General features: G+C 37.6%; 1 non-coding gene and 2 pseudogenes across 1 annotated transcript; 1 reads left to right on the forward strand and 2 right to left on the reverse strand.

Moving 5' to 3' along the window:
- Positions 1–4,907: 4,907 nt before the first annotated feature.
- On the reverse strand, positions 4,908–5,014 carry LOC114403980. The gene has a single exon (XR_003664746.1). It is a non-coding gene; the product is annotated as a small nucleolar RNA R71 (small nucleolar RNA).
- Positions 5,015–37,128: 32,114 nt separating this feature from the next.
- Positions 37,129–38,402, reverse strand: LOC114401930 (annotated as a pseudogene).
- A 1,154-nt stretch (positions 38,403–39,556) lies between these two features.
- On the forward strand, positions 39,557–50,916 carry LOC114401931 (annotated as a pseudogene).
- Positions 50,917–72,089: the final 21,173 nt, after the last annotated feature.

The raw sequence follows: 72,089 nt of genomic DNA on the forward strand, positions 1-72,089 counted from the left end.
AGAGAGAAAAAGGGATTTGAGCCTCAATTTTAGCATCTCCATGCGAGGGGCATTTTTTTCTCTATAGACATTGTTTCACAAATCCCAACAGTGCGAATGTGCCTAAATAAGTTTAGAAGGTGGTTTTTGAATTTCAGGATGGTCCAACGGTTAATGAGTTTGAGATCATAGTTTTACTAGGATTGGTTTGGGTGTATGCGGGAAAAATAAATAGTTTTGGGAGAGTAAGAAGGGAGAACGAATTTGAGAGGAAGAAAGAGTGTAGAGACGTATCGTAAATATAAAAAATAACCTAATATGACTCTTTATAGCTAGCAAACTCCAAGCCTATTATTTACTCTATTTTTTATTTTATAAAAAAGGAACTCTATTTTACTCTTTCATTAAAGAAATTACCAATTAAACACATCCATTTATTTTCTAAAAAAATATTTTACTCTATTTATTTTCTAATACTATAAAACCCTTATTTTAATTAACAAAAATACTTTTATCTCATTTATTTAATTTCTATAAACTCTATTAATTTTTAAATAAAACTCTTTTTATTTATTTTATAAAAAAACGGGGTGTTACAGCAATTACAGATGGTAGGGATCTGTTAAAAAATGGTAGAAAAATGTTACAAAGTTTAAACATATTGCTATTGCAGCAAACCTTCGGTACGATATGGCTACTTGACTTTGTCGTGCATGAACTTCTTGGATCAGTTACTTGTGCTGACATGGTTGCTTTATGTGATGATACATGTATAGTTGTATATGTTAAGTTACTTGCAACATGGTGATTCAACACATTTCCTTTTGTTTTCAGTTTCTTTAGTGCCCTTTGTTGTGTTGGCCTCAAGAAATCCATCCTATGTGTTAGATTTTGAGTATAGGCCATCGATGATGACTTCTACGATGGTAACAAGGATGGCTTAGACATCTGAAACACTTAACTTAAACAAGCATACAATATAATGTAACAAGTTGGAAAATAATCTTCTCATTTCAAACTTACCCCAATACTTGAGTGGCTCCCTCTCCTCGTGTTATTGACAAAAGTTCTACTTTAACCTTTATTTTCAGAGTTGTGTTCTGAATTTCCTATGTGTTCTACAGATTTAATTGTGTCCTTTATAGTGGGATATTCCTTGCTTAAAAAGTAGCTCTTGTTGGTGGAAGCCGTTGCAAACTTGTTAACAAATATCATTTCAAAATCGACAAGATGTTTGTCTGTCTTCCCATATAAAGACAAGTCTCAGATGCTACTTTACATGAGTCGGTGGTGTCTTTGTTTAGAGTCTTTGTGATTGTGGTTAGTATGTTAAAGGATTTTTTCTATTAACTTGAACCTCATTTCAGATGACTGCAATAAATGAGGAAAAAATCATATAACCTAAATTTTGATTGTTATTTTCGTGAAATGTTCTTAAGTCTTTCTAATGCCTACCTCCATTACCTTTAAAGTCTTCTGGACGTCAAGTAAAGCAGATGCAATGCATTCTTACATGGTTGTATTGTTGTTTCTGACTTCATTGGCGCCTATAGGTTTTTGATCTTTTAACTCCATTTCTGGTCCTAAATTTGTGGTAATAGCTATTCTATCAACACTCACTTGAGCAGGTAAATAACCTTCCATAGTGCGCTCTTCGCCAATATCACTACACTCGTAAGATAAGAAAAAATGTTGTTAAACTTAATTTTATGGCCTTAATCTTTAAAGTGCTACAGTAGTGTTCAAGTTCATTTGCATACCAAATATGAAAGCCATGTCGACTTAAATTTGACTTAGATTGTACCTGACTTGCTCTTGTGATTGAGATGCATGCAGGTTCTCCATTTTTACTGGTCTTTGTGCCTTTGAAGGTTAAGTGAAATGTCTTCAACCTTAAGATAGTATCTCCTAGTCAGGCAGTTGTTCTCCACCAAAGATTTGCACATGCATGGATGCCTTTTACATTTAATGTGGTGCAATAAAAACATGTCATGCTTTATCTTGCCTATGCACATGTTACGGCTTAGGGCTGGAAAGCATCACAATTATTGATGTAAATGCGTGACAAGGGTAATATTTTAGTTATTTTTGGATTAGAATGTTAACCCTTATCTTTTGATTTTGATAGTTTTTTTAGAAACTTCCCTTAATTCTAGTTGTTTTAAATATTGTGTATTTCTAAGTGTTTTTGTTTATAATATAGAAGATTCATCCATTTCTCTCTTATGTTTTGTAGGTCATTTGTTGGAGAAGAATTAGAGCTAAGTTGAAGGGTTTTGAAGGCCATTTCAAAGGGAGATGAAGTTGCTTGGGGTTGGGTGAGTGACATTCCTTCATCTTTTCAAGGTTTGGCACACCAAGGTTACTAAAAAGTGATTAAGGATCTCATTTTTGTAATGTCTGATGTGTCATCATTTTCTCCTATTTCTTAACCCTTTTTGTCACCATTTTAATTACTGATTAGCCTTAATTGTCAAATTAATTATGCAGTTTTATCATTTGGGCCTATTGGACTAATTTTGTGTTTTTAATTTAATTTCAGGAGAATTATAAGCAATTGGGCTTGAATCCAGAATTGGGCTTGGATTTTATCTTATCATATCTAGATTTTATCTCATCTAGATATTATTTCATCTAGATTTTATCTTATCTTATCTAGATTTTATCTCATCTAGATATTATTTCATCTAGATTGTCTTATCTTATCTTATCTAGATTTTATTTTATTTATGGGCTTGGACTTAAAACAGATTTGTAAGCTTTGGGGTTGAGAACTATATAACAGCACCAAGGTTCTAGTTTCAGGCTCTCTCTCTCCTTTTTTGTTTTTAGTTTTAGGCTTCTCTTCTTTTAGAAATTTTTTCATTTTGGAGAGAAAGAATAAATTTAAGTTTTGCGATTCCAGTTTTTACTATTCACGTAGCAATAAAATTTCGTTTGCTGCTTCAATATGCAATTTTGTTCTCTACTGATTAATGGAAGGCTGAGTCTCTAGCGTTGTTTTCTCTTGAGGATCAAGCACAACTCTCTTTGAGGTTCTATTATTACTATTAAATTTTGATCAGTTTCTCCTCTTCACCAATTATTCTGTATTTGTTGCTATTGATCCATGCATGCTTAGTGCTTGATTAATTGTCTCTGCACTTAATTTACGTTCATGCTTAATGATCGTTCATGATTAATTGGTGTATGTGTTGCTTAATCACATAATAAATGCCTTATGTTAAATTTCTCTTAGTAATTTAATTTAGGGTTGGATTAAGTGGTTGAACTGATAAAGGATAATTTCTCGTAACCTAGGATAAGAGACTTGCTTGTGAATCAAGGGGAAACAACGTGTTTTAATTCTGATATTTTTTTTTGCTCGCTGTTTAATTTACAAAGACAAACAACCCCCCCCAATTCGTTACTATTTTATTACTATATGTTATGGACGTTTAGTTGACCATTGCTCGTTGGGAGACGACCTAGGATCACTTCCTAGATACTGTATTTTTAATGTTTATTTGATTCAGGTATGACCTCGATCAAATTTGGCTCCGTTGCTGGGGAGCAGTGGTCCAAAGGTTCATAATAGCCAGTGATTCGTGTTTTATGTGTAGTTGTTTTACGTTTACTTCTTTTGTTTAGTGTGTTTGTGTCGTGTTAGTGTGGTATTAGTATGTTGTGTTAGTGCGTTGTTCTGTTTTATTTGATGTCCTGTTTTGCAATTTAGTAGTACCCCTTGTTCAGCGTTTCCCCTGTTTTAGTTTTATGTTTTGCTGTGAATAGTGCTTATCGACGAAATTAGAAACTGATTCTGTGTTATTGTTCACACAACATTACATTAGCGACAACTATTTACAATTTAATTGGTGATTTTTGTTTTGATGGTTAGGGTTGTTATTTTTGGCTGAATTTTTGTGTGGTAGGTTCTTTTGATTCATATTTTGTGTGAAAAATACCAGGAACACTTGGTGTGGCTAGATTTGAGAGATTCAAAAAAATTTGAGAACTTGTATTTAGCAAAACTTCAAACGGCCATAACTTTTGCTCCGGATATCAGAATAACTATTATTATATATGCATTTGGGGTAGTAAAAAATTTCCCATACTGTGGCAAATGCCGGTTGGGGACTCCCAAACTCCAAAAATCAGCCTTTTACTAAGTTTTTTTTTCAAGTATTATTGTCCTATTTTTCTAAACTTTTCTTAGGTAGTTTTCATAGTTAGACTTTGAATTTTTTGCTTGAAAATTTTTGTGCTATCTTTTCATGATTTTAGGGTGTTCCTTACAAAATTTCAGCTCATTTTGATATCGTTTGAGTATAGCTGTAGTTTTACCCCCTTGTTAGGTGCTTGTTGAGAAACACATTATTTGCATATAGTGCATGACTAGGGGCAATCTAGGTGATTTACAACCCTTTGATCCTGAAATAGATAGAACCTTTCATAGATTAGTTAGGCATAGTGTGGATCCTGGTCATTCTGTGCATTTTGAGCATTCTGTTGAGGGTGATTCTGAATATTCTGATTTTGAGCATTCCTCTACTAATTTTTATACTGAGAACATGGCTCAACCTCCACCTCGTGAGAGGACTCTTAGGGAGATGGCTGCATCTAATTTCACTTATGAAAGCTTGTGCACTCAATATCCTGATGAGGGTGTTCCATATGTTCTCAAGACTGGACTAATACATTTGCTGCCCAAGTGTCATGGTCTTTCAGGTGAAGATCCTTATAAGCATCTTAAGGAGTTCCATATTGTTTGTTCCACCATGAAGTCCCCTGATGTCCAAGAAGATCATATCTTTCTAAAGGCTTTTCCTCATTCTCTGGAGGGAGTGGCAAAAGATTGGCTATACTACCTTGCTCCCAGGTCTATTTTCAGCTGGGATGACGTTAAGAGGGTGTTCTTGGAGAAATTCTTCCTTGCATCTAGGACCACTGCCATCAGAAAAGACATTTCAGGCATCAGGCAACTTAGTTGAGAAAGCTTGTATGAATATTGGGAAAGATTCAAGAAATTGTGTACAAGCTGCCCTCATCATCAGATTTCTGAGCAACTCCTTCTTTAGTATTTCTATGAGGGACTTAGCAACATGGAAAGGAGTATGATTGATGTTGCTAGTGGTGGAGCTCTTGCTGATATGACCCCTGTTGAGGCTAGGAATTTGATTGAGAAGATGACTTCCAACTCCCAACAATTCAGTGCAAGAAATGATGCTATTGTTCTTAGAGGAGTCCATTAGGTGGCCACAGATTCATCTTCATCTACTGAAAATAAAAAGCTTGAAGGAAAACTTGATGCCTTGGTCAACCTGGTAACTCAGCTTGCCATGAATCAGAAATCTACACCTGTTGCAAGAGTCTGTGGTCTATGCTCTTCTGTAGATCACCATTCAGATCTTTGTCCTTCTTTGCTGCAATCTGGAGTCAATGAGCAACCTGAAGCTTATGCTGCAAACATTTATAATAGACCTCCACAGCAGCAAAACCAACAACAGCAAAATAATTATGACCTTTCAAGCAACAGATACAATCCAGGTTGGAGGAATCATCCAAATCTGAGATGGACAAGCCTTCCACAACAACAACAGTCTATCCCTCCTTTTCAGAATGCCGCTGGTCCAAGCAAGCCATATGTTCCTCCTCCAATGCAACAACAACAATAGCAGTAGCAACAACAAAGACAACTAGCAACTGAGGCCCCTCCTCAACCTTCCTTAGAAGAGTTAGTGAGGCAAATGACCATCCAGAATATGCAATTTCAGCAAGAGACAAGAGCCTCCATTCAGAGTCTGAAAAATCAGATGGGGCAGATGGCTACTTAGATGAATCTAGCTCAGTCCCAAAATTCTGACATATTGCCTTCACAAACTGTGCATAATCCAAAAAATGTGAGTGCCATCACCTTGAGGTCTGGCAACCAAATTCAAGTGCCTCCACAAGTAGCAGCACCTGCACCTGAACCTGCCAAGCTTCATTCTACACCTAAAAAAGAGGATGAGATAGTTGCACAAAAGAGAAAGCTTCTTAACAAAAATTTTCATGCAGGTGGACCTTCTTCTAGTAATTCCGACTTACAGCAGCCTCGTATCCCTCTTCCATTCCCACCTAGAGCGATTCCAAACAAAAAAAATGGAAGAAGTGGAAAAGGAGATCTTGGAGACCTTCAGAAAAGTAGAGGTGAACATACCTCTGCTAGATGCCATCAAGCAGATTCCAAGATATGCCAAGTTTCTAAAGGAGTTATGCACCCACAAAAGGAAGCTCAAGGGCAATGAAAGGATTAGCATGGGTAGAAATGTGTCAGCATTGATAGGTAAATCTGTTCCTCACATTCCTGAGAAATATAAGGACCTAGGTACTTTCTGTATACCTTGCATCATTGGGAACATTAAATTTGAGAATGCCATGCTAGATCTAGGAGCATCAATTAGTGTCATGCCTCTGTCCATTTTCAATTCTTTATCTCTTGGATCCTTGCAATCTACAGATGTGGTGATTCATTTGGCAAATAGAAGTGTTGCATACCCCACAGGTTTCATAGAGGATGTGCTGGTTTGGGTTGGTGAACTTATTTTTCCTGTTGATTTTTATGTTCTTAATATGGAAGAGGGATTTTCCCATGGTTCAGTTCCAATTATTTTAGGCAGGCCATTTATGAAAACAGCCCGAACCAAGATAGATGTTTATGCTGGCACATTGTCTATGGAATTTGGTGATATTGTTGTTCATTTTAACATTCTTGATGCCATGAAACATCCATCTGAGGATCATTCTGTTTTTCGTGCTGAGATAATTGATCAGATTGTTGATGATTATATGTTTGATTTTGATTCTGTTCTTCATGGTAGGAAACATCCATTTTTATTTGATCTGCATACTTGTCATTCCTTATGCATTGAATCTGAATCTGAGTTTGAATTTGATCATGTATTTAATTTTTATGCTGAGAGTGAATTTGAATTAAAGTCTGGTGTTGTATCTCTTGATGTTGATTTTTTAGAGTCAGAATGCACTAACCATGTTGCAGGAAGTACATATACTTCTGACTTGCTTTATGAGGTACAGGCTGAGGAACCTTCATCTTCTCCTACCCTGGTTCCTCTCACTGTTCAGCCACCACCCACACCAGAGTTGAAGCCCTTACCAATAACCCTCAAATATGCTTACTTGGAGGACAAGGAAAAATTTCCAGTGATCATCTCTGCCTCCCTTGATGCTAAGCAAGAGGAGAAGTTGTTGCTAGTTCTCAAGAAGCACAAGAAATCCATTGGATGGACTTTAGCTGACATTCCTAGTATTTTCCCATCTACATGCATGCATAGGATACTTTTAGAGGATGAAGCTAAGCCAGTGAGGCAGCCACAACAGCGACTCAACCCTGTCATTCCAGGTGTGGTGAAAAAGGAAGTGACCAAGCTCTTGCAAGCTGGAATCATCTACCCCATTTCTGACAGCCAGTGGGTGAATCCAATCCAAGTGATTCCTAAGAAGACAAGCCTCACAGTGGTCAAGAATGAAAAGGATGAGCTTATCCCCACAAGAGTGCAGAACAGCTGGCGAGCTTGCATTGATTATAGGAGGCTGAACCAAGTAACCAGAAAAGATCATTTTCCCTTGCATTTCATTGATCAAATGCTTGAGCACTTGGCAGGTAAGTCCCATTACTGTTTTCTTGATGGTTTTTCTGGTTATCTACAAATTCATATTGCTCCTGAGGATCAAGAAAAGACCACATTCATTTGTCCCTTTGGCACTTTTGCCTATAGGAGGATGCCCTTTGGCCTATGCAATGCCCCTGGTACCTTCCAGCGGTGTATGCTTAACATTTTCAGTGATTTTTTAGAGAGTTGCATAAAGGTGTTTATGGATCCTTTTTTGATACATGTTTGGATAGTCTGGATAGAGTTCTTAGTAGATGCATTGAAACTAACCTTGTGCTGAATTTTGAAAAATGTCACTTCATGATAGAACAAGGTATAGTTTTAGGGCATATAATTTCCAATAAGGGCGTAGAGGTAGACCCTACAAAAATAAATGTTATTTCACAATTTCCTTACCCCTCTTGCGTGCAAGAGGTTCATTCTTTTCTTGGTCATGCAGGGTTTTGTAGGCGCTTTATCAAGGATTTTAGCAAGGTGGCCCTTCCACTATCCAATCTGCTGCAAAAGGAGATGGAGTTTGATTTTGATGACCGGTGCAAAGAGGCCTTTGATTTCCTCAAGTGTGCGGTGACTACCACCCCTATCATTCAGGCACCTGATTGGACAGTCCCATTTGAGCTAATCTGCGATGCATCTAATTACGCATTGGGGGCTGTCCTTGCTCAAAAGATTAATAAGCTGCCGTGAGTGATCTACTACGCCTCCAGAACTTTGGATGCTGCTCAAGCAAATTACACTACCACAGAGAAGGAGCTATTAGCGATAGTTTTTGCTCTTGAGAAATTTCGTTCATATTTGCTTGGTACTCATGTTATCGTTTATACTGACCATGCAGCTCTGAAGTACCTATTGAAGAAGGCTGAATCAAAGCCTAGATTGATCAGGTGGATGCTTTGGCTCCAAGAGTTTGATTTGGAGATCCGTGATCGGAGTGGTGCACAGAACCTCATGGCTGACCATCTGAGTAGGATTGAGCATGCGTCTAAGGACTCACCCATTCGAGATGATTTTTCGGATGACCATTTGTACATTCTGTATAGTATTTCTGATTCCTTCCCCACTCCCTGGTTTGATAATATTGTGAATTTTTTGGTTGCTTTTGTTTTTCCTCCCTTAGCATCTAAAGCTCAAAATGATAAAATTAAGGGTGATGCTAAGCATTATATTTGGGATGACCCCTATTTGTGGAAGTTGTGCAGTGACCAGGCTATTAGGAGATGCATTCCAGACCATGAGATTGACTCAGTCCTGCAATTCTGTCATTCTTCCGCACTAGGTGGCCATCTTGGCATACAGAGGATAGCTCGCAAGGTGCTTGACTGCGGTTTCTATTGGCCCACCATCTTCAAGGATGCATGGAGAATTTGTAGCACTTGTGAGCCTTGTTAGAGAGCAGGCGGCTCACCTTCATGGAGACAACAAATGCCTCAACAACCCATGTTATTCTGTGAGGTGTTTGATGTCTGGGGTATAGATTTTATGGGGCCTTTCCCTGTCTCTTTTGGTTTTGTTTATATTCTCCTTGTTGTTGATTATGTTTCAAAATGGGTGGAAGCCAAACCCACCAGAACTAACGATGCTAAGGTTGTTGTGGATTTTGTTAGATCTAATCTGTTTTGTAGGTTTGGAGTCCCTAGAGCCATCGTTAGTGATCAAGGCACCCATTTTTGTAACAGATCCATGTATGCCTTTCTTAAAAAGTATGGGGTCGTGCACAAAATTTCCACACCATACCATCCCCAAACTAACGGGCAGGTTGAGATTTCAAACAGGGAGATAAAAAGGATCTTGGAGAAGATTGTGCAGCCGAACAGAAAGGATTGGAGCACCAGGCTAGATGATGCTTTTTGGGCGCATAGGACTGCCTACAAAGCACCCATAGGAATGTCTCCTTATCGGGTTATCTTTGGCAAGGCATGCCATCTTCCTATAGAGATAGAGCATAAAGACTACTGGGCTGTAAAGACTTGCAACTTCTCTATGGACCAGGTTGGAGAGGAAATGAAGTTGCAACTAAGTGAACTAGATGAGATCCGTTTAGAAGCCTATGAGAATTCCAAATTCTACAAGGAGAAGACCAAGAAGTTCCATGACAGCTTGATAGCTAAGAAGGACTTTGTGGTTGGACAAAAAGTTTTATTGTATAACTCTAGGCTCGGACTCATGAGTGCTAAGTTGAGGTCAAAGTGGATTGGTCCTTTTGTGGTGACTAATGTTTTTCCTTATGGTACAATTGAGATCAAAAGTGAATCCACAGATACAAGCTTCAAGGTCAATGGACACCAGCTGAAACCATTCCTCACAAATCCCTCCTTAGTGGATGTAGTGGTGGAGGAGACCTCCTTAATTCACCCTACGTCTCTTCCGCCATGACTTAGGGAGTTTTCTTTCTTCTCTCTCCTTCTTTACTTTTATTGATCTTATGATTGTGCTACATTGAGGACAATGTGTTGTTTAAGTGTGAGGGAGGGGGGGGGGGGGAGATTGTTCTTTAATTTTGTTGGGTATTCTAGTTTAATTTTATTAGGTTTTCTAGTTTAAGTTTGTTAGGTTCTAGGTTAATTTTTTTATTTTGGTTTTATGTTTGTGTACAACATTGCATGTTCCTCTTTGAATTTTGGGTTATGTACAGGTAATGGGTAATTGTTTTTGAAATAGGAGTTTCTTGGCATTTTGTGAATTGAAACCCTTGTTTTTCTCTACATGTCAAGTAAGTTTTGAAGGTTCGAATTGAAAGTGATAGATTTACCCTTGGTGAGAATTTGAGCCATCATCATCTATTTTATTCGGTGTGTTTTGCCCCATTGATTGCTTGCACAATAGCCTTGGCTTGACTCTTGTTGATACTTCTTGCTTCACATGCATGTTGGGAGATGATTTAGGCATTTTATTCTTATAAGCCTCTAGCCAAATGAGCCTACCTTGAATTAATTCCTTTGATAGCCCCTTTGAGCCTATGTTCCCCTTTCTTTGTTTTGAGCTCATTACAAGCCTTAAGTGAAAAACCATGATTTCACCCTACCCTTAAGGAATTTTGGAGCTTTGGAATTGTTTTGGGAATAAGTGTGAGAGGGGGGGGGGTATGTTTCATTGGATGATATGTTTTTGTTGGCCATGCTTGATGATGTATTTTGGCCATGCTTGATGTATATACATATATTGCCTAATCGTTGCTTTATTTTTCAAATGCTTTCAATTGCTACTGTTCACGTTAAAAAAAAAATCAAAAAAAAAAAGAAAAAGAATGAAGTTGAATAAATGAGGTCTTGGTTTGAAGACTTGGATTGGTTTAAGGACTTGGTTGATTTTGTTTTGGGGTTTACTACTTTTTCTTACTTCCCACTTATTCCCCATTGCTCCTCTATTCCTTTGGGTTTTAGCTACTATCCCATACTTTCATCTACCTTGTCCTTGGCCCCATTACAACCTTAAAAGACCTTTTGATCCTCATGTGCATGTGTTTGTGATGTGGTTGTCAATTTTAGAGTCTTGCCAAGTCTATGTGGTGTTTGTTTTCATGGGTGCTTTGAGATTAAATAGTAGTCTAGACACTTGAGAGATAAAGTGCATATCTTGTGAGGCTTTATCACTTTTCATTCTTGAGTTGATTGACTATCTGTCATGCTTGAGATACTTGGATGATTTTCATGACGGCCTTGATTCTTTAACTCTTTACGTGTTGGATGTTACCCATTCTTTTCATTCCTTGAGATTCATTGAGAAATATGTAATTGTTGTTGTGTCTGTTTCTCTTTAATGTCTTTGGATTTGTCCCTTGCTTTGTTTTTTTTTTTATTTTGCCCAGGAGTGCAAAAAGCTAAGTGTGAGGGGATTTGATGTGTCATCATTTTCTCTTATTTCTTAACCCTTTTTGTCACCATTTTAATTACTGATTAGCCTTAATTGTCAAATTAATTATGTAGTTTTATCATTTGGGCCTATTGGACTAATTTTGTATTTTTAATTTAATTTCAGGAGAATTATAAGCAATTGGGATTGAATCCAGGATTGGGCTTGGACTTGAAGAGAGCAGACTATTTTATTCTACCAAATCTTATCTTATCTAGATTTTATCTCATCTAGATATTATTTCATCTAGATTTTATCTTATCATATCTAGATTTTATCTCATCTAGATATTATTTCATCTAGATCTTATCTTATCTAGACTTTATTTCATCTAGATATTATTTCATCTAGATTTTGTCTTATCTAGATTTTATTTTATTTATGGGCTTGGACTTAAAACAAATTTGTAAGCTTTGGGGTTGAGAACTATATAACAGCACCAAGGTTCTAGTTTCAGGCTCTCTCTCTCCTTTTTTGTTTTTAGTTTTAGGCTTCTCTTCTTTTATACACTTTTTCATTTTAGAGAGAAAGAATAAATTTAAGTTTTGCGATTCCAGTTTTTACTATTCATGTAGCAATAAAATTTCGTTTGCTGCTTCAATATGCAATTTTGTTCTCTACTGATTAATGGAAGACTAAGTCTCCAGCGTTGTTTTCTCTTGAGGATCAAACACAACTGTCTTTGAGGTTCTATTATTACTATTAAATTCTGATCAATTTCTCTTCTTCACCAATTATTCTGTATTTGTTGCTATTGATCCATGCATGCTTAGTGCTTGATTAATTGTCTCTGTGCTTAATTTACGTTCATGCTTAATGATCGTTCATGATTAATTGGTGTATGTGTTGCTTAATCACATAATGAATGCCTTATGTTAAATTTCGCTTAGTAATTTAATTTAGGGTTAGATTAAGTGGTTGAACTGATAAAGGATAATTTCTTGTGACCTAGGATAAGAGACTTGCTTGTGAATCAAGGGGAAACAACGTGTTTTAATTCTGATATTTTTTTTTGCTCGTTGTTTAATTTACAAAGACAAACAACCCCCCCCCCCCCAATTCATTACTATTTTATTACTATCTGTTATGGACGTTTGGTTGACCATTGTTTATTGGGAGACGACCTAGGATCACTTCCTAGATACTGCATTTTTAATGTTTATTTGATTCGGGTACGATCTCGATCAATGTCAAACTTAAGAAAGTTTTCCAACACTTTAGTGTCAAACACAAAGTAGCTTCACCTTGCCATCCCTAGATGATGTGATCCTTACTAGAAGCGGATCGCTTGATACAGGTTACAGAATTTTGGATGATGCCACTTCCAGTGAAGGAAGATAAGTCAGGGTAGACACCATAAGGATTACCTTGATAGGTCTGAGATTGGTTCAACAAGGAATCCAGAGAGAAGCTTTCACAAAATTTTATCAAATACCAAAAGTTTCTTCTATTGAAAACGAAATCAATACATATAGTGTATCTGGACAAAAAAATAGTAATAGACATGAGCCTTCAAAATAGTTTGGGCCAAAATTACAACGAGAAAAATTATAAATAAAAAAAGAACATATTTGGCATGGGCCTTCAAATTAGTATGGGCCTTCAGCAACAATTGATATTCTTGGTAGTACCTCTGCCTATGGGCCTTCATCCTTCTCCACTTGGGCCTTGTTAAGTGTGCCTACTACCATTTGTTGGATGGTATCCACTGACTGTTGGGTCCTACTCCTAGTCATAGATCCTAGTATTTGGGCAGTTTTTGGATTCTCATCACTAGACCAACGAGCAAGCTGAAGTTTCTAACAAGAAAATCAAGAAGATCCTGGAGAAAATTGTTGCCCAATCAAGGAAGGATTGGTCTTAAAAACTAGATGAAGCTCTATGGGCATATAGAACAACATACAAACCTCCTACAGGACTTACTTACTTCCAATTGGTCTCAGCAAATCTTTGTACTTACCTATTGAGTTGGAGCGCAAAGCCTATTGGGCATTGAGGTTTCTGAATTTTGATATAAATGCAATTGATGAACATACGAAGCTCCAACTTCATGAATTGGAGGAATTGAGTTTTCAAACTTGTGAAAATTCCAAGCTTTACGAGTTTTCAAACTTATAAAAAGCTTTTGAAAAGGAATTTTAGCTTGGACAACAGGTTTTATTATTTAATTCTAGATTGAGATTGTTTCTAGGTAAGCCGGAATCTATGTGGTATGGAACACTCATCATCAATTTCGTCAAGCCACATGGAGCTATGGTATTGGATGATCTAGCCACAAAGATGACATGGATTGTGAATGGCAGCAGGATCAAACACTACTTGGGTGGTGATGTTGAGAGCCTTACCACTATTGTCCAATTGAAGGAGTCTAAACCATGACAAGAACGTCCAGCTAATAAGATGTTAAAGAAGAGCTACTAGGAGGCAACCTAATGTTTCTAAACTTTGTCTCAATTTGTGTTACCTGAATTTTATGTCTTGTGTTTTTGAATTATGTTTATGAATTTTACTTTTGAGTTTTTATTGTAGAATTATGCTTTTAAATGTGTATGTTTTGGTTTTTATGTTGAGTTATAGTTTTAAATATGCCTATGTTTAGTGTGTAACTGTGTTTTAATGTTTTGTGTGAATGGTGTATTCTAGTGTTTGTGTAATGTTTTTGTGCATGTTATCTATCTTTGAATGTGTTTGTGAATTTTGTGTGTTTCATATGTATAGTTTGGTTTTTGTGGAATTTAAGTGTTTTTATAAGAGGTTGTGGATGTGTAGTCTTGAGTTTTGAGTTGTGTGTTTTTGAAGGATTGAGTAATTGAGTTTTGATATGAATGGAAGCATTAAGGGTGAGATTTTGAAGGAATTGGTCAAGTTCAGTTTGAAATGTATAGTGTAGTTGAAATTAATCTTTAGCAAATTGGACAATGAACAAAAAGCCTTTTCCTTGCATTGAAATGAAATTGAACAGTTTGTTTTCAAATTGATTTAAAGAAAGAGTAAGTGACAAATTGATAGATGAAATTTGAATTGATATGATTTTGCATGACTTGAGTATTTGAATATATCTCCAATTTTCATCAATCATGGTTTAACTTGATGAATTTTGCAAAATTGGCTTCCAGCAGAAACAAGGAGTTTTCGTCCCAGGAGACTCGCCTGGGCGAATATATCAGGTAAAAATAACCTGCGAAATTCACCCAACCTCGCTAAGGACTGGCCCTGGCCAATCAATGAAATTTACTTAAACTCACTTGGGCTAGTGAAGAGTTGCTTGGGTGAGTGGTCTGCAGTAATGAAAAATAAAACAAAGGAGTGAAATATGATTTCACAACATTTTCAATCCCAATCCCCAAATTCACGAACCCTAAGCCCTTTTCTCCTAGATTCACACAAAACACGCACTCATTCTCACTTAATCACTCAATTCACCTCATCTCACACACCACTCGGTTTCATTTAGGTAACTTGCACATCTACATTGTCATTTTTGTACTATTTTTTTCGGTTTTAGTCTTTTCATATAACTGCACGTTATGTTTTGCTTAATCATGAATTGAATACTACTCAAAATTGTTGTTGTTCTGTGTGGTTTATATTCATTATGCTTGCTCTATACATACTTCCACATTTGCACACCAAGTGTTTGATAAAATGCAGCATTGGGCTAGTTCATTTTATGTTTCAAATTATGAACAAATGTAGTTTCTTTAAGCTTGTTCTAGGTGTAAGGCCAACTTGAGTTGTTAAATTGAATACTAGGAGTGTTGAGCTAACCATGAAATGTTCATATTTCCTAGAATGTACCTACAATGCTTGTTGACTGTTTTGTTTTGGAAGTTAAAAATTTTTTCAATCTACTTGTGAAACTGAACTGCATTTGTCAAATCCTAAAATTCTTCAATGTTCATATTTTTTTATGCAAGCATTAATTCATTTTTAAGCTAACTTGCTTGGACTGAATTATAGTACTATAGTGGTTACATTGCACATAAACTGTTCTTTAAATGCTGAATTTGTTTTTATCTGAATGATGTAAACTAACTTTTTGGTTTGATGTGTTGTTCTATCTAAATGATGTGTTGTTTTGAGCTGAAAAATTGATGAAAGACACAAAATTGATTTTTTGGTTGCTATGATTGAGAAAATTGAAAGTGAAATGAATTTTGTGTTTAACTAAAAATGATTTTGATGCTAATTTCAGTTTGGATGTGAGTCTTTTGCAGATGGCTCCAAAGAAGCTTACAGCTAAGAGGGCCCAAAAAACCACTACAGGGGAAGGATCTAGCACATCTCCTCCACTTGAATATTTTGTTTTTGATGGATAAAAGTTCCGAAGTGAGGAGCACCAACGACGTTATCAGCTGATCAAAGATTGGTCCTTCCTCAAGGAGTGGAGAGTCCAACTTGCAGAAGAAGACTTCCTTGAGTTCACTGAGGAAATAACTAGGAGGAATTAGAGACAACTAGCTGAACAATTGCCTAAAAATGACCATAAAGTTATTTTGGAATTTTACGTGAATGCTTGGCCTACTAAGGAGGGAGTTCTTGACCAGCATTCTAAAGTGTGGGGCCAATGGATCCCCTATCCAATGATGTTGGAGGAAGGACAACAATGCAAATATACTTCAAGGAGAGAAAGGGCTATAGGTTTTGATCAAGAAGCTATAGGCCATCTGCTTTGCTTCCGAGGTTGTGACTTTGTTCGTAGAATGATGCAAAAACGGTTGTGGATCATGAGAACACATATGACCATAATCACTCAAATCTAGATGACCTTTCTCCTAAGTAACATTCTTCCCCGTGATCACAACTCAGATTTGACTTTTCCTAAATGCCAACTGGTTTATAGTCTCATGGAGCATATCAGTATTAATGTAACCTAACTGATTTTTGATGCCCTCCACCAATTTGTCATAGCAGAGCCTCCTAGGCACCTAGTGAACCCAAAAAAAAAATCCAAAAGTAGTAAATAAGGCAATAAAGTGTTGAAATTTAAACTACAAAGCAATAAAGAAAATGAAAAATTTCATGAATTTTTGAAGATCATGGTTGTGGAGCTTTGTTTCCTCAAATGTAATCATCAACAGGGTCTGTCTTGTCTTCATCATTATTTGCTCTGCCTCTTCCTTGGTCATCTGCAGGACTCACCTCCTCCTAAAAAATAGGCCTATCCCCAGGCCATGCAATAGTAGCTCTAAATTACTCTAGGTTGGGCCAAGGATAAGGATTAGGATCCTGACTATGTTGGTCTAGTGTATAATAATAGAATCTATCATTCAATTGCATTTTCCATCTGTGGTTGGCCGCCTGTTGATCAGCCAAGTGATGCATGTACATTTGCATTTGGAGTTCCATCCTCTGTAGGTGTGTTGAGATGGAATCCAAGGATGACTATTGTTGTGGTGGTGTTGGAGCATCTGCTACTGGTTGAGGCCGTTGAAGCTGTTGTGGTTGCTGCAATTGCCTTGGCAGGAAATTCTTGTCAATGAATGATCGGTTGAACGAGGTTGGTTATTGTGACCTGCACTCCATAGAAATTACAGAGGCCTATTATTAAAGTTGCAAAGCCCAATGCTTTGTTTGATTTTTTTTTTTGCTTCACTGGATGCCTAGGAGGTTCTGCTATGAAAAATTAATGGAGGGCATTAGAAATCAGTTGGGCTACATTAATACTTATCTGCTCCATGAAACTGTAAACCAGTTGGCATTTAGGCAAAGTCAAATTAGAGTTGTTATCACTTGGAAGAATGTTACTCAGGAGAAAGGTCATCCAAATTTTAGTGATTGTGGTCATATGTGTTCTCATGGTCCACAATTGCTTTCCCATCATGCTACGAATGAAGTCAGAGCCTTAAAAGCAAAGTAGATGACCTATAACTTCTTCATCAAAACCTGTAGCCCTTTCTCTCCTTGAAGTATATTCTCATTGTTGTCCTTCCTCCAAGATCATCGGATTCCCCAAAAATTGGTTGATTGCATCTCTGTCATAAGGGATCCATTGGCCCTACACTTTTAGAATACTGCTCAAGAACTCCCTCTTTAGTAAGCCCAGCTTTCCAGACCATCTGCTTTGATTCTAAGGCCGTGACTTCGTTTTCAACATGACGGGAAAGCGGTTGCGGATCATGAGAACACATATGATCATAAGCACTCAAATCTAGATGACCTTTCTCTTAAGTAACATTCTTCTAAGTGATCACAACTCTGATTTGACTTTGCCTAAATGCCAATCGGTTTACAGTTTCATGGAGCAGATCAGTATTAATATAGCCCAACTGATTTCTGATGCCCTCCATCAATTTGTCATAGCAAAACCTCTTGAGAACCTAGTGAACCCAGAAAAATCAAACAAAGCATTGGGTTTTCTAGCTTTAATAACAAGCCTCTGAAGTTTCGATGGAGTGCAAGTCACAACAACCAAACCCATTCGACCTCCCATCAACTGATCATTCATTGACAAGAATTGCCTACCAAGGAAATTGCCGCAACCACTGTAGCTTCAACAGCCTCAACCAACAGTAGATGCTCCTCCACCACCAAAATAGCAGCCATCCCTAGATTCCATCTCAGCATACCTATAGAGGATAGAGCTTTAGATGCAAACATACATGCATGACTTGACTGATCAATGGGCGACCAACCACAGTGGCCAAATTCAGTTGAATGATAATTTCTATCATTATACACTACACTAGCATAGTCAGATCCAAACCCTTATCCTTGGCCCACCCTAGAGCAGTTTCGAGCTACCATTGCATGGCCTGGGGACAGACCTATTTTTTTGGAGGAGGCGAGTTATGTAGATGACCAAGGAGGAGGCAGAATAGATGAGAATGAAGACAAGGAAGACCCTATTGATGATTATATTCAAGGAAATTGAGCTTCGCAACCATGATCTTCAAAAGTTTGAGAACTTTTTGTGTTTCTTTATTGCTTTGTAGTTTAAATTTCAGTACTTTATTGCCTTATTTACTACTTTGGTTTTCTTTTTTTGGATATTTGCTTGATTTTGATTGGTATATGCGTGCACTTTGATATGTGTACACAATGTTTTTAATCTTTTTGGTAGTACACATTAGTGAATAATTTTGTTTTGTTAGCATAGTTGTATAGTATATATAACTCTTTTTGGGACTTAAATAGAAAATTTTCTATTAGCATAACATGTTTTGGAAAGAATCAACATCCGGTGATTTTGAAACTTGCTTTTGAATTGAATTAGAACACAAAAAATTGATATTTGGAAACATTGAGAATGATAAACAATGAATGGTTTTCCCAAATACCAAATGAATTTAGATGTTTTTGCATGGGTCTGATAAAGAACAACTTTCAAAACATTGATTCGATTTGCACATGGAAACAAGCCTTAAGCCATGGTGAGTGTGCACAACCACATATTTTACATTGAGTGTCCTCATTGATATGTTTTACAAGTGATTTTGCATGAATTTCTAATTGTCATTGTCATACCCTAATTTCGTCCGGGGATTATAATTTGATGATATACAACCATTGATTGGCCGCTTCGAGATATTTGGCACCCTTTGTTGCACAATATGTGAAGTCTCGGGACGTGCCGAAAATCAAAAGGAAGCAGGCTTACGCGATCCGTGAAGATTCTGTAATGTGACGGAAATCGAAAGGAGGTGTTTTTCGCAATCCGTGAGTTTTTGTAACTTCTTCGAAAGCTAAAAAAGAGTAAATACATAATCCGTGAAGATTCGTAACCTTGCGGAAGGAAAATAAGTATCGTTACGAAATTCGTAAAGTTTCGTAACGTTACGGAAAAAGAATTGCCAAAAAAAGGTAAAGAGGGTGTATTTAGTAAAATGGGGGTGCAAATAGTAATTTTTGAATCTGGGCCCTTCTAGAGGTTTCTGGGCAATTTCTTGCTTAAGGTTGAAGCAACCTAGCTCGCCTGGGCGAGCTAGGTGGCCACCACACCCCCCGTTTTGTTGAAAAATGGGATTCCGGGACACCCGTAATGCTTCCGTAAAATTCCCAAAATCCTGAATAAGCATATTTAACTTAATACGGGTGAGAGGGAAGAGAAAAAAAGAAGAAAATAAAGTCCTATATGCTTCCGTAACTTTTCCGTAAATTGCGAAAGAAGGGGGGTGAACTTATCAAAATTGGGGGGCTGCAAATAGCAATTTTGAAATTTTGAATTGGGCCTTCCAGAATATTTTTTGAAGCTGGGTTGCTTCTGGAGGAAGCAACCTAGCTCGCCTGGGCGAGCTGGGCGGCAACCTCCTCCCCCTTTTTCCTATAAATAGGCTGAAGGGGGCTGTTCTAAGGATCCCGGATGCCCCTGGTGAGGTATTTCAACTGTTTCCAAATCGAGTTTTTCAATTCATTCTATGTATCCATGGTGGTCCACATTTTGTTTCATGTATTTTTATTCTCGTTTTCATTCGCTTTCTATACCCCCTTTTGACGTGCTTCAGTCATTTATTTAAGTCATTTCTCGCCTAATCTAAAAATAAAATAAATTTCCACCGATCATTTGAATTGCATCATCTGTTAATTTCGGTTAAAATGAATTCCGACCGTTCGGTCGTGCCGTAACCACGTTGGAAATAAAAAATAAAGCAAAAAATCAATAAAAAATATATCTTTTAGTAAAATAAAGCAAAAAATCAATCGGACGTTTTCTCTTTGGGATTTCTCATTCTTAATTGAATTGACTAATAACTAAAGTGAAACTAAGGCTAAAACCAACTCGCCTAGTCAAGCTCGTCCACAAAAATAGGTTTTTGAAAGTTTATCATTTCAGTTTCTTACTAAGTAAAATGGATCATTTTTAAGGTCCAACACCTTTAAGTGATCACCTTTCAAGTAAAAGAATCGCTTGATTCACGCTTAAGAAAGAACTACGTAGGTCTAATTTCCTCTTCGATGGAGGGTACGTAGGAGCAAGAGCCCCGCTTTTGTCGACCTCAAAAAATAAAAAGAACTAAAAGTTAAGATAACACAATTTCCACAATTCTGAAAAATAGGCTGTTTTCCTTTGAGACAAACGTAAGAGGTGCTAATACCTTCCTCAAACGTATATACAACTCCCGAACTTAGAATTTTCATTTCGACTGGCTTCCTTCGGTTTTTCCGACGTTTCCCACAAATAAACGTTGGTGGCGACTCCGCGCATCTTTCCTCCTTTGGAAAGCGCACCCGTGAGCCTCGCCTTCGTTCGCCCGCAAAAGGGCATGTTGCGACAGTCATAACATATGATGCATGGATATGATTTATGCATTCTTTTTTTCTTTCTTGTACATATTAAGCCACTGGCCAAAAAGCTATTCCAAATGTATATTGTTTTACCATTTGCAAATCCTTTGAGCCAAACACTTGAAATTTTGTTGGAACCCTAACCTAGGATAAAAGTTTCCTATCTTACCTTAGGTTAGGAGAGTAAGGTGTTTTGTTGGGGATTTCTATCATTTGGTGGCTAAAATGATGTAAATACTTCACATTTAATTTTGTTATTCATGTAAATTAAATATTTAATTATTGTATCTACTATAAAAAAGAGAAAAAAAAGAAAAGGGAATGAAAAGGGAAAAAAGTTCTTTGTGAATAAATAAATGTAGGAATTATGTACATCATGTTTTAAACTATACATAGTTGTTGTAAATTTTATAAGTTGGGATTTCGGTATAGGATGTATTGATTACAAGGTTGGAAAAGGAAGAGATGGGAAGTGATGATTCATTTGAGTTGCTATTTTATTTTTATTTTGCTCTCCTATTCTCAAGGTACTTTTGAATATCCAAAAAAGACAAGATTTCTTTCTAGCCAGGCCCAACCCTAAAAGTCCTAATGATCCATGTTGATTATGTGCCTTATCTTTGATTTGATGGGAAATGAATTGCAAAATTGATGTGTGATGTATCAGTGTTGGAATTGAGATGAAACACTTGCCTGTTGTTTCGCCCCTGTACTACTTATTATTATGGATGTGAAATGTTATCGGTAAGTGTACCGAGTCGTGCAAGTAATAATAAAATGGTAAAAAACCGAGTATCGAAATCAGGGAACTTGTTTCATTTAGTGAAGCATCATTCAATAAGAAGACATTTGTATAAAAAGACAATGAACATGAATAAAACTATGGTGTTTGCTATTCCAATTACTAATTATAGAAAATATGAGCAAGTTGGTGTTAAAATAGATAATTAAAAGCGTTGGGTCCTCCTACTGAGTTACTTGATGCAATTAAAGGTTTTTCTCTTTTCAAAGATGTTCATGTGTTCTATACTGAGGACACCATTCTCAAACATCGATGTCTCGCATGAATGGGCTAATTCTAATTAAACTTCGTTCTCGGATATCTCTCATCAAACTTAGCTTAACCGAACAACATTAGGGTCATAGCATATAAAACTAAATTACCTCACTCCGTGTCCAGTCATACGATAACCTAGCCCGTTCTATCTAGTTCTAAGGATGCATTATATTTTCCAATGCTAAAGCTCTTAATTTTACATACAAATAGGCAATCAAGCCACAAACATGCATAGATTAAGCACAGATAGAAACATTGAACACATAAAAACAACTTTAAATAGATAGGATAAGGATTTACATCAAGTTCTGAGCAGAGTTCCCCAACAAGGGGTTTAGCCTTCCATCACAAGGCAACACCTTTCACAAGCAGGAAGTGAGTTTTTAGAGAAAATAACAGATTACATAGTGGTGGGGATGTCTCCTCCACCTCTAGAAACCTAGAAATCACTCCAAAACCTAAGATCCTCTTACTGGTTGCGTGCTGGGCGCGTGCTTGCGTGGCAAATTCCTCTTACTCATTAAGTGGGTTGATGTCTCGCTTAGCAGATGATACTTGCTAAGCGCATGTCCTAGGCTTAGCGAGACACCTGCTGCTGCACCTTCCAATTTTTCTCCTTTTTACTTGAAATGAAGTGAAATTTACATTAATTCCATGCGGAGAGCCGCTACTGAGCAAAGATAAAACAAAACAAGAAAATATTTACAATCCTACAAAAAGAACCATAAATTGGGGAAAATATATACATTTTGGAAAACTTTTCTATACGAAAGTTAGTCGTATATGATGACTAACAAACTCCCCCAAATTTACAGTTGTGCTTGTCCTCAAGCAAAGAAAGAACAGTTCACTTGTCCTCAAGTGATAAAATCACAGTGGTTGTTCACAAGTGTGTTTGTTCCAAAATATTCAATCACATGACATGAGTGGCATATAATGCTTCAAGTAGAGGGTACATCTACTTGGGTTGTTGACTGAGAACAAGAGAGGGTACATCTCTTGTGGATCAGTTCTAGTGGAGGATACATCCACTAGGTTCAAAGAGAACAAAGGAGGGTACATCCCTTGTGGATCTTTGCTTGTAAAAGGATTTTTACAATGTTGAAAGAAATCTCAAGGACCGCAGATCGCTTGGGGACTGGATGTAGGCACGGGTTGTTGCCGAACTAGTATAAAAACTCTTGTGTGTTTGTCTCCTTCTTCCCCACTCTTTTACTTTCCGTTGTGCATTTTAATTTCCACTTTTACTTTTGGTTAAGTTTCTCTTCTACTCCTTATTCTCTTAATAACATAGTAAAAGCCTTAGAAGAGTAAATTTTTAATTGGTAAAGGTTTAGGAATAATTAATTCAACCCCATTTCTTAATTATTCTGAGGCCACTCGATCCAACAATTTTAGAAGCAAAGCTTCATGATGAATCAAGAGTGATTCAAAAATGTTTTGATGATAACAAAGATGATAACAAAATATGATGACAAAGGTGATGACAAAAAGCTCAAAGGTCAATCAAAGAATGAGTTCAAGATATTCAAGATAGAATCAAGAACACTTCAAGATTCAATAGGAAAGTTGATTTCAAGAATCAAGAATCAAGATTCAAGAGATCAAGATTTCAAGAATCAAGATTCAAGAGATCAAGATTCAAGAATCAAGAGAAGGCTTAATCAAGATAAGTATGAAAAGGTTTTCTCAAAAATTGAGTAGCACATGGATTTTTCTCAAAACATGTTTACCAAAGAGTTTTTACTCTCTGGTAATTGATTACCAGATTGTTGTAATCGATTACCAGTAGCAAAATGGATTTGAATTTTTTTTTAAATGAATTTACAACGTTCCAATTGATTTCAAAACACTGTAATCGATTACAATGTTTTGGTAATCGATTACCAGTGCCTTTGAAAGTTGAAATTCAAATTGAAATGTGAATAGTCACATTCTTTCACATAAAAGCTTTGTGTAATCGATTACACTGATTTGGTAATTGATTACCAGTGATTTTTTCTGAATAAATCAAAAGATGTAACCCTTCGAATGGTTTTTGACTTTTTCAAATTGGTTTTAAGTTTTTCTAAAAGTCATAACTCTTCTAAATGGTTCTCTTGACCAGACATGAAGAGTCTATAAAAGCAAGGCTTTGCTTTGCATTTTAATAACACTTTTCCAATCAATCTTATACAATCCTTTACAAGCCTTGAATCTCTTTGAACTTCTTCTTCTTGTTTGTGCCAAAAGCTTTCCAAAGTTTTTCTGGTTTTCTAAACCTTGAAAACTTGTGCTATTCATTCTTTTCATCTCTTCTCCCTTTGCCAAAAAGAATTCGCCAAGGACTAACCGCCTGAATTCTTTTTGTGTCTCTCTTCTCCCTTTTCCAAAAGAACAAAGGACTAACCGCCTGAATTCTTTTGTGTCTCCCTTCTCCCTTGTCAAAGAATTCAAAACGACACAGTCTGAGAATTCTTTTGATTCTTCCTTTTCCCTTATACAAAAGTGTTCAAAGGACTAACTGCCTAAGAATTCTTTTGTATCCCCATTCACAAAGTATCAAAGGTTTAACCGCCTGAGATCTTTGTCTTAACACATTGGAGGGTACATCCTTTGTGGTACAAGTAGAGGGTACATCTACTTGGGTTGTTGATTGAGAACAAGAGAGGGTACATCTCTTGTGGATCAGTTCTAGTGGAGGGTACATCCACTAGGTTCAAAGAGAACAAGGGAGGGTACATCCCTTGTGGATCTTTGCTTGTAAAAGGATTTTTACAAGGTTGAAAGAAATCTCAAGGACCGCAGGTCGCTTGGGGACTGAATGTAGGCACGGGTTGTTGCCGAACCAATATAAAAACTCTTGTGTGTTTGTCTCCTTCTTCCCTACTCTTTTACTTTCCGCTGTGCATTTTAATTTCTGCTTTTACTTTTGGTTGAGTTTCTCTTCTACTCCTTATTCTCTTAAAAACATAAGTAAAAGCCTTAGAAGAGTAAATTTTTAATTGGTAAAGGTTTAGGAATAATTAATTCAACCCCCCCTTTTTAATTATTCTGAGGCCACTCGATCCAACACCTCCATCAATTGATCATCTTCCTCTTCCTTCTTCTCTTCCTTTTCTTCTTCAGCAACTACATTTTGGTGTTCAGCAACCAACCTCCCTTCATCTTCAGCAAGAATGGCTCTTCTACCCCTGGTCATGACAGCCTTACACTCCTCTTTCAGATTTCTTTTTCTGTATTAGCTCCAAAACTGCTTGAAGGCTTGTCCGCCAGTTGCTTGGCCAAATATCCCACTTGGATCTCAAGATTCTTGATGGTCGACTCTGTGCTCTTGTGATTTGACCTAGAAACCTGCATGAATTGAGTGAGAGTCTCTTCCAGCTTTGTCGTCCCCTCATAGAGATTAGGCCCTTGCTGTGGTGGCCTATTGGATGGCCCACCCTGGTCTTATTTGAATTGATTACTAGGGTGAGTTCTCCACTGTCCTTGCTGGTGGTTGTAATTCTGGCCTGCGCCTCTGGCCGCGCAATACTTGTAAAGAATTATGGCACAGTAGAGCTTGAGTAGTCCTCAAGAGTCACTCTGCGAGGTTGATCTTCAGCCATCCTATGAGCTTCAGATGCACCTGTGTGAGATTCCCTTGGTTGTGGGAAAACAGAAGATGATTCTGATGAATAAGGCTCCTCTAGAATTGGTATTGCCCTTTCTTGCAAGATTTTTCTCCGCCTTTCTATGTTGTTTCTTCTGCAAGTAGCTTCAATCTCCAAGTCCAAATCAACTAAATCACCTGCAAAAGATCTATAGTGCATACAAAACACTAGAAAGAATAGTGGTTAACCAATTCAAGAGAAAAACATATTCTACACTAACTATCTATTAATGAAAACAATGAATCAAAGAATAATGAATTAATGCCTACAAACTGAACTAGACTTCCTAAATGGAAAGAAGATCCCCGGCAACGGCGCCAAAAACTTGTTCCGCCCATGTACTACTTGTTATTATGGATGTGAAATCTTATCGGCAGTGTACCGAGTCGCGCAAGTAATAATAAAACGGTAAGAAACCGAGTATCAAACTGAGGGAACTTGTTTCATTTAGTGAAGCATCATTCAATAAGAAGACATTTGTATAAAAAGACAATGAACATGAATAAAACTATGGTGTTTGCTATTCCAATTACTAATTATAGAAAATATGAGCAAGTTGGTGTTAAAATAGATAATTGAAAGCGTTGGGTCCTCCTACTGAGTTACTTAATGCAATTAAAGGTTTGTCTCTTTTCAAAGATGTTCATGTATTCTATACTGAGGACACCATTCTCAAACATCGATGTCTTGCATGAATGGGCTAATTCTAATTAAACTTCGTTCTCGGATATCTCTCGTCGAACTTAGCTTAACCGAACAACATTAGGGTCATAGCATATAAAACTAAATTACCTCACTCTGTGTCCAGTCATACGATAACCTAGCCCATTCTATCTAGTTCTAAGGATGCATTACATTTTCCAATGCTAAAGCTCTTAATTTTACATACAAATAGGCGATCAAGCCACAAACATGCATAGATTAAGCACAGATAGAAACATTGAACACATAAAAACAACTTTAAATAGATAGGATAAGGATTTACATCAAGTTCTGAGCATAATTCCCCAACAAAGGGTTTAGCCTTCCATCACAAGGCAACACCTTTCACAAGCAGGAAGTGAGTTTTTAGAGAAAATAACAGATTACACAGTGGTGGGGATGTCTCCTCCACCTCTAGAAACCTAGAAATCACTCCAAAACCTAAGATCCTCCTAAAATCTAAGGTTTTTGCTTCCTTTCTCTGTCTTTTTTTTTTTGCCTCTATTCTCTATTCTTCACACTCTATCCGCCAAGCTCTCTCTTTTCTTTCACTTCAGGCTTTAAAAAGGGATTTTTTTTCTCAAAGGCGTGCTTAGCGCCATTTTCGCGTAGCACGAGTAAATGATCTTTGGCTGAGCGAGCCAGGTGCGCTAAGCGCCAGAAGAGACAGATGACTCGTTGGGCGCGTGCTTGTGTGGCAGATTCCCTTCAAGATTCCTCTTACTCACTAAGTGGGTTGATGTCTCGCTTAGCAGATGATACTCGCTAAGTGCATGTCCCAGGATTAGCAAGACACCTGCTGCCGCACCTTCCAATTTTTCTCCTTTTTACTTGAAAATGAAGTGAAATTTACATTAATTCCATGCAGAGAGCCTCTACTTAGCAAAGATAAAACTAAACAAGAAAATATTTACAATCCTACAAAAAGAACCATAAATTGGGGAATATATATATATTTTGGAAAACTTTTCTATATGAAAGTTAGTCATATATGACGACTAACACCTGCATGAGAATTATACACTTTTGATAGGTTTCCCTCTGTTTGAGTAAATCAAGTGTTTTCTTTGATATTCTTTAGAAAAAATGCAAATTGATCTTAATCTTATTTGGTTTTGTGAATTTCATCCTTGTGCTTTAATTTCTCATTGTTGAGTGTTTGAAAAATGTTGTTTTGATTACTTTTGGAGGCTGATTCTTTGCAAATCTTGTTCATAGTTTTTGGTGTTTAGAAATATTGATGCATATTTATATTATACTTATAATATTACTATTCGTAGTTTTCTTTCATTACTTTGTTTGAGGACAAGCAAGATTATAGGTTAGGGGGAGTTGATAATTAGAAACTTCCCTTAATTCTAGTTATTTTATATATTGTATATTTCTAAGTGTTTTTGTTTATAATATAGAAGATTCATCCATTTCTCTCTTATGTTTGTAGGTCATTTGTTATAGAAGAATTATAGTCAAGCTGAAGAGGGTTGAAGGCCATTTTTGAAGAGGTGAAGTCCCCTGCCACTCGCTTGGGTGAGCTTGCATGCAGAACAGGGGAGTTTCAAGGTGATGAACTTGCTTGGGTGAGCCAGAGCTCGCTTAGGCGAGTGACATTCCTTCAGCTTGAAGATATCTACTTGCTTAGGTGAGTGGAGCTCTCTTAGGTGAGTTTTACTATCATTGAATTGACTGAAATTCGAATAGAAGTACTAAACTTAACAACAATTCCATTACTAGTGAGGTGAGTGTTTGAGAGAGGAAATTGAGTTGAAGCTACAGAGATTGGTGTCGAAGTGATCGTGGATTCCATCCTTTACCATTTTATCTATTGATCATGAACCTGCTACAATGAGTAGCTAGTTTCTCTATAAGATTGGATGTAATTTTCATACTCTGATGTATCTATTTTGATATTTTATATATATGAATCTTATCTCTTCATTGTTGGTGATTTTGTTTTGTTCTTAATGTTTGATTCTGCTAGATCACTAGTTTCTGAAATTGAATTTTAAGTTTGGCTGGAAAGTACTCTTAAAATATGAACTGAATGAACTCACTCTTTAAGTTGTGTTGCAAGGAAAAGAGCATAACGTTTTGATTGCTATTTGCACAAGATTATGATTGTAATGCCGAGATATTTATTAAATATGCAAGAAATTTATATTTGATAAATATTCTTAGAATTCTCGAATTTGAGGAATCAATTTGGATGATCTAACGTGAGTATCGACAATGTTGGAAAATGATTCATATGTATTAATTTCATTTAGATACTAAAGATATAAATGATGAAATCTAATCCTATGTTTTTCTTGAATTAATTAAATCCATTTTATTTGTTTTCTTAATGTTTATGACTTTTATGTATTTACCTTTCTTCCACTAAACCCATAAAAATTCGATCAAATCCTTTGTATATATCTATTGAACTGTTTAATTTTATCTCGAAAAATTGAGTAATTCAAGTTCCTATGGAGACGATCTCATTTATAAATTTTATAAACTCTGACGACATTAGTATGCTAGTCTATTATTAGATAACTAATGATTTTAGTCCTTTAAAAACTTTGGTAATAAATAAAATTTGTAATATTGATTATAGAATTTGGTAATTATTTTGTCACAGTTGTTTTTGTATACACTTGGAACTACTCTTCATAATTTTAGCCTCTGTTGCAATTCTCTCGTGTATGCCCGGTCTTCTTTTTTTTAATCCAATTTTAACTCGTTCTCTCTCTTCTTGTATCTAATTTGTTTTTTTAACATGTGTCATTTTTAATTGATTTTGATTTTTTTTTATTTCTTTTTCTTTTATTATTTTTTGTTATGTTATTGATAAACTTTTCAATTTGTGTTTTTTCCTTATGTAAAGTAATAGGCCTATGTATGTGCAATTCACGGGTTACTCTAATGCTGAACTTAGATTCCATGATTATGAGTCTCAAATCTGTGTTGCAGTACTTGACACAAGTTCATACCTACGACAAAGTTTTTTCATAGATACGTTAGGCTGAACTTTTTTTTTACAAAAGTTATTTACATGCAATTGTTTATTTTAGGATCCCACAAGCAGTATTAATGCCACTGTGCACCGCAAAACCGTGTTGCATGAAGACAACCAAAAGGAACTATGTGTTTGTTCAATCGTTGTACTTAATTAGGCAGGTGATAGAAAACTGTAAATTATGTTTCATCAACAATTGAACGATGCTCATCCATGACTATTATTCAACTGCCTTCAATCCCCTTTATTCATGTGTAGATTGCGGTCTTTTGCCCATTCCTTCCATGTGGCAATGTATACCTCAATATCACTGTAAAAAATTTGGTCACGGTATGCGCGTGTCACGTAATATATTTTTCCGTTATTGTCATTAATGATTATTTATATGTTTTAATATGATGAATAATGATCTTCAACGTAGGTGTTACCACATGATTTATGAAACGAAGCAAAGCCGTGTACAATGATACATTTTGAAAGTTAACAAAGCATCAAGCCACCTGCGTTTTTAATCTCAAGTGTTATGTATTTTTAATAGGAAGGATAGACAGTTTTCCAGACTTTTAATCGAAATTACGGTTCTGCTTTTTTTTTTTTTCAAGTGTTCTATAAATGAAGTTGCTATTTTAATCATTTTATTACAAATATTTAAACTGTGGGTGGATAAGTATTTAATGAATATTCAGAATCGCTATAATGATATTAAATTAAATGCAAAAAAATTGTGTAAATATTTTTCTTATTATGATTTTTCGATGAAATAGTTTTTAATTGTCCGTCTAATATGGTCTTTGACCCCTTTCAACAAGAGGGTTTTGTCTTATATGACACATAACTTTGTAATAACAAAATCTTTTATGTATTACTTACCGAGGAAACACTAGTTATTCTAAAAAAAAATGAACAAGCAACTGTTATGCTTGGACTATGTGTTACGAAGCAAAACCAGAAATAGGGATAAAGACACTAGCATTCGAGGCCTAGAACTACCTCCAGCAACTACAAAGGAAGAAGAGAATGGTATTTTCATAAATTGTCTGCTTATTACAATGCTTAGTAGCTATATATATAGTCACGATTGAGGTACTCTAATCCTCAATTCTTAGCAACAACAGAATTATAACAAAATAACAGAATTATAAAGATTAGGAAATCATGGCAGACAATATTTCAAAACATCCACTACTCTCAGCTAGCTCAGCACTAATCTGTTACAATGCTATTTTGGGGGAATTGTTTTCCTTTTGGGCCGTAGCAGGCCTGTTTCTTCCTTCTGCAACTCCTTCTTCCTATCACTCCCAACCCCATCAAAAACACCTTGTCCTCAAGGTGTTGGGGCTTCAAACTATGGCTTCAAAATTTGAACTCGGATCCCAAATTAAAATGGGTGAAGAAATGAGCAGATGAAGGTTAGTGTTGCGGAAGTCGAGCCATTTTGCGGCGTAAAAGGTGAGGGGGAAGGAGTGGTCGAGCTCCTTGCCACGGCTGAAGTGCTCCTTGGACTCCAAGAATGGTGATCCCGCGGTGGTCGGAGGACATGTGGGGGTTGCTATTGGTGATGAGGGAAATAACCACAATGGGAAGCGGACCCGACAAGCTTTTCTTCCTGAAGGCGTGGTGCTATGCCGTCGGTTTGTGGTTCTTCTAATTTAATCTTGTGATTGTTTGCAGGAGTAGTGTGGTGGGGGTGCGGAACTGGTATGGGTGCGGAGCATGGAGACTGCGGAGGGTAGTGGTGGCCGGGTCGTCGAGGCAGTCGGAGGAGAAAGGCGTCCAGTTAGGAGTCGAGGCGGCGTGTAGCGGCATCAAGTTTGGCCAAGACGACCTCAAGGCGGTCCTCGATAGCCATTGAAGCTTCGTTTGGCGACGAGTAGTGTGGGTGGTGGTAGTGGAAGGTGGAAGCTCTGTACGGCGAGTGGCAGCCATGGAGGACAGCCATGGAAGCTCTATTTGGTGGTTGCTGAAATGAAGGAAGGGTTTTCTCGGGATCGAACAAGCTCAACAACCGTTGGCGGGTACTCTCAAAATCAATCCCAAGGGATTGAGCTAGATGTACAAAGGAATGAGGGGTGTGCGACAACGAAGGTGTGTGGAAATGGGTATGGCAGCCATGGAAGGCGACCATGGACTCTTAATGAAAGCACCAAATGTTACGAAGCAAAACCAGAAACAGGGATAAAGACACTAGCATTCGAGGCCTAGTGCTACCTCCAACAACTACAAAGGAAGAAGAGAATGGTATTTTCATAAATTGTCTGCTTATTACAATGCTTCATAGCTATATATATAGGCACGATTGAGGTACTCTAATCCTCAATTCTTAGCAACAACATAATTATAACAAAATAACAAAATTATAAAGATAAGGAAATCATGGCAGACAACATTTCAAAACATCCACTACTCTCAGCCAGCTCTGCACTAATATGTTACAATGCTATTTTGGTGGAGTTGTTTTCCTTTTGGGCCTTAGCAGGCCTGTTTCTTCCTTCTACAACTCCTTCTTCCTATCACTATGCGTTTTACAATATTAATTAAAGGGGGATAACCAAACACGTAATTTTTCATTTCCATTGAGTTGCATTGTTACCTATATAGATTCCCCCATGGATTCCAATGATTCGCCATCTTCTGCAACTGCTTTCGCCAGTCAATTGTCAACTCCATCATGTGAGTGTGGAGTCCACATGCGAATGTTCATTTCACACACAACTAACAACCCCATGTGCCGATTTTGTTGTTGCACCTACTGGAATTTAAGTTGGATAGCTTCAAATATGCAACTTAAATGATTTTGTATTTTTATCACTTGAGAAATGCTCTCTAGTTTTGGTTTCTTTGGGTTCACATACAAATGGTAGTCTCTCCTCTTTTTATAGGTTTCAAGTGAGAGTTATAGATATATCAAGAAAAAATTTCATACACTTCAAGAGAGATTTCTACACATTTCTTTCAACTACTTAGTTCTAAAACTTCTTACAATTACTTGTTAAATATTATTTCTACTTATCTCTATACTTCTCTAGAATTTTCTTTAGAATAGTAACACAAATGGGCCTAACACTTCATTAATGAGCTAAATCAAATTTATATTATTCAACATTTATGTTAGTTTATATGATTTTGCTTAAAAGGAATAAATTTGCAAATCAATCTCATAATTCCTTTTATAAGCCTAACGTCAATATTGAGTTATGAATGCCAGATATGAAAAGTTATGATCCTACCAGACAAAGACGTGCAATATCTGCTTATTCCAAGAAATAAGATCAAGCTACACAATGATCATATTATTCAATCCTAAAGATACTCTCCGCAATTGCGAGTCTCTTTATAAATATGACATCAAGATTTAATGAACAAGACGAACATGTATAGAAAAACAAGATTCATGAATCAAGAAACTGAGAGGAAAAAAACATTTATAAAGAAATACACTAAGCTTAAAAGAGTATATTCTTTGTAATATACAAAGTACTTGTGAGAAATTAAAACTTCAATGTAAATTCATTCTTTAAGTGTTATAAAGAATCTCTTATTCTAAATCAAACTTTTGTTTGTGAAAGTCAGGGGTGACTTAGTGGCAAAATAATACTTGGATGTTCTTAGATTAAGAGAGAGTTTAAGGGATTGTGCGAGTAGTGGCCTTGACAATATTTGTAAGCCAATAGTGGCAGAAAAAAATACTTGTTGTAATTAAATTTGATTAGTAAAATACTTTATTGATTGATAAAGGAGAACTGAATCTAGTTCAGGTTGAGTAAACTAGTATAAAACAAAGTATTTTTACTTCTCTTCTTTAGCTTAACAAAGCATTTCAAAATTCATTATTGATATATTTTGCACACAAGGTTTCTACTGAAAAAAAATAAGTTTTATACAGCATTGGACGACTGTCCACTTGTACTTAAGAAAACTTATCTTTGTTACTGGACAAGAGTTTTTAATAAACTTATTTATTAAATAACCATCTTCCATTAGAAAAGATTTTATATATATTTTAACTAACACACTATTCAACTTCTTCTAGTGTGATTTATTGTATTTCATATAACTTAAAATTTGACAAAATATTTTTTTAACATAATGATAGTTTAATTATTATGTAAAATAATTATAAACTAATAATCTAGTACACGTTAATTTTGAGATCTAGTAATCATAAACTATTGTTTTCACTAATTAATTTGACTGTTTTTATATCATTTTTAATGACTTTCATTTAAGTGTTTATGTTGAAAATAAAAAAAAAATATTTAATGTATAATTTATTAGGATCTGATTTATAGGAAACGTATATGATTTAGAGGAAACTGTTTATAAAAAAAACCTTATATTTTAATGACCATTATTAATAAAGCATTTATTGTGTACTCTAACACAATTTTACTCCATTATTTCTCAATATTTTTTCTCATTTTATGGTTTAAAATATACATAGTAGTCTTGCATGCAATAATGCAGTAGCCTTTCTATAGTAGTTGGATTGGATGCCGAAATCACAACCCAGTGCCAAATACCAGTTGAATTTAACCAAATGGGGAACCAGTTACCAACCAAAAGAACCGAAACAAAGTTTGGTGAAAGAGACTGAGTTCTACACTCTCACTACTAGAAAAGTGAGTTTTTATGACAGTTATACAAAAACCGTCTTAGAAAATTGTCATTCTAAGACAGTTTTTAGTCATTATTAGAAGATTGTCTGCTATTTTGAATATTTATTGTGTCCCTCTAGCTACTCTTCTACGTGCTTCCTCACTCTCCAAAGAGCAAACCCTAAAAAAACTCCGACATGATCAGCGTTTGGGCATGCATCGTCTTCGCCGTTTCACAATGCTGATTAAACAACCCTAAAGAGAGAGAGGGAGAGAGAGAGAGAGAGAGAGGGAGAGAAACCTGAGCCATTAGGGCAACACTCTTCCTTGGTCTCTGAATCTCAATTCTCAATCAAATCGCATCCCATATTGTCCCACATTTCCACTGCCGGCTACGACACCTTTACTGACACCACTCCCACCGGAACCACCACTACCTCCTCGGTGACTCCCCATCCATGGCGTGAGTTTCTAGACCGCTCAACCCTGTCCTGCCCCTACTTCTATGACGATGCCATGATCCAAGTCTGAAGAAACCTAAGCCACTTCTGCTTCAACTATGCCATTGTCACGCTCCCCATCATCTTCCTTAGCCTCCTCTGACACCCCATCTTCATGATCGTCTTCCTCCTCGTCCTCATCACCTGGTACTACTTCTATTTCATTAAGAACCATAATGGACATCAAGAGGTATAATTTTAATTAAAGTCATTTCATTTTTTGTTATGTCTATTATGTGAAACTCATGTGATACTATTATAAATTGTATGTGCAGATTATGGTTGGATATTTTGATTCTGGTAAAGATGTTGGTCACTTTACTGCTACTTGGGAACTTTAAAAAGCTCAGGAGGATGTTGTAGCTGCTTGCAATGATTATGGAATAAAGGTTACTTTATTCCATGGTCATGGATGCCGTATTGGTCATGCTATTAGTCGAGGAAATTTATTGCATATCATATAATCTATTATGTTGTACAAGTGAAGTGAAATAACATTGTAACCGAATTCATTTTGTAGAGTGCAGGATTCTTGATCGAGGCTGTACCCGAATCAAATAAACATTAAAAATGCAGTATCTAGGAAGTGATCCTAGGTCGTCTCCCAACGAGCAATGGTTAACCAAACGTTCATAAAAAATAATAATAAAACAATAACGAATTGCGGGGGGGGGGGGAGGGGGTTTGTTTTCGTAAATTAAACAGCAAGCAAATTTGAATTAGAAAATAACAGAATTAAAACATGTTGTTTCCCCTTGATTCACAAGCAAGTCTCTTATCCTAGGTTACGAAAATTTATCCTTAATCAGTTCAACCACTTAATCCAACCCTAAATTAAATTACTAAGCGAAAATTAATATAAGGCTGTCATTATGTGATTAAGCAACACATACACCAATTAATCATGAACGAAACTGATCATTAAGCATGAACGTAAATTAAGCGTAGAGACAATTAATCAAGCACTAAGCATGCATGGATTAATAGCAACAAATACAGAGTAATTGGTGAAGAGGAAAAACTTATCAGAATTCAATAGTAATAACAAAACCTCAAAGAGAGTTGTGCTTGATCCTCAAGAGAAAACAACGCTGGAGACTTAGCCTTCCATTAATCAGTAGAAAACGAAATTGTAGATTGAAGCAGAAATGAAATTGCATAAACGAATTTTATTCTACGTGAATAGTGTGCATGAACAGTAAAAACTTGAATTCTAAAATCCTAAAATTATTCTCCTTTTCGAAAAACTCCTTAAACTAAAACCCTGGTGCTGTTATATAAGTCCTCAGCCCCAAAGCTTACAATTTTTTTTTAAGTCCAAGTCCATAAATGAAATAAAATAAAATTTGGACAAAATAAGATAAGATTGGATGAAATAAAATTTGGATAAAATAAAATCTAGATGAAATAAAATCTGGATAAGACAAGATTTGATAAAATAAAATTGTCTGCTCCCTTCAAGTCCAAGCCCAATTCCGGATTCAAGCCCAATTGCTTATAATTCTCCTGAAATTAAATTAAAAACACAAAATTAGTCAAGTAGGCCCAAATGATAAAACTGCATAATTAATTTGACAATTAAGGCTAATCAGTAATTAAAATGGTGACAAAAAGGATTAAGAAATAGGAGAAAATAATGACACATCAATTCTCTGAAGCATTTGATGCAACCCGAGTCTCTATTCTCCTTGGGTTTTTCAAGGTAGATCTTATTTGCTCACATTCTTAGTAATTGTGAATTTGTGTGAAAATGAAGCAGTACTACAGTAGGTTTTTTTTGTCAGCTTCATTAGTTATGTGTAGCTCAAGGTATTCTACGACATACAAATTTGAATTATGGATTGTCCATATGATGTTATTGTTCACACTTTGAAATGTAATTTCATCCAACTCTTTCTGTTGTTCTTATAAAGTGCAATGAGCTAAGTGTATATAATGTTGTATCTACAAATTATATGCATGTGTCTTCATAAATCCTTTTATCAAAACGAGGAAGAAAATTCCTTTTTCTTTTTGGTAACTTTTAATAGATTAGGATATTAAACATTTGTTGACACTACCTTTTGTATTTTCACTTTGAATTGATTTCACTTTTTCAAAAGAGGAATCATGTTTGTGAGTTCCAATGTTTATGCAAAATTTCTTTATAAATACCATTAGTTCTAAAACAATATTGTTAAAAACAGAGTAAGTTTTGTGCTACCATTAGTTCTAAATCATCTATTTTCATCATCATCAATCATATGATTGCCATATTTCTGCACAATTTGGTCTCACATCATCATATATAAGCATGCTTAATAAATTGCATTGGCCTTGTTTGTCGATTTAAATTGGTGTTCAATTGAAAATGTTGTTGTTACTAGTTAATGATCTGATCATGTGATTAGTGTTACTAACTTAATTGTTTTGCAGGACAAGTGTTGCTAGATGGGAATGATGTTTAGTCATTGAAGCTTAGATGGTTGAGACAACAAATAAGACTAGTGAGTCAAGAGCCTGCTTGTTTGCTACCACAATTTGAGAAAACATAATCTTGGGTAGGCCTGATGCAAACCAGGTTGTGATTGAAGAAGCTGAAAGAGTGGCTAATGCTCACGCTTTCATCATCAAACTTCCCGAAGGTTATGAAACTCAGGTTAGTCAACTTAAGCTAATGTTGCTTGGTGAAATTGGTCCAGTGAAAAATGCATATTTTGTGATGGTGGTTGATGATCAACCACCCTAATGGTCCTGTAAAATCAATCACATCATTCACATCAAGCATGCCTTGTTTCCATCACACACGCCAGCTGATTCACGCACTTAATTAGTGGTCTAAAAGTATTTATGATTTTAGAGAATGGAAAAACAATAGATTATAACTAGAGATATAACTTTAATGCTGGACATCCTTTAATTTTTATACCAACAAACATTGCCTAGTGGTATGGAGTAGGCTAAGTATGAAAAGTTTTGGGAATGAGATATAAATTATCTTTTCTAGTGACTGTTATTCCAAATATCTCAGTCATGTCCAAATCTTCATGTTTCATTCCGTTGGGAAGTTTCCAATCAAAATGATACATCAACATTGCAAGTACACACTCAACATTGCTTAAGCCAAATGTGAGGCCAGGGCACATTCTTCTTCCAGCACCAAATGGGATGAACTGAAAGTTATTGCCTTTGTAGTCAACAGAACTTTCAATGAACCTCTCAGCCTCAGTCCACAGATTTGGATCTCTTCCAATTCCTCAAGCATTCACTATGACCCTGCTTTTCATAGGTATATGATACCTATTGATCTCACATGCTTGTCCATATTCTCTATCCACTTTTATTAGGCTTTCCTTCATTACCAAAATACAGTCTTACCTCAGCCTGTGCCTTTTCCATTATTCTTGGATTTCTAATCATTTCTGCCATTGTCCATGTTATGGTAGCAGATGATGTATCATTTCTAGCTACCCCCAAAGATGTCCTTCAAGTAAAGAAAAATTAAATTATGTTTTCTATGTCTTACACTCATTTAAGAAGTTACATATCGCCACACAGTAGCGAGTTAATTAATAATTTACTGATTTACCAAAGGGAGCATAGCATGAAAGTAGTGCTTCGGTTTCCACTTTTGATTTTTTAATTTTGGAAATAAGGAAATATTCCAATAAAGAAATCAGAAAACATATATATTCTCAAAATAATTTTTTTAAGCAGTTTTGTTTCCCTATCTTCAATTTTATTATTTTAGTTTTTGTTATGAAAAATAGTTCTTTAAAAATCGTTTTACAAAACATTTATAAAAAATAAAGTAAAAAACTAATACACAATCAAACTGGCCTACTCTCCACTTTTATATAGTGCAATAACATTGGTGGAGGATGTCAATATCTTTACCCAGATCACAGCCTTGATACTTTCATCACTTAAGCAAAACTCCTTCTTCAAGAGCACATCTAAAAGAACTTCCCCCACTTCTTGGTCATTTGGGACACTTGACTTAGCCTCTCTATGCTCATCGATGATGTTTTACATTATCTGGTCAGCGCTTGTTGATGCAACTTTTCAAGCTTAGGCTTCCAGCCAGACATGTGCTGAAGAAATGTCACAGTAAGAGTACAAATGCCGGAAGTCAAATGGCAACATATAATAAAGGTAAAAGCACGTGTATATTTGCGTGATATATATTAATTGCTTGAGAAGTTGACATTTAGTTAAAAAGATACTTAGCCATGTTATACATGCATGGCTAATAAATAAAGTAACAAAAGTTGTAGTAATATATAATTAAATTTTGTTGTATTCATGCATTTAAATTTGGGTCAAAGGTTTCTCAGGCTTTGCTGGAATTTGTGACGCCCTGTTAGTGGAATTATTGGCAATTATATTAAAACTAGTCCTAACTCGTTGGAACATTGATTTTATGAATGTGGATTATTCACTTGAATTGCACCTCAACTTGTTGCAAGCCACTTTGTATAAAATAATATATAATAGTATAATATTATATAGGTTAGATGGTAAAATAGGAAAGCAGAAATATAGAGATGTGTCACATAACTATTACAGTAGGTAACTAACTTTTCATAGAAAGAAGATAATAATGAATTTATGATAGTTAAGCTACGTACAAGAGAAGAGCAAAGCCTTATCATAGTATACCGATCTTGACTTTAGCATAAAACAACATTTAAATTAAAATATATGCTAAATAAAAAAATGGTAAGTTGAAATGCTGAAATAGACACAATGTATCACGTAATTATTATAGTAGGTAACTAAGCATTTATTTAGAAAGAGGATAATGTCTCTAGACTTTATTGAAGTTGTTTAAGGTACAAGAATAAAGTAGCTTATCATAGTAAAATGTGAAACCCACATTTTAGTTAGGAGTCTATAATTGCAACCTCTATTATTTTAGTTAGGATGGATTTATTTTGTCAACAAGCAAACCCAATGATTTTTAAATGGAGTTTGTAAAAGTCAAAGCCTTGAAAGTGATTGGTCATACAATGCATTTTTACCTTAATTCAGGATGTCCTCACGGAACAAATCCAAGAGATAGCGCCGAGATGCATGCTTTTTGCAGATGACATAGTCCTCCTTGGAGAGTCGAGGGAGGAGTTGAATGAGAGGTTGAAAACTTGGAGACGAGCTCTAGAAACACATGACTTTCGCCTAAGCAGAAGCAAATCGGAGTATATGGAATGTAAGTTCAACAAAAGAAGGAGGGTTTCTAACTCAGAGGTGAAAATAGGAGACCATATTATCCCTCAAGTCACACGGTTTAAATATCTTGGGTCTGTAATACAGGATGATGGGGAAATTGAAGGGGATGTGAATCATCGCATTCAAGCAGGATGGATGAAATGGAGAAAAGCTTCGGGGATGTTATGTGATGCAAAGGTACAGATCAAGCTAAAGGAAAAGTTTTATCGGACTGCGATAAGACCGGCGATTTTGTACGGAACAGAATGTTGGGCGGTCAAGAGCCAACATGAGAATAAAGTAGGTGTAGCGGAGATGAGGATGTTGCGGTGGATGTGTGGTAAGACTCGACAGGATAAAATTAGAAACGAAGCTATTAGAGAGAGGGTTGGAGTAGCGCCTATTGTAGAGAAGATGGTGGAAAATAGACTTAGGTGGTTTGGGCATGTAGAGAGAAGACCGGTAGACTCTGTAGTGAGGAGAGTAGACCAGATGGAGAGAAGACAACCAATTCGAGGCAGGGGAAGACCCAAAAAGACTATAAGAGAGGTTATCAAAAAGGATCTCGAACTTAATGATTTGGATAGAAGTATGGTACTTGATAGAACATTATGGCGGAAGTTGATCCATGTAGCCGACCCCACCTAGTGGGATAAGGCGTTGTTGTTGTTGTAGAAGGTAACATGGTTTGGTCAACAATGCATGCGCGAGAATACAGAGGAATTGGATATCTATTATTACTTATTAATTAAAGAGAATAACTACCAAAACTGGAGATGCCCAGAACATAGAAACAAAAAATGAAGACTGACATTAAACTCACTGTATAAATTAAACAAATAAATACTTTGTGTTGACGTTTTCATTATCTACTGATACACAATGAGAAGCTCTCCAATTTGTCAATGAATTATTTTTAATGAGAATTTCAATTTACTCTTGCTGCCAGGAGTAGGTCCTAAGGTTCCATTAATTTGGATTTAGTGATCTATACTGGTCTAAGGTTCAATTTACTCTTTCTGTACCTTTTCCATTCATATCTTTTGGACAAAAATTTCATGTCCTCCCTATTTCGATTTCTAGTGTTACTGTTTCATTAAGATTGTTTCTTATCTTTAATAGTGTCTTTGCATTTCTTTTGGATCCTTTGAAAAACATAATGGATTTGTTGGAGTTATTAGGCAAAGAAAAGCCCTTAATATGACTGACTACAATAGTAAATTATGCTTTCGTTTGACTGCAGGCAATCTTTCTTCCTGTTGTTGGGCTTGTTGACCCTGACAAGTTAAAACCTGATTATCTGGTTGGTGTTAACAAAGATAGTTACTTAATCTTGGATACTTTGCCTTCTGAGTATGATTCATGAGTAAAGGCCATGGAGGTTGATGAAAAGCCAACGAAGGACTACAATGACATTGGTGGTTTAGAAAAGCAAATACTCTATAGTTACGAGCAATTTATCAATGCACTCTTTCTTTTTTTTCTTCTTATTTATAATTAGGTAATAGGGTCTCTGATAATGTGATCAATAACTTGGTCTCTGCCACCAGATCCAAGAATTGGTTGAAACTATTGTTTTGCCAATGACCCACAAGGAGCGGTTCCAGAAATTTGGAGTTGGTCCACCGGAGGGAGTGCTCTTATATGGACCTCCAGGAACTGGAAAAACACTAATTGCCCATGCTTGTGTAGCACAAGCAAATGCCACTTTTCTGAAGTTGGCAGGTCCACAGCTGGTCCAGACATGACTCTTCCATTTTTACTTTCTTATTATGACTAAATTCATTGTATCTTATTTTGAATTGTTGGTAATTTTAATTTTCTGTTTTTTAATGGGCAGATACTTTACTCATCAATCTTTTTCAGCTAATAATTTTCTTGTGAATTTTGTTGATGAAACTCATTGACTGTATGGGGATTAGTTATTCTTATATTATGTTTTCATATTAAGGATATAAATATGCTTTGGCTCTAGCAAAACTTGTCTGCGATGCCTTTCAGCTGGCAAAAGAGAAGTCTCCATGCATTATATTTATGGATGAAATTGATGCAATTGGAACAAAGCATTTCGATAGGTATGAGCAAGTAGGAATTTAGATCTACATATTCATTATCTTTTATTTTCTTTTCTTTTTTTATTGGGAAAGGGTTGGTTCTTGTTTCAATAATAACAGTTTTGCAACCTTGTGATGTTATTTGGTTGCTAGTTGTAGTGAAGTAAGTGGAGACAGGGAGTTACAATGAACAATGTTAGAATTGCTCAATCAGCTTGATGGTCGTAGATATATATATATATATAAAAACATTTTAAGACGGTTTTCCAAAAAAATTGTCTTAGAATCTTAAAATTATTTCATTTTTTGTTTAAAAAACATTCTAAGACGATTCTATGAAAAACCGTCTTAGAATCCTATATTTATTTTAATTTTTATAATAAAAAAATTATATTCTAAGACGGTTATTTGACTAACCATTTTAGAAAGTAGTCATTTTAAGATGGTTATTTTTTTTTAGAACTGTCTTAGAATGTGCAGTTTTTCTAAGACGGTTTTTTAAAAACCGTTGTAGAAAGTTTTTGACTTTCCACATTGTTGGCTACAATGACGGTTCATAGAACTGATGTAGAAACATGTTTTTCTAGTAGTGTCTTTTGGTTGGGATTTTAATTAACATGCAAAGACATCAATCACAAACACCGGTAATCACCTAAATGTTGATTGAACCTACTACATAGGAGAAATGCATACGTAGGAGTAATAATGAGTGGTTTTATGTAAAGGTGATTCAAACCTATGGCCTACCAACTGGTTGATGTAAAGACAGACTTGTGGGAATTTTATCAAATGGATGTAGTTTTCTTTCGATTCTTTCATATAGGGATTGATTTCAAATAATTTCTAATAAAAATAGGGTAAGTCATAACAGATGTTATAACTTCTAAGTTAGAAGTCGTAACATCTATTATAACTTATTATTTTTATTTTTTTAAACTAAAGTTGTAAATTTTTTACGATTTTAATTTATATTTTTTTACAACTTCAAATTCGTAATTTTTTTTTAGATTTTACAAATTTGAAGTCGTAATTCTTTTTCTTCTTCTTTTTTTAGCTGTTTTAGGCTTTTTTTAATTACTTGTATTTTATTTTCTTTTGCTTTCAATTTTTTTTTAAAATTATAAATAATTTTATTTGTTTAATTATTAAATAAATATTTTTAATTTTACTTGTTATTAGTTTTATTTAATATCTTGTATATTTTTATGGTTTATTTAATATGTTATATGTTTTTAATATTATATATATGTTTTAATATTGTTTTATTTAATATATTTTGTATATTTAAAATTTAGATAATATTTATATAATGTCATTGAATTTGATTTGTTTTTGTAAATAAAATAAAAAACTAACTTAATGATATTTAATATTTGTTTTAATATTTGTTTCATTTTAAATACTTAAAATTTAAAATTGTGATTCTTAATCTTGTATTTCATGCATCAAATTCTTGCTTTATTACATTTTCACCATATTTATTACTCATTATTTTATCTTTTGCCATAGGATATGAGATGAGAAAACCATGGTTTGAAGCAAAGTTGTTTGCAATGTGAGCAGAGTTTTCACAAGCAGCAGTTTAGTTGGACCAAATTCCCAAAAATAAATGGACTCATGCCTACGATGAAAAAAAATGGTATAATCATATGACTATCAACCTTGCTGAGTGTATGAATTCTATTTTGAAAGAAGCCCGAGCATAACCTATTACTGCCTTAGTCAATGAAACATTTAATAAAATTAATGATTCATTTGTTACTAATGGCATGAAAATCATGAATTTGATAAAGGCAAGACATAGGTACTCCGAAGACATATATGTCATGATCCATGAAAATCAACACATTGCTACCTTGCATTATGTTCGAATGTATGTTCGAGAAACAGGGAGTGTGAGGTTCGTGAAATTGCAACACTACTAGAAAAAAACACTTTTAACATCGGTTATTTTGGACATTTAACATCGGTTTTGAAGCGATGTTGAAACTACCGACGTTAAAAGTATCAATGTTAACATTGATTATGAAAATTGATGTTAAAATACACTATACAACATCGATTTTCAAGAAAACCAATATCCTATTATAAGAAATAAACAAAAAAAATATAAAATATGAAAAAACCAACATCAATTTTGTTTAAAACCGATGTTTTGGTGCAAAAAACATCGATGTTGAATTGTGTATTCTGAAACACTTTCTACATCGGTTTCAAAACCGATCTTGAAAGTGCTTACGACATTAGTTTTGGCCAAAACTAATGTAGAAAGTGTCTTTACAACATTGGTTGGCCAAAACCAATGTTGTAAAGACACTTTCTACATTGGTTTTAGATCAATCGATGTTGTTTTTTTGCCTTTTTAGAATGAACCAACCAGAACTAATTTACAAAAAATATATTTTAGTCTAATATAAATGTTATACCTAACTAAATAAATGCAAACAATGAATTTAAACTTGATCAACTTCTTATGAATAATTATCTACGAAATTAGATCCTATAACCAAAAATAAATTGATAAAATTCAAAACTAACCTTATATGCTTTATTTTCTGCCTTGAGCTTGCAAATCCTCTCCTCGTAGATGTATTTTTCGTTTGGGTCAAATGTTGAGGCATGGATTGGGCTCAAAAATAAAATTGTCGAAACAAACATAATAGTATTTCTGTTCTTACCTTGGGAGCACCAATTCCTTGTTGCTTTGTTTCTATCACATTGCCATGTGAGTCTAATCTCTAGTTGATTATATCGTGTTTCTGAGAGTTACACATCTAAATACCTATAACATTGTCATATATTATAAAATTATTGCACCAAAATCAAAGACATTTACTCTAGTGCCAAATTATTTTCATAAACATATAACATCCATGCATAATCATATTCCAAACAGTCCAAATATCTTAATCTAAGAATAGTCAAGATTGTCAATTTTTTAGTTACCATACCAAAATTATAGTTTAATTACTAATTTCTTTTGTTTTTTGGTAATTTAGTTTCACTAAATTATTAATTAATTTCTAACTTTGTGATATTTTCAAATGTCAAGAACCTTAATTGTGTGGTGGGCCCAACATGGTTTTTTATATATTATTTAATCACCAATAGACTAAGAAATCATCTGATAACCTTTGTAACACTAATCACACCTCTTAGCACCTTAATTTCATTATTTTAAGGGCAATTTAAAGTGCAGGGCAGTAGTTGCAACTCTATCACCCACTGCTACTAACATGAAATTCACAACACATGCAGTGTATCAACATTAGCTTGAACCTGTACATTGGGGATGAGTATTAATCATGAAGTTGGTAATTGTTAAAAAAAGGTATTACTTAGGTGAGATTCTTATATGAATTAGGACTAATATTTAAACTAATTAAGTTGATAATTAATTTTCATTGTCCTTCATCTAAATCACTACATATATAAATATATTTAATGTTTTATACTATAATTTAAGCCTAGTCCTTTATTTATAAAAAAATAAAAAAGAAAGAGAAATGTTTATATACAAAGCCTAGTAGTAGTCCTTGAATGAAGGAACTTTTAAGTTCTCAAGTTCTTAAGTTAACTAGGAACTTCACTTTTAAATCTTGATCCATTCATTTACAATGTGAGATATTAAGTCCTCTCAACATAATTTTTTTCTCTAGCATGATAAAAATCATTGGAGATATTGTGTACATTGTATCTTTTCAAAATTGTAGAACAAAAGGAAAGGACTTACAGGAAAGAAAGGATTAAGTTGAACAACCCCATGAGGAAGGACAAGAATTTATAACATGATCTTTAAACTCCTGTCCTAAATAAAAACTCAAGTGATTCTCACCCCTGTTAGAGACAATTTATTGACAACTTTTTTATCTTATACACAAAACGTATAGGACAAGTAATAAATAAAAATATATTATTTTGAAAAGGTAAATGTTTATTCTTTACTATTTAATTAATTAAAAATATTTATATTTTATAATGTATTTTATAATGCAAAAAGCACTGAAAAAATTTACCTTGAGGATTATGTTTAGCTTTGGATTGTGGTAGACCTAACGTGCTCATAGAAGATTCTTGGTACACACGTTTCATTGGGAGCAATGAACAATAACACTAGCATGCCACTCACATCATGTGTGGATAATGCTGCAAGAACCATTCGGGTGGAGATAATGGCAGTGAATGGAATGGACCTAACTTATGAATTATGATTGGTGATTACCATGTGAAAATTATGGTCTGTGAGACATTTAAAATGTTGATTTCCATATTGTTATATTACCTCTTAAAGCAATAAATTTCACAAGTTTAATATTTTTGATGTTTTGTATTTGAGATTAACTATTTATTCACTCATTGAGTGTTAAGAATACTTGTATTCATTCAAAATTTTGTTTGTTAAAGCTAGGAGTGACTTAGTGTTAAACAATACTTGGTGAAGAATACTTGTATAGCTAGGAGTGACAGGTTAGAATACTTGTTTTGTAATCAAGTTTTGATTAGTGGAACCCTTTACTAGTGAGTAAAGAAGAGCTAAACGTAACTCTGGTTGAGTGAACCAGTATAAACCAAATGTTACCACTTCTCTCCATAGTGGTTTATCAAGCCTTCTTATAACACTTTCTATCACTTCTTTTTAACACCAAGTGTTTTTTTAAAAATTGTTTTAGAACTCTCTTTTATCTATCACTAGACGAACATATTGATCTTCATTAAAATCAGCCTAATTCTCAATGGATGATCCATTTTTAATACATTACTATCTATATTAGATTTTATATTGCAAAAGTTTATATCTTTGATAAACTTACTATTCACCCCCTAGTGTGTTTCTTGCTATTTTAGTTGGTATTAAAGCTTGGCCTTAAGGGTTAAATATCTAACAATACTAAGGAAAAGATCCTATATATCAAAGATATGGAAGAAGGACTCTCCACCAACAAACCACCTCTATTCAGAGGCATAAAGTATGATTATTGGAAGGAGTGTATAATAGCCCACTTCGAATCGGTTCATATAGATTTATGGGACATGGTGGAAAACAAAGATTATATTCCATATGATGATTAGATGAATGAGATTCCTAGAGGCCAGTGGATGGAGTAACAAAAACTCATATTTTTTCTAAACTCCAAGGCTCGGTATATGATGTTGTGTGCTCTTTCAGAAGAAGAATACACCTCTATACACAATTTTATAAGTGTCAAACATATGTAGAACACTCTGGCTATAACATATGAAGGCACGTCACAAGTAAAGAGGAACAAACTCAGTCTCCTCACACGTAAGTATGAACTCTTCTCTATGGAAGAAAACAAAGATATATAATGTATGTTCAGATGTTTTCAAACCATTCTTAATGAACTAAGATCCTTAGGTAAAACTTGTGATAATTATGATGACATTGACAAAATTATAAGAACTCTATCTAAGAAGTGGAGACCACAGGTAACAACACTGAGAACTTTAAAGAATCTTGATTCTATATCCCTCAAGGTTCATAAACTTCAGTAGGATGAAGGACTCGAAAGAAAAAAGTCCTTGACTTTCAATAGCCAGAAGAACAAGAAGGCATCATCATCCAGAGAGCAAGTCTTGAGAAGTTCATCCAAAGCACTTAAAGTCGATGATTCATCTGATGATGAATTAGAAGAAGGGTGCAAGTAGAGAAACTCCTCAAGAAGAATGGTTAGAGAAAATAAGGATAAAAAAAAGATCCATAGTTTTCTAAGAGAACAAAAAGCTTGGGCATTTCATGTCTAAAAGTCCAGATTTGGAGAAAAGTCAAGATAAAAAGAAATTCTTCAAGATCAAATAAAAAGAAAGGTCTTATGAGCACATGGGAGGACCTAGACAACACCTCATCTGATGAAGACGATGAAGAAGCCAACATATGCCTGATGGTAGATACAACTTTTGAAGGGTCTGAATCAGACCAGGAAGGCGAGACGTCCTTGATAGCCAAAAGTAGACTCCTATCATGGTACCTAGACAGTGGTTGCTCATGGCACATGAAGGGAGAAAAGTGTATGTTCCAATGCCTAACTCCCTATGATGGTGGAATAATCACTTTCGAAGTGAATAAAAAAGGGAAAATAACCGGCGTAAGTAAGATAGGTATTCACCCCTATCCCTATATAGATATAGGTAGATAGATATAGATGTTTACTAATTAGATTATATTAAGCCTCTATCGATAATGTTATATTTGTTGAAGGTCTTAAATCACTGGTTATGGAATAGAAAACTTGGTCATGCAAGTTGGAGGTTAATCTCCAAATTGCAAAAAAACAACCTTGCAAGAGGATTACCAAATATGTCATATAAGGATGATTTACTTTATGATGCATGTCAAAAGGGGAAACAGATTAAAAACTTTTTTACCAGTAAAATCATTGTTTCCACCTCTAGACCTCTCCAACTACTACATTTTGATCTATTTGGTCAAACCAAAATTGCGTCCACCAGTGGAAAGAGGTATGAAATTGTCATAATGAATGACTACTCTAGGTGGACATGGGTTATGTTCTTAAACCACAAAGATAAATCTTTTGATATCTTAATTAAATTCTATAAATGAGTTCAAAATGAAAAAGGAGTATGCATTAATTCAATAAGAAGTGATCATGGAGGTGAATTTGAAAATGACAGGTTTCAATTGTTTTGTGAAGAAAATGGAATTCTTCATAATTTTTCAACACCAAGAACACCTCAACAAAATGGGGTAATTGAAATAAAGAACTGATCTCTATAAGAGATGGCTATAACCATGCTCAATGATAATTCAACCCTTGAAAAAGTTGAAGAAGCAGTGAATATTGTGTGTTACCTTCAAAATAGAATTTACGTAAGACATGTCCTAAAAAAGACTCCTTATGAGTTATGGAAGAGACGAAAATCCAACATATCATATTTTCATCAATTTGGATGCAAATGTTTTATTCTCAACACAAAGGATAGCTTGGGAAAATTTGATTTGAAAAGTGATAATGGGATATTCCTTGGATACTTTGAAAATTCAAGAACCTTAGTAGTTGAATAAGCTATTCATGTAAGATTTGACACAAATAAGTTTCATAAAGATTTTTCAGAGCTAGAAGAGTCTTTTGCATATTTAAGACTAGATGACAACTATATATCAACTAGCTCCTCCAAAAAAAGATAAAAAATAGAAGCGTCCACTCAACAAGAAGTTCAAGCAAAGGTAAGAGAACCCATTGGACACATCATGAGAAGAAATAATCCAGAAAGCCAAATCATTGGTGATCCAGCAGATCATGTTCAAACAAGATCATCACTAAGAATAGAAAAGGCATACTACACTAATTTCTAAAATGTAACCTAAGTACATTGATGATGCAATGCAAGATGACAATTGGGTGAAAGCAATACAAGAGGAGCTTGACCAATTTCAAAAGAATGATGTTTGAAAGTTAGTCGAATTACCAACAGGATAGAAAGCAGTAGGAGCAAAATTGGTCTTTCGTAACAAACTGGACGAAGATGGTAAGGTTGTGAGAAACAAAACAAGGTTAGTTGCTAAAGGATACTCACAATAAGAAGGTATAGAGTACAAAGAAACTTATGCACCTATAGCGCGTTTAGAGGCAATACGCATCTTACTTTTATTTACAACTTATAACAATATAAAGATGTATCAAATGGACGTAAAAAGTGCATTTCTAAATGGCATAATGCAAGAGGAAGTTTATGTTGAATAACCTCCAAGGCTTGAAAGTGAAACCTTTCTGCAACATGTTTTCAAACTCAACAAAGCCTATATGGACTTAAGCAAGGTCCTAGAGCTTGGTATAAAAACTAAGTTCATTTCTCCTAAAAAATGGCTTTGAGTGAGGAAAGGTTGGCACAACACTCTTTGGCAAAAACTATGATTCTGAGTAGTTTTTATTAGTGCAAGTATATGTGGACGATATCATTTTTGGTGCTTCTAATGAAATGCTTTGTGAAGATTTTTCAAAGTTGATGCAAACTGAATTTGAAATGAGCATGGTGGGAGAGCTAAAATTCTTTCTTGGATTACAAAAACAAACACTCAAAGACATCTACGTTCATTAGACCAAGTAGGTGAAAGAATTACTGAAGAAATTCAACATAGGCAACACAAAATAGATGAATACTCCTATGCAACCCACCTTATACCTTGGACTATACGAGGAATCAAAGAAGGTGGATGGGACTCAATATAGAGCAATGATTGGTTCACTGCTCTATCTCACTACGTCTAGGCCTGATATCATGTTCAGTGTTTGTCTATGTGCAAAATTTCAAAAGGATCCAAGGGAAGTTCATCTAATTGCAGTCAAACATATATTTAAATATCTAATCGGAACTCCTAACCTTGATCTTATGTTCAAAAGAAGATAAAGTTTCAGGTTCATAAGCTATTGCGATGCGAACTATGTTGGCGATAAAGTTGAAAGAAAAAGCACAAGTGGAAGTTGTTACTTTATAGGTGGCAACTTAGTAACTTGGATATGCAAGAAGCAAGGCTCAACTGCATTGTCCACTACTAAAGTAGAATATATTTCAAATAGCAAGTTGTTATGCTCGACTTTTTTGGATAAAGAGTCAATTTGAAGACTACAGTGTCTTTGAGAGTAAAGTTCCCATCTCTTGTGATAATAGAGCTGCTATCAGTATTTCAAAAGATCCAACAATTGGTATCAAATTCTTTCATCTCTGACTTTGCCATAGGCATGGGCAGTAGTGACTCCAGGGGTTCGATTCAACAACCCCTAGAGGACCGAGAGGTCATCTCCATCGGTAGTTCCTCCTTGGAGGAGACTTATTGTGGAGCTTCTGATGACGAATTATTTTCCTTGGAGAGAGTGAGGGTGTCGTGTCGTGCCTGTGGAGGCACCTCTCACCTCTAAGGTAGGGTGCAACCTTTTGCTAGTTCTTTGGTTAGGGAACCCATTCCAATCACCACGATTCTCCCCCTTCTATTTCTGGGGGAGCAAGGTAGAGTAGTGGCAAGGACGTTAGGGTAGCCACCATGCTGGGTCGCCATCATCCCCCCTTTCTGTTGCTAGTTATGAGTGGGTGAGGGACGATGTTTTGAAATATAGGTCCTCTATTACTTTCACAATGAGCGTCACTGCTTTGCAATGCCAACTAAGGTTGGCAAGCCCCAAGGACTCTTGCAAGATAGCCATTTAGGCTTGTGGGAGCAATGATTTCCCTTTTCTGAGTGCGGTGTCAGGCAGCCCACCCTTCTTTTTTGTGTACCATTGTTTCTTTGACATTCTGGGTTTGGTTTTCCCCTTGAACACATTTCAGTGTGCTCTGCTTGAGCACTTGAACATGGCCCTTTCTCAACTCTACCATAATAGTTGGGCCATGGTGAGGGCCTTTGAAATTTTGTGCCCCTTCTTCAACATTCGGCCTAGTGTGCTAGTGTTTTTGTACTTTTTTCAGATGAAGTTGATGGGAAAGATCTATTGGGTCCCCTTGAACAATGTTTAAGTTGTTCTAGTTCGACTCGAACATGTTTTGCCGCTTCAAGGACCATTTATTCAAGGTCCTAGCTATTGACATCGTGGATGATGGCTTGTCACTAATGTTCAATCAGGACGAGGAACCCTACTTCCTGTTCTACTGGCAATTTGATCCCACCAGGTTCAAGTCTTTCGACGAGGATCTGTTGACCCTTATGGAGAGGGTTGACAAAGCTATATTGGAGCAACTACCAGCCTCGCTGGATTTGCGAGCCATTTTGTCTCTTCCTTCGGCAGACGAGCCTTCCACTGCCTTGGATGGTAAAGTGCCTTACCTTGTCCTTTTTTGTGTCTCAGGTAGGTTTCGGCTTAAACTAACACTTGTTGTGTTGTTGCTACTTGTTTTTTAGGTATTATGGGTGACTTCTCTTGGAGGCCCCTGGTGAAGAAGGTCAAACTTGGAAGGGGTTAACCTATCATTGAGGTTGGCTCTATTGCTAGTGTTGTTGAGGTCTCCCCCGATATTCCTTTCTCTATTTTGGCAAAGAGGAAGCGAGATGACGACACTGGGAGTCAGGCTGTAAGAAATCGAGGGCCCCTTTTAGCCTTCATGCGCTGAGGCAGGATGCAGGGTAAACGCTCAGTTATTGCCAACCAGTCTAGTGGTATCTCCTCTTGTGGAATCATGTACTTTAGGTTGTGCTTGTCGTAGTTACCAACTTGGGTTTTTGAGGGAGTGCTTACCAAGGGTGGATCTTAGGTTTTTGTACCAAGGGAAAACCTTGGGTTTTTGTACCAAGGGCAGACCTTGGGGTGGACCCCGTGTACCTTAGACCCTGTGTCAAGGCTTACCAAGGGTGGACCTTGGGTTTGATGAGCCTTTGGAGAAATGAGACTCACCAAGGGCGAACCTTGGGTTTTGCGAGCCTTTGGAGAAACGAGACTCACCAAAGGCGAACCTTGGGTTTGTGAGCCTTTGTAGAAACAAGACTCACCAATGGTGGACCTTGGATTTGAAGAGCCTTTGGAGAAATAAGACTCACCAAAGGCAGACCTTGGGTTTTACAAGCCTTTAGAGAAATGAGACTCACCAAAGGCAGACCTTGGGTTTTGCAAGCCTTTGGTGAAACAAGACTAACCAAGGGTAGACCTTGGATTATGAGAGCCTTTAGCTATTCGAGACTCACCAAGAGTGGACCTTGGGTTTTGCAAGCCTTTGGAGAGGCGAGACTTACCAAGGGTGGATCTTGGGTTTGACAAGCCTTTGGAGAAAAGAGACTCGCCAAGGGCGGACCTTTGGTTTTGCAAGCCTTTGGTGATGTGAGATTCACCAAGGGTGGATGTTGGGTTTGATGAGCTTGTGGAGCCGCGACCAGGAACACATCTGTCTTGGCTTTTGTCAAGACTTACCAAGGACGAACCTTGGGTTTAACAAGCCTTTGTGTAGTTGACAGAAGAAAATTATGAAAGGTGAAGGGATGCAAAATTTTATTCATTGTAGTCAATTGAGTGCAAATTCCCTCCGTTACCCTGGATATGCCTCATTAAAACCTCATAAGCCAAAACCTTGATTTTTCTCTTTTAGGACAAAAGACTTGAGTAGGAAAAAGAGTACAACACCCAGTCATGCAATAGGTCAACTGAAGTAGAACTTTAGATGGGTAGCGTTCCATGTTCTTGAAATTGTTTTTCCATCTAGTTCTTGTAGCCTTTATGATGCAATCCTCCCAAGGAGGGGACCCATCACCAGAGTCATGGCTAAGAGACTCCAAGAAGATTGGGCCAGAGATGCAGGGGAAGGCCCTAGGGTTCTCATGAGCCTTAGGGTAGATTTTAGGCCCATGGGCTAAGTATGAGCCCACTTATCTTTGTACTTACTAGATTAAGGTTTCATTATTTTTGGGCCTTATATTTAGGGCTCCATAGTGTAAAGAGGATACCCTAGTAATGTAGGATTTTTTAGCTCTTGTATTTTAGGGCACATAGACTAGTTTTTGTATTAGGGGTAGTTTTGTAATTTCACATGCATTAAGTGCACTATTTGATGTGTGTGTGTTGGATGACAAATTTAATTGAATTGGGAGAAGCCCAATCCAATTAAATTTTGGACCATCTTAAGGGGGAGGTGAGCATTTTCTTGCTACACCCTATTGCCACATCATATAGTCACACTTTGTGCTTGAACTTCATGCTTTACATGCCTCATGACACCTAAGCACACTTAGTGAAGAATATTGGACTTGATTTTGGATTAGTGGGCTAAACCATAACTAAAATTCAATAATCATAATTAGTGAAATTTTGGCTCCAAATTTGGCTCCACCTATTCAAATTCAAATTCAAGTGAAATTTGAATAGAAATTCAAATTTCCCTCCAATTTCGTGTGACACTTAGGCTATAAATAGAGGCCTTTTGTGTGCATTTTTTGAACTTAAAAGTTCATACTTCATTTGAGGCATAAATTTCGTGCCCCTTCTCTCCCTCTCCCTCCACTCATCTTCTCCTACCTTCAAGCTCTTATCCATGGCTTCCTATGGTGGTGAGCTTGTTCTTGACTCATCTTCTCCTTGAAGTGGCTTCTCCAATCACCTTTCCTCCTTTTTCATTCTACTGCCATTGATCTTCAAGAAGCAAAGGACTCCATTGATGAAGAAGATCCAAGGCCTACAAGCTCCACATAGAGCTACATCATGTGGTATCAACAACATCTTCATCTAGGTGATGTTCTTTTGCTTCCTCTATCTTTTTGTTTGGTCAATTCACTTTAATTCCTTGATCTTCATCTACTTATTCATGTATCTCCTCCATCTTCTTGTGGTTTGGTGCTACTTGAGTAGAATAAAAAAATAAACCGATTAAATCTTAGATCTACACTTGTTCTTGCATTTCTATGGTTCAAATTTTATAGATCTACTCTTGAATCATGTTTTTGTGTTGATTTTAGATTCTATCATTTTCCTGTCATAATTTTCTTGTGCTGAACCTTTAGATCTCAATTTTCTTTCAAAATATTGATTAGAAAAGAAAACACAAAAATCTAAGTGTAAATCACTTCATTCATGTTGTCTTAGAGTCATGTTTAGTCATAATAATTGTCACATTATGTTCTAAGTTTGTGTTCAATTTTGATTTTGTTGATTGAATTCTAGATACATTTGTTCATGTATTTTTGCAATTCTTATCCTATCATTTGAATTTTGACTCTAATTCATGCATGTTTTTTAGTTCATAGCATGTTCTAAATCAATTCCTAGAAGTAATCTTGTTGTTGAACTTCTTTTTTGTTTTCTAAGTTTTCTATATGATGCCTATGAAGAAATTGAGTTGTGGTGTTGTGTTGTGGCTGGATTTGTGAACCCAAAAAAGTCTTAAGCTCTCTTAAATTGTGTTATTCAAGACAATTGAGCATAAGCAAACACAAATTGTAACTCTTCAAGCCTTAAGCAACATAAACACTACTCTTGATTTCTAACTTGAAATTCTGGTTGCTGTTAGTTTTGGCACATTGTCTTCTTAACTCCACCTTGGCTTGAATACTTTGAGTTTTGAGCTGAAATTTTAACTGGATAAAATAGACACCTAGACGAAAACAATGGATAAAGAATGAAGAAAAATGAAAAAGAAACGAGCAAGAAAAGGTGATAAAGATTAACATCAAAATACACGTCCAGGACAACAAAAAAAATGTGTATGCTTGATTTGCCTGAAAATTATTCATTATTTTGATTTGTATTACAAGCCTATTTTACTCCTTGGAGTTTTTCATCTTTTAGATATGTTGCTAAATTGACATAACTAGAATTTTGCTTTGAGTCTTGTTTTAAATTTGTCAATCTAATATAGTGTCATTCAAGGAATTCCTTTGTGTTCCACCTTGGTTTGTGGTGTAATACCTTAGTTTAAACCGTGTAGACTAAGTGAAGAGTTATTTGGGACCTCCAACGGGTCGTCCAAGCCTTCACATAGGAAACCCTCTAGCTTGCTTTTTACCAATTAGTTTTTACCTTATCATTCATACCTCTTTTAGTGTTTATTTTTGGCTAGTTTCAACCAAAGTTTCTTTTACCTTTTGTTTTCAAACCCCCAACAAGAAAGAACAACAACTTAGGAATCAGCATGAGTCTTCATTCTTCATCTAGTGTTAATGGTAAGGGTTTTACTTCTAAGGACCCCTTGTATAAGATATTAGATGAGTTGAGATCCCTTAAATCGTGGAAAGAAAAACAAGAGAGAAAAGAAAAAGGAAAAAAGAGAGTGGAAGAAATAAGTCAAGATGAAAGAGAGAAAATAAGAGAGGAAGAAAGAAATGAAAAGAGAAAAACATGTCTCCTATAGTAGTCATGACTCTTGCAAGAGTTTAAGCGAAGAACTTAGCGACTATTATAGAGGGCACCATACGTCACATACTAAACATCACTCCCAAAGAAGAGAAAAAGATAAAAGGCCTCAAGAGGGTAACATTAGTGTCATACCCTAATTTTATCCGGGGACCATTGTTTGCTGGCATGCAACCTTCGCTTGACCACCTCGAGGTACTTAACACCCATCGTTAGGTAATCCATGAAGTTCCGCAACATTCCAGAAGTCAAAAAGGGTATTGTTGTGTAATCCATATAGTTTCACAACATTCCGAAAAGAAAATGGGTGTCGTTACGTAATCCGTAAAGTTCCATAACATTTCGGAAAAGAATCAACAAAAAAACACAAAAGGGGGTGTATTTAGTAAAAAAAGGGTGCAAATAGCAACCAGGCCCACCTGGGCCTTCTAGGGGGTTCCAACAGAAGGCGGTGCCTTCTGGTGGAAGCAACCCAGCTCGCCTAGGCGAGCTGAGCCCGCCTGGGCGAGCTGAGCTCGCCTTGGAGAACTGGGCGGAAACCACCTCCCTCTTTTTTCCTATAAATAGGGGAAAGAAGGCAGAGGAAAAATGTTCAGTCCTTCTAGTATTTAGGATTCTCGCGAAATTAGTGAGGAAAATTGTTTCCGTCGAAAAAATCCAAGCCGAGGTGCTTCCGTAACGCTTCCGAGACGTTTCCGTGAGCGATTTCGTGAAGATTCTTCATCGTTCTTCGTTCCTTCTTCATCGTTCTTCGGTCTTCAACTGGTATATTCTCGAAATCAAATCTTTCTATTCATTCTATGCACCCTTAGTGATCCCCAGTTGTTTCGCTTGCTTTTATTTTCATTTCGTTTGTTTTCCGTACCCTATTTTGATGTGTTTTAAACATTTATTTAAGTCGTTTTCTCGCCTAATAAATAATAAAATGAATTTTAACCGATCATTTGAGTTGTAATATCATTTAATCACTGTTAAAATAAAATCCAACCGATAGTTCACGCAGTAACCACATTTAAACCAAAAAAAGGCAAAATAATAATAAATAATCAAAATATCTTCGAATAAAATAATCAAAAAAATCAATCGGACGTTTTTCTTTGAAAGTTTCCTTGAATGAATTGACTAATAACCAAAGTGAAATTAAAGCTAAAATCAACTCACAACTCAAGCTTTGTCCATAAAAATCACTAAAAATCGTTTTAAGGTCCAACGCCTTAAACGATCCTCTTTGCTTTTATTGGTTAACATGGACCGTTCAAAAACATAAAATCAACATGTAAATTTACCACTTTTGTCAAAAACCAAAGAGATCGTTAATGGTCCAACGCCTTAAAGTTTCTCTCCTTTCAAAATCAAAAGATTGTTTAATGGTCCAACGCCTTAAATGACCTTTTGTTCGGTTAAAATATATCTCGCGAAAATGATAAAAGAACAACTGAGGATACGTAGGAGCGAGGGAAACACCCTTGTCGACCATAAAAAAGATAAAAAAGTACAAAAGGAATAAAAAGACATAAAAACGTAAAAAAGGGAAAATAAAACAAATCGAAGACATGATATTGCACACTTGGTTAAAGGCTGTCGTCCCTTGTGACGGACGCGTGGGGTGCTAATACCTTCCCCGTTCATAAAAACAACTCCCGAACCTTTCACGATTAAAGTTCGTAGACCACACCTTTCCGGTTTTTCCGACATTTTCCTCAAATAAACGTTGGTGGCAACTCCGCGCATCTTCCTCCCTTGTAAGACGCACCCGTGAGCTCTCGCGTCGCCCTCCCGCCGAAGGGTAGGTTGCGACAGTTGGCGACTCCACTGGGGACTATTTTTAGAGAGTTAGGCCTTCTAATCTCGTGCAATATCATGACTTCCTCTTTTTTTGGTTTCCTTTTATTTTTCTTACGCTCTTGTATATAACTCTTTGATGCTTTTAGTGTGTTTTTGAAATGTATGCATGAGATAGATATTTATTAATTTGATGAACACAAACACCAACACTATTTGTACACACGGTGGGTTGAAAAAGGGCCCTATACCCTGGTCCATGGGAACATAAGGAGTGGAGGTGAATCTATGGTCATGCTGGGTCTCCGACTTGCTTGATAACAGTGAAACCTCATCTAGAGTTTTCCTCTTTGATAACATATTGTTGCTAGTAGTCCCTACTGTCGCAATATGTTTTTTTTCGAAGGGGATGATACCTCTAGAAACCATCAAGAGAGATATGACCACTTTGGGAATTATCACTAAAAGCCTTTTAGTTCCTCCCGTTTAGGTCCCTAAAATAGAGGCACGAGGCACACACGCTGCGTGCCTTCTAAACACTGCCATGCATGTAACCTAAAATGTCATGCATGCCTTCGCTGTGTGATTTATTTGAGGATATTGCCATGCTGTGTGCATCTCCTTGTTACCCTTCCCCCCTTTTTTTTGCATTTGCATTATGTCATCATGCACGGGTTGTGTCTTGATCCGCTCACTTTGTCACGAGAAGACGAAAGGTCCGTGTCGCCTTCTTAAATGCATGCATCGGGCGCTATGCTGCCCGAATGTTGTATCTAAGAAAGAGATGATCTCTCGGGCTCTCGTATCCGTAAAATGCATCAGTGCCATACACATTTCTTCATGCATTCATCCATTTCACCTATGATAGATGTCGGAGTCTTGATTGGTTTTTATTCCACTTTAGTAAGAACATGGGATTGAGCCGGGCGCCTTCACTTAAAAATAGGTTCTATCAAGTCAAGGTCAAGGGCCTACGAGTCGTCAGTCTGAAAGAGTTAGGATAGTTGATGGGTCAGCTCTAGCAACAAGCCTTTCGCAAAGCTTACAGTAAGATCTAGGACCTAAACATGGTAGAGGTCTCCACGGAGGCCATTGCCTCCCTCGCCCAATATTATGACCAGCCTTTGAGGTGCTTCACCTTTGGGGACTTCCAGTTAACACCCACGGTGGAAGAGTTTGAAGAGATCCTGGGATGCTCTCTAGGAGGAAGGAAACCATACCTCTTCTCGGGATTTTATCCCTCCTTAGCTAGAATTTCTAAGATAGTCAAAATCTCGACACAGGAATTAGACCGCGGAAAGAAAGTCGAAAATGGGGTGGTTGGGGTACCAAGGAAATGTTTGGAAGCAAAGGCGAGAGTCTTGGCAACTCAAGGCAAATGGGCCCCGTTCATGGACATCCTGGCACTTTTGATCTTCGGGGTGGTCCTCTTTCCCAATGTGGATGGGTTGGTGGATCGGGCAGCGATTGATGCTTTTCTCGCCTTTTATGACCGCAAAGACAGCCCGGTTGCCGCTATCTTAGCCGATCTATATGACACATTCGACCAAAGATGTGAGAAGAACAATGCAAGGATCATTTGCTATACGCCGGCCCTCTACGTATGGTTGGTTTCACACTTCTTTCGCCAAGAGATGAGACACGTTTGCCCGTTAGAAGGCCACCGCTCATGCACTGAGAAAAAATAGGCAAATTGGGATTGGCTCTTAGCAAACAAAGAAGGAGTGTCTGTCAATTGGTTCCCCCGATGGAAAGAAGGAAGAACCGAGATTCTTATTTCGTGTGGGAAATTTCCAAATGTTTCCTTGATGGGGACGAAGGGTTGCATCAATTACAATCCCGTCCTCGCTATAAGACAACTTGGTTACCCTATGAGAGGGGCGCCATCAGAGGAAGGCCTCATACCTTTTATTACACGAGGTTTCAATAGAACCAATGTGGGGGTGCTTCAGAGGGTCCACAAGGCATAGGAAATGTCACAAAGAAAGGACAAGGAACTTAAGGGGAGTAGCAATGGGCCCATCGGCGGTTACCGTAGGTGGTTGAAAGCCTATGCACAAGATCTGGATTGGCTCCCGAGTTTGAGGACCACTAAGGGGGTGGAGGTTGAAACTCCAGAAGAAGACGAAGAGGTACATGCCCTCAAGAAAGAACTTGAGAAAGCCCAAACAGTCAAAGAAAAGTTCAAGTCAGCACCTGTTAGGATCCGAAAGGAGAACGCCGAACTGAGAGACGTCAATATAGCCACCACCAAGGCCTTAGAACAAGAGACCAAGAGGGCCCGTAGGGAAGAACATGGCCGGAACAAATTCCGAGGGGCTCTGTGGGGTAGTAACAGCGAGCTTAAGCTCTGAAGAGAGGAAAGGGACCAATCGTGAGTAGACGGTTTGATCCTAAAGGATGAATTGAGGGTTTGCCTAAGGTCCAAGAAGAGCTTGTCTCAACGGTTATGCGAGACCGAAACCAACATGTTAGCCATCATCAACAAGTACCAAGAAGAATTAAATCTAGCCACGACCCACAAGCACAAGGTAGCGGACGAATACGCCCGAGTGTACGCGAAAAAGGAGGCTAGAGGAAGGGTGATTGACTCGTTGCATCAAGAAGCAACGATGTGAATGGACCGGTTTGCTCTTACTTTGAACGGGAGTCAAGAGCTTCCCCGATTGTTGGCAAAGGCCAAAGCTATGGCAGACACCTACTCTGCCCCCGAGGAGATCCACAGGCTCCTCCGCTATTGTCAGCACATGATAGACTTGATGGCCCATATAATTAGGAGCTGTTAGGGAGTTTATATTGTCACTCAGATCTTGACTAGTTATAACTTTCTGAATAAAATGAGTTTATCCCATGATTTTACTTCAAATAAAAATAGTGTGAATCAGATCACTCCCACATTCACATTCCATCTCTAGCATACATTCATTTCTCATTACGTACTCCTCACATTTGGTCTTTTTAGGAAAGACGCCATAACTAAGCGCGCCCCAAGGCATCCCTATCGCATCAGATCCAAATCTAGGACGATGGGTGACCTAGAGGAAGTACAGGAAAAGATGAAGGCCGACATGTCGGCTTTGAAAGAACAAATGGCTTCCATGATGGATGCCATGCAGGGAATGAAGCAACTAATGGAGAGTAACGCGGCCATCGTCGCTGTTGTTAGTTCGGCTATCGAAGCAGACCCGACTTTGCCAACTGCCACGCACCACCCTATTCTGAACATGGTGGGACGAGAGAGAAGCACACCGGGGCACATCAGCAACCCCCATCCGAGGTGCAACCGAGGAGCTTACCCCTATGATTTACCACCTAATTACACACCACCAGTCATACGTGACGACGCGGGTCACGTTCCTCCCCTCATCCTTGAAGGGGAGCCTCCTCGACATCCGGATGAGGTCCACGAGGATCATGGAGAGCATGCTCAGGGAGACGTCGACTCCTACTCCCCGTTTCCCGCCGAGGGACCGGCATCCAACGCACTACCTCAGCCCAACATCACGGGAGAACCTCAAAACCACCCAACGCAGCCAATGTTTCTGTCCGTGGGAGGGCTACCCCGGGCAGTGGAAGGAAATGGGAAACTCAATCTCATTGAAGAAAGATTGAGGGCTGTTGAAGGGTTCGGTGATTATTCGTTCGTAGACATGACCGACCTATGCCTAGTACTAGACGTCGTCATCCCTCCAAAGTTCAAAGTACCTGACTTCAATAGGTACAAAGGGACGATTTGTCCTAAGAATCACCTAAAAATGTATTGTCGCAAGATGGGTGCATATTCTAGGGACGAAAAGTTATTGATGCATTTCTTTCATGATAGCTTGGTCGGGGAAGCGGTTATCTGGTACACTAACTAGAAGCTTCCCGCATCCGCACCTAGAAGGATCTGATTACCACCTTCCTTAGGCAGTATCAGTACAACTCTGACATGGCTCCCGACCGGACTCAGTTGCAAAACATGATTAAACCGGAAATCGAGTCCTTTAAAGAATACGCTTAGCGTTGGAGGGACCAGGAAAAACAAGTAGCCCCTCCCATGGTCGAGAGGGAAATGGTTACTATGATGGTGGATACCTTGCCTGTATTTTACTATGAGAAATTAGTGGGCTACATGCCTTCCAGCTTCGCGGACTTGGTCTTCGCCGGAGAAAGGATCGAGGTGGGTTTGAAGAGGGGAAAGTTTGATTATGTCTCCCCGATAGGTGCCAGCAGTAGGAGGACCGGAATAGCTGGGGCAAAGAAGAAAGAGGGAGATGCTCATACCGTCACTTCAACACCTGCATGGCCCAAGCCACCGCAAACCCCCCACGGTACCCACCAATATGCGCAACATCACCCGAGTTTTTTGGCTTACGCCGAGGTCTCTTCCGATACGGCACTCACCCAACCAAGGGTGCCCACACCCCCACAAGGGGGAGCTCTCTGGACTCCAGCTCCGACTCGACCTCAACCGGCCAACAACGCTCACTTTGGCACAAACACGGCAAGGAACTTTTCGCCAAGGCAGGCACAGATCTTTGCCCCGATCCCAATGACATATGGGGAACTCTTGCCATCTCTCATCACCAACCAATTGGCCATGGTGGTCCCAGGAAAGATCTTCTAGTCCCCGTTCCCAAAGTGGTATAACCCTAGCGTGACCTGCGCATACCATGGGGGGACCCCGGGCCACTCGATTGAATAATGCTTGGCCTTGAAAAGCAAGGTCCAAAGCTTGATAGAGGCCGGGTGGTTGACTTTTCAAGAGGACAGGCCCAACATAAAAATAAACTGGAGGCTAAGGAGATTGGCGACCAGTTTCTTCTTGAGCGGAAGCATACTATACAAGATAAACTATGACATGGCTTTGCTCCGATGCGTGAACGCTAAAGAAGCTGAGAACATGCTGGGGGAGGTCCATGAGGGCTCTTTCGGTACGCATGCTAACAGGCACGCCATGGCTAGGAAGATCTTAAGGGCGGGCTACTTTTGGCTCACCATGGAGAGCAATTGTTGTCTCCATGTGAGGAAGTGTCACAAATGCCAGACGTTTGCGGACAATGTCAACGCTCCGCCCTTGCCTCTGAATGTTTTGGCCGCACCATGGCCATTTTCCATGTGGGGAATAGATGTGATCAGGACCATAGAGCCCAAAGCTGCGAACGGACATTGTTTCATCCTAGTGGCGATCGATTACTTCACCAAGTGGGTTGAAGCCGCTTCATACGCTAGCGTCACGAGGAGTGTGGTGGTTAGGTTCATCAAGAGGGAGATTATCTGCCGGTATGGTTTGCCGAGGAAGATTATCACGGACAACGGCACCAACTTGAATAACAAGATGATGGGGGAAATGTGCGAGGAGTTTAAGATTCAACACCACAATTCCATACTCTACAAGCCCAAGATGAACAGAGCAGTGGAGGCAGCCAACAAGAATATCAAAAAGATCATCCAGAAGATGACCGTGTCATACAAGGATTGGCACGAGATGCTCCCGTTCGCGCTACATGGTTACCGAACCTCAGTGCGCACATCAACCGGGGCAACGCCATTCTCGTTGGTATACGGGATGGAGGCTGTGCTACCGTTTGAGGTGGAAGTCCCGTCATTAAGAATCTTGGCGGAGTCCAGATTAAAGGAGTTGGAGTGGGCCCAAGCACATTTCGATCAGCTTAATCTCATAGAAGGCAAGCGTTTGGCCGCCATATGCCATAGGCATTTATATAAGAAACGAGTAAAGAGCGATTTTGACAAGAAGGTATGCTCGCGCATGTTCAGGGAAGGGGACCTGGTACTGAAAAAAATCTCCCAAGCCCTGAAAGACAATAGGGGAAAGTGGGCCCCGAACTACGAAGGGCCTTTCGTCGTAAAAAGGGCTTTCTCTAGAGGGGCACTTATGCTTGCCAACATGGATGACAAGGAACTACCTTCACCCGTGAACTCCTACGTTGTCAAGCAATACTACGCTTAAGATCTGGGGCAATTAAGGAAGTCGCTGCATGTTTTTATTTTTTTTGTGGTTTCCCCCAGGAATTCCTGTCCTCTATAATTTTCTCATCGCAGTCTTTTAAAGAACATAGGATTGGGGTTTCGTTGTTCTGATCCTCGCTTTGTGCCTTAAAAGATGCGTAGTCTTTAATGACCCGAGCCTTTTTGCTCAGTCCATGGGGATGCCCTAAGCGCTTAATCGAAACTGAACTCGACAAGCTTTTGCTAAAGAATTATTGCATTTGAAAACGCTCATGCATACGCATGTACATGCATATTTGTTATCTTGTGACAGGGACAAGATCATTTTAAGCAATGGTCAAATACCGTGCCAAATCCAAGAAAGAGATGAATCGAGGTAACACGATTTGCTGCGCAATGTCATTTCCTGCTTTCAGGTACTTGGGGACGGGCATGAATGGACGCTAGGCCCATGATCAACAGATCGTTGTCCCGCGTCCAGCTCCGGACAATCGAGAAGCATTACTTGGAGGCAACCTAGTATCCTTTAAATTCCTACCTATTATTATTGTTGTTTCTTTAAGATGATGTTCAGATGCCTAACTTACCCTAGGGGTTTCGAGTAAGCGAACACCGACCCATAAAGAGCGCGTACTTTCTTCGCAAAAAAAAATGCACAGGGTTAGCTCGCCTGGGCAAGCACCCCTGCACCAGAAAACATAAAAACGAGGGGAGGGTGAGTTTCTCTCCACCCAAAACTCCCCTCCCTCATTCAAAAACGCAGCACCCACGGGATTTGTGGTTTTTTGACCCTAGGCCACCATTTTTGTCCTTTTGCTTCCATTTTTAGTATCTTTGATCACTCCATACAAGTAAGTACATTATCCTTTGGTCTCTAGTTTTCCATTGATGCCTTTTCATGCTCTAAATTGTACATGATTTGACAAATTTCGTGAGACAATTTGGGGAAAATTCATGCTTTGATTCATTGAATTGGGGGGTTGTAGGGATGGCCTTAGGCCTAAGTTGTATTCTGAAATGATTGGGCAAGCCACATTGCCCCCATTCCTTTCTTTGTTACCCGGAAGTGCGCCCACCGAGTGTTCGGTGAAATGCCTCAATGGCATTCGCGCATAAATTTGTGAAGTTGGCTTATAGAATGGGTTTGTGCATGCATGGTTTCCATTTTTGGATGCGTGGACAACTTGTGGAGTTTAGAGTAAAAGCCGAAATGTGACTTAGGCCTAGGAACCCAAGCCTTTGGTTTTGAGTCCAAGAAAGCACGAAAATGAGAGCATGTTGGTGAGGATTCCCTTTTAGGCCAACACTTGGTTTGGGCTATACCATGATGATTTCTTTGTACCTAGATGGTGTGAAAATGTTTTTCACCTTGTACATGGGTATATAGAGTAGGTAGCCAAGTGCTTTGCTAGTGTGCATGTATGTTGAATATGGCACGAAAATGCTTCTCAAAATAGGAATATATGACATGAAATTGCCTTTCAAAAAAATATATTATGAATTAGTAATACAAAAATTTCCTTTCCAATGAATGTGTAACATGAAGTTGCTTTTTCCAAATGAGTGTAAATATGTGTGAACGTACATAGCATGAAGCTGCCTCTTAGGTGTATGACCATATGTGTGAATAAAATGTGAACATATAGCAAAAATGTCGTTCAAATGAAGTAGATAGGTGGCAAAAATGCTTGGCAAAATATATGTGTATGTTTAGATAAGTAGGCAAGGTGCCTTGCAAAATGTGTATGTTGGATAGTTTTGCATGTAGCATAAGGAAATTCTTTGCAAACGAAAGTAGGTGCATCTCATAAAATGTGGTTCACCAAAGGAAAGATGAGTGTAAATGTATGTATGTCCTAGGAAAACCCGCGCGTTAATGTGTAAGTTTTTCTTTTAAAATTCACGTTGATATTCGCATTTTGTTGGAAAGAAGTGTATGCTGTTTTTGCTTGATTTGGCTTTCATTTTAATTGGTTTTCTTGAACTAACCTCCCGAATGTTATTTTTTTTTTATAGGAAATGGCTCCGAAGAAACTCTCCACGAAGAGGTCTAGAAGGGACGCCACTGGAGAAGGCTCCAGTGCCGCCTCAGAGTTTGATAGTCACCGTTTCTGGAGTGCCAAGCACCAGCAGCGCTTCGAGGCCATCAGGGGATGGTCATTCCACAGGGAGAGGCGTGTCCAGCTCAGGGAAGATGAGTACTCAGACTTCCAAGAGGAGATAGCTTGCAGGCATTAGACACCTCTAGTGACTCCCATGGCCAAGTTCGACCCTGAGATAGTCCTAGAGTTCTACGCTAATGCCTGGCCCACGGAGGAGGGAGTTCGGGACATGCGCTTGTGGGTAAGGGGTCAGCGGATTCCCTTCGACTCAGATGCCCTCAGCCAATTCTTGGGCGACCCACTGATTTTGGAGGAAGACTAGCGGTGTGAATTTAGCCAGAGGAGGAGCCAGGCAGACGGTTTCGATGAGGAAGCCATCGCTCAGCTGCTGTGCATACCGGGGCAGGGTTTCGCCTGGACCGCTGCAGGGAGGCGGGTGCAGATCATGCGCACCAGCATGACTACTTTGACCCAGATATGGATGACACTGCTGCTCAGCAATGTCTTTCCTAGAGACCACAACTTTGACCTCTCTCTTCCTAAGTGCAAGTTGGTGTATGCCATCCTGACACGGATGAGCGTTCACGTGGCCAAGTTGATTGCTGATGCCATTTATTTGTTTGCAGGAATGGCACCTACTAGGCACCCTCTGGACCTAGAGAAGTCCAACATGGCCCTGGGGTTTCCAGCTTTGATCACGGGCCTCTGCCATTCCTACGGAGTTCCTGTCACCCCTAGCAAGGTAATCTAACCGTCGACCACCCGAGCCTTCATCAAGAAGTACTGCACGCCTAGGCAGGCACAGGGTGACACACATCAGGCCGCGGGTGCACTGCCACCACCTCGGCAGGCCGATCCAGTTGGGCCACTGGGTGTGGAGCGTTATCTATAACATTTGGTTCGCCAATAGGCGGCCAACCACCGTGGATAGGTGCAAATACATAAGTGTCTCTACCGGTTCAGCCTCAGTCAGCAGGGGCAGGGTTCCGCCCCTTTTGTATGCCCTACCCCGGAGCAGTTTGGGGCTGAGGTCGCATGGCCTGGAGACTGGCTCGATGCCCAGGCAGGGGATGAGCCTGCAGGATCCCCCAGTGAGGCGGATGAATCCCATATGGATGAAGATATGACTGACCTACTCGGTTTCTTAGGAGGGAGCGGAGCCACATGACCAAGGTCGCCGCACTTTTTTGTTATTAACATTACTGCTTTCAATTATTGTTTTTGTTGTCATCTAACATTACTACTTTCAGTTATTGTTTCTGTTTCCGCTATGATCTTGCATTACGACTCTCAGTTATTTTGTCACTGTTTTTGTTGCGACTTACCATTGCATTCTTTTCCGTTTTCTTTGTGATTTGACATAGGTAGGCCGTGTGTGCCCTCATCAGCACGACCTTTTCAGAAAGAGGAAATAAATAAATAATAATAACTTAATAGATAAAGAATAAATAAAAAAATAAAATTGGTTAGCTAAAAAGCCAACATGCTGTTGAAAAGAAAATAACTTCCCGCTTTTCTTTGGACAAAAATTCACCGATCAAAACAAAGGGTTTTTGTTGGAAAATGTGTATACACCTAAAGGGTGAATGCTATGAAAATTTTCCCAAACACCCATAATGGACTCGGATGAATTCATGAATTGATAAAGGAGCATATTTTGGAAACACTGGGTTGACTTAAATAGGAAAAAAATGAATCTTGAACCCTAGTGTCACATGACCATAAAAACTTGATGCTTGAGTGTCCACATGGGTGCATGCATGACCAGTTTTGCATAAAATTTCCTAATCATCATTGTTGCATGTGTGTCATGGAAATAATGTGGGACATCCCCTTTATCCCTGAACCACTGGCCAAACCAATACCCTGACATATATCATGTCCAGCCATTCTACAAGCCTTGAGCCAAGATCCCAACTCACCATAAACCTTGCCCTCAGAAGAAAACAAGAAGAAAAAAGAAAAAAGAAAGTTCCCGATCAAAGATCGGAAGAAAGCAAAATAAAAAAATTCCTGATCAAAGATCGGAAGAAAACAAAAGAAATATGCAGAAAGGTCTTTGGACTAGACAATATCTAAACAATACAGAATTGTCACCCCCAAATAAGGAAAGAAAGGAAACCATGACCCGAAGTGGTCCTCTCCCTTTGATCGCCAACCAAAATCCTGTGCGCTAGCGACTTTCTCGCCCCTCACTAAACAAAAACAAAAAAGGAAAAGGCCCAACACTCAGAGCCAAATTCCCCACCAAAAAACACCATTCCCAAAAAAGCCCTATTGATCCATGATCACGCATGTAATCTTTGATTTGATAGGAAATGATTTGCAAAATCAAGTCATGACATATCTATGGTTCGGAATTAGGCTAAAACACTTACCTGTGTGAGATTAATACACTTTGAGTGATTTTCTTCTATTTTTGTTGGACCCGGTGTTTCCTCTAAATGGTCGTTTAGAAACGAAACGCTAACATCCAAAATCTCATTTATGGTTATGAGAAAATTTCATCAGCATACTCTCATTCCCCAATAGACATATTGTTTTTTCTCCAAAAATTATATGTTGCTCTGATCAGTTGGAGGTTTTGTTTCTTTACTAAAGCATGTTTGCATTTTAGTGAGAGAACACCGAGACTATTTTAGTCTCACTTTTGAAAGAACTACGTAGGTCTGATTTCCTCATCGCAATTAAAGATACGTAGGAGCAAAAGCCTCGCTTTTGTCAACTGCCCCACCTTTTGCTATCATGACTCAAGAGTCCGGTAGCATGTGAAGACACCTTACGGTTATCCGCACCTCATCATTCGGAGACCCCAAGTTCGATTGACAAGCAGAGACCAATGTGGTCATTTGCACCCTTTTCAGAGATGTCAGCATCTTCCGGTAGAGACTATTTTAGTCTTACACATCACAAAATCAAGAACTACGTAGCTCTGAGTTCCTCATCACAAATTGAGGATACGTAGGAGCAAAAACCCTACTTTTGTCGACCACCCCACTTTTTGCTATTTTGACCCGTGAAATCAGGTGGCATGCGGAGATACCCAAGTGGTTATCCGTACAAAATGGTTTCTGTTAATCCTGACCCGTGAAGTCAGGTGGCAAGCGGAGATACCCAAGTGGTTATTCGTATAAACACTCTTTCGCTATCCGTCAGACTTAGAGTTCGGTAGCATGCAGAGACTAACGTCGTCTTTTGCACCCTTTGTCAATTGGGGCCAACAAACCCATTGACACGCGAAGATTTACGTCGTCTTCCGCGCTTTCTGTCATCCTGACCTGTGAAGTCAGGTGATGTACGAAGATACCCAGGCGGTTATCCGTACAAACGGTTTCCGTCATCTTGACCCATGAAGTCAGGTGATGTGCGGAGATACACAAGTGATTATCCACACAAACGATTTCAGTTGATCCTAACCTGTGAAGTTAGGTGGCAGGCAGAGATACCCAAGTGGTTATCCGTATAAACACTCTTTCGCTATCCGTCAGACTCAGAGTCCGGTAGCATGCAGAGACTAACGTCGTCTTCTGCACCCTTTGTCAATCGGGGCCAATGAACCCATTGACACGTGGAGATTTACGTCATCTTCCACGCTTTCTGTCATCCTGACCCGTGAAGTCAGGTGATGTACGAAGATACCCAGGCGGTTATCCGTACAAACGGTTTCTGTCATCCTGACCCGTGAAGTCAGGTGACGTGCGGAGATACCCAAGCGGTTATCCGTACAAATGGTTTCTGTCATCTTGACCCATAGAGTCAAGTGACATGCGGGGGTACCGTATGGTTATCCGCACCTTTCGTCAACCAGGGGCAAACACGCCCGTTGACGCGCAGAGACTAACATCGTCTTCTGCACCTTTTGTCATCCTGACCCATGAAGTCAAGTGACATGCGGGGGTACCTTATGGTCATCCGCACCTTTCGTCAACCGAGGCGAACGAATTCGACGGTATCAAGATGATGTTGGTCGTCTGATTCTGATTATTTTCAAAATTTTTGCAGGTTTTTACTCTAGTAGTTTGAAGACATGCAAGCCCAACAAGGCACAAGATTATTCTCTACTGGGTGGGGGGCGATCAAGTTCGATGGCGTGGGGAAGTGTCGTGGTTGTCCCACTTTATCGCTTTCAAGACACTGAAGTTTTGTTGACGCTTCTGATGCCTTTTCTTTCTTTCTGAGTGACAAGTTCCATTGGTTGGGATATTAACCGGCCGAATGATGTTCCGCTCGAACGAAATTAGTGTCTTATCTTTACTTCGCTTTTATCTCCAATAAAAGATACGTAAAGAGGGACAACTGTCATACCCTAATTTCGTCTGGGGGCCATTGTTTGGTGGCATGCAACCTTCGCTTGACCGCCTCGAGGTACTTAACACCCATCGTTAGGTAATCCGTGAAGTTTCGCAACATTCCGGAAGTCGAAAGGAAGCATTGTTGCGCAATCCGTAAAGTTCCGCAACATTCCAGAAGTCAAAAAGGGCATTGTTGCATAATCCATAAAGTTTTGCAACATTCTGGAAAGAAAATGGGTGTTGTTACATAATCCATAAAGTTTCCTAACGTTTCGGAAAGGAATCAGCAAAAAAACACAAAGGGGTGTATTTAGTAAAAAGGGGGGTACAAATAGCAACCAGGCCCACTAGGCCTTCAAGGGGGTTCCAACAGAAGGCGGTGCCTTTTGGTATTTAGGATTCTCTTGAAATTAGTGAGGAAAATTGTTTCTGTGGAAAAAATCTAAGCCGAGGTGCTTCCGTAACGCTTCCGTGAGCGATTTCGTGAAGATTCTTCACTGTTCTTCATCGTTCTTTGTTCGTTCTTCGTCGTTCTTCGGTCTTCAACCGGTAAGTTCTTGAAATCGAATCTTTCAATTCATTCTATGCACCCTTAGTGGTCCCCACTTGTTTTGCTTGCTTTTATTTTTATTTTGTTTGTTTTTCGTACCCCCTTTTGACGTGCTTTAACCATTTATTTAAGTTGTTTTCTCACCTAATAAATAATGAAATGATTTTCAACCGATCATTTGAATTGTAATATCGTTTAATCACTGTTAAAATAAAATCTAACCGATCGTTCATGCAGTAGCCACGTTTAAACCGAAAAATGGCAAAATAATAATAAAATAATCAAAATATCTTTGAATAAAATAATCAAAAAAATCAATCGGACGTTTTTCTTTGAAAGTTTCCTTGAATGAATTGACTAATAACCAAAGTGAAACTAAAGCTAAAATCAACTCACAAATCAAGCTTTGTCCGCAAAAATCACTAAAAATCGTTTTAAGGTCCAACGCCATAAACGGTCCTCTTTGCTTTTATTGGTTAACATGGACCGTTCAAAAGCATAAAATCAACATGTAACTTTACCACTTTTGTCAAAAACCAAAGAGTTCGTTAATGGTCCAATGCCTTAACGTTTCTCTCCTTTCAAAATCAAAAGATCGTTAAATGGTCCAACGCCTTAAATGACCTTTTGTTCGGTTAAAATATATCTCATGAAAAAGATAAAAAACAACTTAACCAAATGTTTGGTTCTCAAAGAACTATGTAGGTCTGATTTCCTCATCGCAATTGAGGATACGTAGGAGCGAGGGAAACACCCTTGTCGACCACAAAAAGATAAAAAAAAGGCATAAAAAGACATAAAAATGTAAAAAAGGGAAAATAAAACAAATTGAGGACATGATATTGCACACTTGGTTAAAGGCTATCGTCCCTTGTGACGGACACGTGGGGTGCTGATACCTTCCCCGTGCGTAAAAACAACTCCTGAACCTTTCACGATTAAAGTTCGTAGACCACACCTTTTCGGTTTTTCCGACGTTTTCCTCAAATAAACATTGGTGGCGACTCCGTGCATCTTCCTCCCTTGGAAGACACACCCGTGAGCCCCTGCGTTGCCCTCCCACCGAAGGGTAGGTTGCGACAATTAGCCTCTCATATTTCCATGAAAAAGATAATGTTGAGGCCTACCTAGATTGGAAAGTGAAGGTTGAACGACTCTTTGTTTGCCATCATATTAGTGAAGAGAGAAAAGTTCTATTGTCTACCCTTAGCTTTCAAGGGTATGCCCTCTATTGGTGGACTTCCCTTGTTAGGGATCGAAGGATTCATAGGGATCCTCCAGTAGAGTATTGGAATGATCTTAAGAGTGCCCTTAGGAAGAGGCACATTCCCTCCTACTATGAAAGGGAGCTTATGGACAAGCTCCAAAGGCTTAGACAAGGGAGTATGAGTGTTGAAGAATATAGATAACAAATGGAATTACTCCTTTTAAGAGCTGGAAGTGTTAAACAAGTAGCCTCAATAACTTAAGAGGGGGGTGAATTAAGTTTAAAAAATTTCCCCTAACAAATTTTAAATCTCTCTTTAAAAGAAATATGCAGAAAAATAAGCAATGAACAATTTATTTGATGCTTCTTTAAATGTGCAAAATAAAATAAACTGCAATAAAGCAAAAGAGTTTAGGGAATAGAGAATTGCAAACTTAGTTTTATACTGGTTCAGTCACTCCCTGTGCCTACTGTTGGATCAAGTGGCCTCGGAATAATTAAGAAGGAGGGGTTGAATTAATTATTAAAGTGTCTTGACTAATTAAAAATTTATCCTTCTTAATGTTACTAGATTCAGTTAGGTTTTTAATACAAAGTTAAGAAAGTAAAGAACAGAACATAAACTTAACCAAAAGTTAAAGTGGTAATTAAAAGTACACAACGGAAATTAAAGAGTGTAGGGAAGAAGAAGACAAACACAAGATTTATAGTGGTTCGACCACAATCCGTACCTACGTCCAGTCCCTAAGCAACCAACCGGTTCTTGAGATTTCTTTCAACCTTGTAAAATCCTTTACAAGCCAAAGATCCACAAGGGATGTACCCTCCCTTGTTCTCTTTGAATAACCAAGTGGATGTACCCTCCACTTAAACTGATCCACAAGAGATGTACCCTTTCTTGTTCTCAGTATAACTATCCCCAAGTAGATGTACCCTCTGCTTGTACCACAAAGGATGTACCCTCCAATGTGTTGGGAC

The sequence above is a fragment of the Glycine soja genome, chromosome 20 (genome assembly GCF_004193775.1).
Source record: "Glycine soja cultivar W05 chromosome 20, ASM419377v2, whole genome shotgun sequence".
NCBI lineage: Eukaryota > Viridiplantae > Streptophyta > Magnoliopsida > Fabales > Fabaceae > Glycine > Glycine soja.